A 72,089-nucleotide genomic window follows, 5' to 3' on the forward strand; every position below is an offset into this window, starting at 1 on the left:
AGGGCAGAGGCTAGTACGAGTCATTCAACAGCGAGAGATAGTATACCTACTAGTACTAGTCATAGTCTTGATGATACATATGGTAGTGAGATCGTTCCATCTATATTTGTTGAGGAAAGTTAAAGGAGGCATAAGGATTGAAGACAAAGAAACTAAGGATATATATACATATCAGCGACATCGTCATGAGAATGTTGCTTCCTATGATTATGATACATTGAGTATTTATTGTTTGGAGCCATCATAAGATCCATATACTAGTTATTATCCTCAGTATCCTCAGTATTCTTAGGCACAAGATTCAAATGTTGGTTATTATCCTCCTCAGACGTAAGTCACACAACAAGATCCGTATAATATGACTAGTACGATGGAATCACTTTTTGGAGCATTATGTCTCAGACATCAATATTTACGAACTTATGGTGTTTATGATAATGAAGACTATAGAAATTTACGAGAACCAGTTCAGTATTCATCAAAGTTTTAAATTTTGAGTAAGTTAATACATTTTTTAAGTTTTTAGACTTTATATATGAGTAATTTTTATTTTCTTATTTTTCTATATTTTTAAATAATATTTAGAATTTTATATAATTAAAAAATAGGCCGATCCGATACGAACGACCGATACGTCGATACGTATATTTTCTAGACGGCCAATACCGATCCCGATCCCAATACTAAGAACCTTGGTAGCAATCTCCACAGTGAAATTTACCAGTCTCCTTATCCCCTTCGCAATGCCATGAATGAGCCAAACCTGAAAGGATATGCATGAATTAACTTTTAAAGAAAGATAATGCTACCTGCTACTTTTCCTCTTCCTTTTCTTTATGTGATATTCGAGCTAAATCAATCCCAAGCTGTGCAAGATAATATGTACTATGCATTACTGAAGTTTCACAAATTTGATAAAATTTCCTGCGAACTGAGATGCACCATGAAATTCTTATACATAACTGAAAATAAATTGAATGACAACTCTTATGTCGAAAAGAACACATCAAAATTATCAAAAATTAATAGATCCGATACTCACCATTTTTCAGGTGTTAATAATGCCTCTGGTAGCTAGGGTTTCCAAAGAAGGAGAAGGAGAAAGAGAAGGAAACCTAAGAGTATCGGGAGGGAGGAAATAAAACAAGAAAGGAGGAAACGAGATGAGGAAGTTATATTTATTGAAGAAGCAGAAGAAGAAGAAGAAGAAGAGGGCCATTTGTCTTAAGTCACGTGAGATTGTGATCTCACTTAAGTGATTCAGCATTTCATTGCCCTAAAACGCTGACGAGTTTAGCGTTTTCCTTTTAAGACGCTCAGCAATTATGTGTTTATTTTGCAACTCAACTACCCGGCTTTGGCACGGGAGAAAACAAGTCATTAGGTTTTAGAAAACCTTGCTGAAAATGCTTAACATAATAGCGTTTTACTAAACCTCGGTTCACTGGTAAGTCGTTGAACTGTTCCGCCTTTTAATTAAGCCGTTGTTTAGTTTAGCATTTATTTAGTATTACACTAATATAAAACTTTAACGCGCAAGGAAAGTTCTTAGGTCCTTTGGAAGCCTGCTAAAAACACTAAACTTATTAGTGTTTTACTTTTAGTAAGTCACTGAACTTTTTCGTGTTTTAAGTAAGCTGCTGTTAAATTCAGCATTTATTCACTATTACACCGCTATTACCTTGGCGGAACCCAATAAAAACACTCAACTTTTGGGCGTCTTATGTTAATGAAAATGCTTAACTACTGATGAGCATCTTAACAGCCAATAATCACCGCTATACCACGTGTTAACTAGAAATCAAATAGGGTAACTATTGGTAAATGCTAAACTGGTCAGCATTTCTTTCTGCAATGAAAACGCTTAACACTTCAGCAGTTTACCTAACGCCAAACACAAAAGCATTTTCATCAAGGCTACAACTAATCTAACCCCTCTTGGTAATAAGTTTGGGCGGTAATCTATTTCTATAAATTAAATTTCAAACAGTGCCATTTTGGTCAACGGAGCAAAGAAAGGAGTTGTTGTCACAGCTGTCTCGACCACAGTAGAGCAATGCATACAGCCAGGCCCGCAAAATTAAGTCTCTAACAAGAGTGAAAAGATAGGCTAGCGCAATCAGAGTAGAGCCATCCTTATAACACTGTCCAATTTCCGTGAAATGTACAAGCACTTCTCCAACATCTTGAAAATTATATGAAATCAGACATGCAAGGTGTGAACAATAATACAATTCAGATATATCAGTTACTGAAATATATATATTAGCATGTCTACAGAACAGCAGTAACAGTTAATAAGCTAAGACATACAAACAGTTGCACATACACTACAACAATTGAAACTTGGTACTAGAAAAAGCACCACTAAGAGAAACTCTTTACATGAGAAGAAGACAAATCAAAGAACAACAAGCCTCCCAGTAAGCTTCTAGGGTAGTACACGTTATATCCTTGGCTTTACACGCCTTCCATTTGCATCACCGCCATCAAGTGCTTCATTTACATACAAGCAAGGGGTGACAGAATGTTCTCCCACCTTGGCCACGTACTCCAGAAGCTCAGTCAAAACAGGGGGGCAACTTAGCTTCAAATATTCAAATCCATCAGTTTGCATCACAGCTGCAGGACCCATAAAAACAGTGATTACAAAATATACATGCTAATAAAAGCAAAAGGTGTTCTGAAAGAAAACATAAGTACTTGACAAAAAAAGTTTCCAGTCAATCAAACAAATGAACTCCACAAGAAGCTTGCAATTCAATAAAATTTGAGTCACATTCCTGATCTCATAATAACCAGACTATATGTCCTTATGTATTCCTGATCACCAAATGAAGCACACTATGATTTTTGTTCAAAGGTTGGCCAACAAATCTAAAGATCTCTTCCAAGCCTTTTGTTCCAAATCCTAATCTGCACTCCATCCTTGAACTTCTCCTTTCCTCAATAAATCTTAAGGTTGTAATTGATATCAAGATTCGAAGTAAGTCGGGCCCAATCAGTTCAGAAAACCTAAGGTTGGCCACTACTTTGGCCCAAATTCAAGTCCAACTTTAGCTTGAATTAACCTGAGCTAAGCTTCATATAGAGTTAATAAATTACATTCACCGCAATCTAGTAAACAGTTACTATGTTAATATGAATATGCTAATGCTTGCTTTGATGATGAGCCCTATGATTGGCAACCATACTTGTACTTGTTGGTAACGCTGAACTGATCAGCTTATCACACGTTGGTGCCAAAAACATCTCGACAACCTTAAAAATTGGTTAGTGGTGTAAACAAGAAAAAGTTGCAAACCATCTAAATTAAATACATTTTCAAAACAATAAGGAGAAATCTCATATAATCACACTTCCACTATCTGTATATGTTCCATCCAACCACAGATGCCGGAATGCTAGATATGCATGTCCTTTCCTGGCATGTAGCAGAAACTTTGTTGGCTCAAACAAAGAAGTCACATCTCTAAATTATTGACAAACTAACTGCAATCTTTATCTAGACTATTGCCAAACTGACTGTAATCATTTTCTACTCCTGAGGATCCTACCATAGCACCTTCTACTTCTAATAGGCAATGAACAAAATCAGAATCATTCAACTTTTCCCACTGGGAAGCTTCAAACCTAAAGATCTTAAGCAAGCAACCTAACATAATAACTCAAATAAAGTATCGTAAATTCCTTCATGCTCGCTCTGAGCTAAAAGTACCTACAAATAATTATCAGGACTTAAGAATGTCATTCTCTTTCTGTCAATACATTTTATCAATGTTTTTTTATAGTTCAAAGATTTTTCTTATTTAGAAAGTACACTTGGAGGTTCTTGATTAGTTAATATGTTAGCTTTAAAGAAAACAAAAGATAATAGAAGCCATTCACACCTATAAATGTCAGTGTTTTAAAAGCAGTTTTGGGGCCGCAATGGCGGGGCGACCAGCCATGGCAGCGTACTGGCCACCCAGCTAAGCTGTTTGGCATCGGCGTAGACAGCCTGCCACCTTTGCGGACCACCTAGGCACTAAAAAGCACTAGGCGGGCCAGGCGGGCTGGACGGCCCAATAAGGAGACCTTGCACTTTGGCCCACCAGCTAGTGACGCGAGTCGAAGTAGGTTGGAAGTAGGTCGGATTTATTTTAAGCGGATCGGGTTTAATAACTAACCACTATTAAAAAAAAATCTGCTCTCTCTCTCTTGCTGCTCTCTCTTCAATTGATTGCAAAAACACCGAGGTTCGTCGGATTTGCCGATCCCAATTCGGGATCGGCCAATTTTAGTTAAACGGGTCAAATCCATTATGGATTTGACCAGGATCCAACCCAAGGATATTAATTATTGATGTCCCCAAGCCAAGCCATACCAGTTTTTCAATTTTTTTTACTTTACCTTTTTATTCTCTCTCTCTCATTTTCATTCTTTTCTCATTTTCTTAAAATCCTCACTTTTTCTAAGTTCTAACGGAGAGATCTAGCTCCAATGAAAATTCCGGCAAACTCTGGCGACGCAGATCTATCTCCGGCAAACTCCGACGAACTCCAGTATATAATTTTATAATTTTCTTAAAAAAATTTCTTTCAGTTTTTTAATTTCTTTTACTCTCTTTTTTCTTCTATCTTTCTTCTTCTCCTTCACTACATAATTTTTCATTTTTTTTGGTTTTCTTTCTCTCTCTCTCTAATATTTTCTTCCTTTTCTTCTCTTTATTCTTTACTTATTCTTTTCCACATAATAACTTTCTAAAATCCAAATTGTTCTTTGCTGAATTTACTAAAATTGTAACTAAATATTTTCTGAATTATTTAATTTGCTGAAATTATGATTAAAGATTTAATGAATTATTTAATTTTCTGAAATTAAAATTAAATATCTGCCAAATTATTTAATTTGCTGAAATTTAGATTAAATATTTGCTGAATTATTTAATTTGCTGAAACTGAGATTAAATAGTTGCTGAAATTGAAATTAAATATCTGCTGAATTATTTAATTTGCTGAAATAAAAATTAAATATCTGCTGAATTTTTAATTTGCTGAAATTGAGATTAAATATTTGCTGAATTATTTAATTTGCTGAAATTGAGATTAAATAGTTGCTGAAGTTAAAATTAATTATCTGCTGAATTATTTAATTTGCTGAAATTAAGTTAAATATTTGCTGAAATTGAAATTAAATATTTACCGAATTTTTAATTTGCTGAAATTGAAATTAAATATCTGCTGAATTATTTAATTTGCTTGAATTGAGATTAAATATTTGCTGAATTATTTAATTTACTGAAATTGAGAGTAAATATTTGCTGAATTATATTTTTAATTTGATCTCTGTTTAGGTGTTTACATTAAAATTAAAATGGCTTTAAAAGAAAAGTCACAAATATACAGGCATTGGCTGGCAACATTGCGTTGCTCTTAGCCAAGACAAAAAGCGTGTCAAATACAATTGGCATGAAAAAGAAATGAGTGGCGATGTCAGCCGATTGAAAGAACACTTGGCTGGAAGACAAGGAAATGTAACAACTTGTACTTAAGTTAGTTTGGAAGTCAAAAAATAAATGTTGGCTCATCTAATAGGCAAAAAGAAGGATAAACAAGGTGCACAAAAATGAGAGAGAGTTAATGATTCGTCAAAAATTGATGCATGACCATGAAAATATTGATGATAATGATAGCAATGAGCAGAGTGAAAAGATGAGGAGAAAAGACAAGTGAGAAGGGCAATGAAATAAAGCAGAAATACACAAAGAGAAGTGAGAAGAAACAGTGGTGGACCTGGTGGTAGCTTTCAAAGATCTATATCAGTTCATATCCAGGGAGAAAGAGAATATAGGAGCAATAGTTTTGATACTCCTGGTGTTACGGATTTTACAGCAAAGTCTGAAAACATTGAACTGACGGATACATATCTTCAGAGAAAAATGAGTCGTACACAGACTATTATCAAGACAACTCTAAAAAGAATAAAAAATGCAAAGAAACATATTGATAGAGCTATCTCTAAATTTTTCTTCTACAATCGTATTTTTTTCAATATAACTACTAGCCCTTATTATCATACCATGATGGATGCTATATAGTCAGTAGGGTCTGGTGTTCCGCCTCCTAATTTAAAAGATATTGCTACTAAATATCTTGTCTCAGAGGTAGATATGCTTCACACTTATATTGAGACTTTTTAAAGATATTGGGATGAATTTGGTTGTACACTGATGTATGATGGATGGACCACATAAAACTAAATAAATATAATTATTTCCTAGTGTATTCAAATATGGGGACAATATTTCGAAGTCTGTGGATACTACTGCTCATTTTAAAAGTGCAAATTATATTTTTTAATTGATGTATGAGATAGTAGAAGAAATTGATGAAAAAAGAGTAGTCCAAATAGTTACTAATAACGTGGCAAATTATAAGGCTGGTGGACAATTACTTATGATAAAAAAGACAACATTTATATTGAACGTCATATGCTACACACTGTCTTAATCTCATGCTGAAAGATATTGCCAAAGATCATAAAATTAATATAGTAATACACGAAGGCCAAATGTTAACAAACTTCGTATATAATCATGGTTGGGTTCTTAATTTGCTTAGGTAAATGACCGGTGGTAGAGAGATTATCAAACCCGACCTCACCAGATTTGCCACTCATTTTCTAGCACTGGAGAGTATAATGCGATATAAAGATGAGATTATACGAGTTTTTACATCAGTTGAGTGATCTACAAAAATTAAGAATATGAAACCTAAAGAACAAAGTTTTGATGAAGCTTTGAAGAACATGGCTCTTAGAAATGCATTTTGGCATAATATTACAATTGCCACCGCAATATTTGAGCATCTTATCAAGATATTACGATGATTATGTTTCCTAGTATTTTGGTATAGTCCACTATTAAATTTTTTGTATATAATATATTGGTTACATATGTGTATAATGTATATTATATATTTGTATTATATATGTTTATTTATTTTTTTTACTTTTTTTTTTTTGTATTAAAAATGCTAAACCGCCTTGGTGCTCGCCTTCCGCCTAAATGCTAGGTAGTCGGGTGCCCACCCATCACCTGCTGCGGTGTTTCAAACATTGATATATGTCAACTGAGTATCATGTACTATTGACAAAGATTTGATATGCTAGTAACAATAGTAGCTTTAAAGAAAATAAAGCTACAAGGTTTAGTAGAAATCATTCAGGACCTATACATGTCAACAAGTAGCATATGTCATTGAGAAGGGTTTAAATCAAAGAATGGTGAAGAGGGGGGCCTACACCATATTGGCAGAAGTTCAAATCACATGAGTAACTGCATTAATCCCCACCACTAGAAAAGGAAAAAAAACAGAATGTAGCTTTAAGGAAAATAAAGCTACAAGGGTTTAATAGAAATCATTCAGGACCTAAATATGTCAACAAGTAGCATATGTAATTAAGAAGGGTTTAAATCAAAGAATGTTGAAGAGAGGAGGCCTGCACCATACTGGCAGAAGTTCAAGTCACATGAGCAACTGCATTAATCCCCACCACTAGAAAAGGAAAAAAAAACATAATGTCGTTTTCCATCGTATCCATATGGTACTGTATCATTTTTTAAAGGTTAATTGAATCTTTATTTCCATATTATGTTGCATAACCATCCTACATCAATTTCTGAGCAAACAATTTGTGCCAAAAAAGCCACTAAGTTTATGACTTGAGATGGCAGAATCATTTTCAGTTTTCCTTGCATGCCCAGACCTAAACCACTATATTCTGACCAAGATGCCCTTTTACTGGTGGAGATTGGAGAAAGGTGGTCTGTGGTGTATTAAAGATGGGTAATAAATGATGGTTTATCCTTCTCTGAAATTTAAAATGCTACTGTTACATGATCTGTGGCTGTCGTTTTAAGTCTACATAAATTCATAGTTACATGCATGTATGTCATAGCTAAAACTAAAGCAGATTTTCTTGGTGCAGAAAAGTATATGACGCAGTAAATGCAAGTAATAATTCTAAGATTCAACCAAGGAATTCATCCATATATTCTGCACATCTATAAATTTTATTTTAAAGTCTGCATAGACTCACACTTACATGTCTGTATTCCCTTGTTTAATAACTAAAGTACGCATAAAATTTATAAAATCTGCACATACATTTGTGGTTATCTCTCTCAAGTGTTGCACTGTTCCACACATGCTTAGATGTATGCAGTCCATAGTTTAATGCCTGAAGTAGGTCGTATCTATGGAAAGTTTATGCTGATCTGTACATACAGCTGCAGCTGCAGATGTATTCAACACTTACATAAAAATCTGCAGATTCCGCTCTCTATCTAGGGTTTTCCTTCTATCTGTTATACATACACACATTCAATCTGCTTTTAGCATACTCTTACTTAAACATATGACTCATCATTTATTAACCACATTTAGTAACCGCATACCATCTCTCCTCACTCCACAGAAGACAATAGGTTTGATCTAAGTACAGAAGGAAAACTGAAATAACTGTACCCTCTCAAATCAGAAGCTTAGTGTCTTTTGATGCAAATCTCTCTCCCGAAGGACCAACTAAAACATATTTATTCAGTCATATGTGTTTGTATAGTGTGTATCAAATACTCAAAAACTATAACTAGATCTTGAATTAACATTACTCGAACAATCGAAGCCACAGTGATGATTACAAAATAGCATCACCCTCGTCCAATAGATATTTCGCATATAGTTTGCATAGTAGTCATAAAATTCCACAGGATCCAGAACATAGAGATGGAAATGGCTACACAATGTAGCTTAGATTTTCCTATCGCAAACACCTACATGGAATAGGTGATTTGTGAGGTTTTTCCCCTTCGGCATCTACCAATTGATTGATATCATCCACAAGCAACATTACTAGTATCCACACGTTAAGAGTGAGAAACTCAATATTTGAAATCCTAGAAGACATATACCTTTCAGAGGGGTCTATAGGATTAGCCCAATATTTCATAAAGATTATTTCTTATCATAGTAGGTCAGTTGTTGACACAAAATAGATTGAAAGAGTTGGAAACTAGTATCATCTTCTCACATCTTCTCCCTTCTCTTTCTTCCCAAGTCCTTTACCATTACTTAATTAAATATGTTACTTTATAGCTAAATTAACCCAGTCTCTCCTCTTGCTAGATTGATTTTGTACAGATCAGTTCTTATTATAGTAGTCCAATTAATAAACAAAATAGAGCAATCAGAGTTGGGATTTATTTAGTTGTATCTTCTTCTTGAATCTTCTTCCTTTCTAACACTGGATGTGCTGCAACTATACTAGTTCCAGGAATTCAAATGAACAATGTATATGCACCTTCTGATATTACCACTTCAACATTTAATTGGTTTGACATTTTGCCCCGAAATGCAAGCTTCCAAAACTTATCCAGAAAGAAGGCCGAAACTAATTGTTCAGGACTGAAACCATCAGGGTTTCTGGTTCTGACCTTTGTTTCCAGAGGTTGTAGGCCGAAACTGATCCATTTCAGCCTAAATTTTCCAGTACTTTTAGGGAACGAAACCAATATCCAACCTTCGAAAAACATTATTAGTTTTCCTTTTTTATTTTTTCACCCTACAATTGCTAATGTTGAGCAGGTGTTTTGCAGCATCAGCACCTTTCTCTCCAATTCTACCAAGACTGTGTAAGTCTCAAAATTACTTTGATGTGTTCCTTAAATTTTGCAAAATAATGTTTCATCATTTGTAAGTATTAAAACAATGACACAAAATTGCAGAAGTATAAAGAACAAAATAGGATGTTTGCAACAATGCTCTAGCATTAATTAGTGAGATTTTGCAATTAGAAGGGCAAGAATCAACAAAGATTGTTCCAACCTCAACAAAAATACCATAATACCTTTCCGAATGTGTTTTGCCCCAAAAACTTGGGAGAAAAGTGATTAGAGCTATTTATAACCATAAACAAAGTTGGAACATCAAAAAATTACTGGATATATGTTTGTTTTCTCCGTGCATCTCTCAAGAGTTTAAACAATATAAATTGGTAAAGGAGACAATTTTGGGAAATCAGAAATCTACTTACCCTTATTAACTTCAGTAATTCTAATTTAAAATTAGAGCAACTAACATGTAGAAGAAAATTCCTACATCAAACAATTAATCTAAGTTGATAAATAGTTCTACTTTACCTCTCAAATTTTCAGGTAGGGCGACAAATTTTAAGCAAACAGACTTAAGCTGATAACAATGATGTTGCTCAGCCAATGCCAAAGTGGTCGCAACTGTGTTTATAGCGACATCCTCACATAGCTTAACTTCGCATAGTAACTTAAGTCTTTCCAACGCATAGCGGTCTGCAGCTGCAAGTAAATGCTGGGCCATTAAAGTGGACATCCATTTTGTGTTCAGACCAGTAAGCTCTTCCATGTCAGGCAATGAATCCCAGTAAATATAATGAAGTAAGGCCTACATAGTAAAAGAAAAAATAATCAGTTTGAGCTATCAAATAGCATATTGATATGACCACAATATCACAATTGTTGTATACACAAATTTAAAATAAACAAGCTGTTGCAGCTAATTTATATTTTTTCACCAATGGAAGAGAAAAGTTAAGAACATAAAGCAAAAGAGAATCCAACTTAAACTAACGGGAAGTGTAAATCACTTATGACTTATAGAACTGACCAGCACTAAAACCGAGAATGACTGTTTTATTCAAAATGATTCAAGTAAAACACTTGTTGAAGCAAACCCTGGGGAAAGTCTCTGCACTAGATTTCAATACCATATGCATATTCATCTTAAAAGGAATGAAAAACCTTTTACTGTATTTCTTTGCAGATGATATCAAAATATGGACTAGAAGCTATTTTCACTGATGCCGAATTAAGTTCCATACAACACATGGTTCCCAATTTTAGTTCCATACATCGCATGCAGGGGAATCTAGAAGATATACACATATGATGTTTTATATTATATTATTCTTGAGTTGACAGACCAATCAAATCAACACTTTGCAGTTAGTATAACCAATAAATCTTTTCTTCTTTTTAATTTTGCAATTTTTTGTTCTCTACCAAGGTAGACATGAAATTATCAGTTCCAACTCATTGTCAGTTCCAATTCAAAAAGTACTCTTACGCACCCTTCTTGCCATAACCCAGTCAACAAAGTAGAGGAGAAGCAAGTCAGCAACACAAAATTGCCCTAATACACAAACTAAACCTGATTTTCACAGCTTTCTTTATGATGGGGAAAATGATGGATGTATGAAATCCATCTTCAACAAGAGAATCAAGGTAGTGCTGGTGCTCAGTTCTTACTACTTTCAAAGAGTGTGGCCCACCAAAGAGAGTTAAATGTTACTGATTAAAATGTTTTTAGTCAGGTTGATAGTTAAGTGAGACGATAGGAGGCTCAGGAAAACAAACTTCAGAAAAGAAAAGAAAAAACAGATCTTATTTCTCAACTTAAAAACCAAAGGACTAAAACAATGTTGCAATTCATTGAGAATTATGACCAAACTGAACATGTTGGACATAATTAAATTGAATAACCTTAAAAACTGGAGCCTCCATATCTTCAACTGTTATGCACTGCATGTTCTTGTCCTTCATTGGACCAAAAAGCTGTGCTCTAAAAACAGGTGACCTAGCTGCAAGTACCAACTTATGAGCAGCAAAAGTCTCACCATCAACTTCAAAAGTTACATCAGTTCCTTTTCCACATTCCATAAGCTGGCCAATCTCCCGAGCTAAGTTCGAGGGTGGCACTGGTATGGTGTATATCTTAGGTCCTTCTGTACGTGATCTAACAACACCAACACTACAATTAACTGAGAGGCAATCATCTTTAAGATAATCTGATGTCTCCAAGGCAGTTCTTTTGAAAAAACGCTTGTAACCCCTGCATGTTTCGACAATAAAAATAAGGTACCTTGTAACCGCATCCAGGAAGATATAATATGTTACTTGGCAAATTCCAAGATATAAAGCATAGTAGAACAGAGTCAAGCACGCTGTCACCAAAATAAATACATAATTTCGTAAAAGTAACTAAATGATAGAAAGATATATATTCATAGACAATATTATAAATTTTTCCATGACCCTTCAACCAGTTCGGGAAAGCATAGTATAACAGAAGGATACAGAACTTGCATAAAATAGTTCTAACATCAACAACTGGCAATAACTTAATGAAGTAATGAACAGCAGACTATCCCAAAATAGAGGGAACTGAAAAACAAAGAACAAAGGACAAAGAAGAGCCAGAAGTTCCAGGTGTAGCCTTCCAATTCCCTCTCAGTCGACTGTTAGACCAAAAAGATCACTCCAACTAGCTTATTAGTAGCATTATTCTCGCGTACCGACCAGACTATCAGATGCACACCTCACATTCTGCTCAAAAAGCAGTAAGGAATGAGGAAACATCCAGGGTGGGATAAATTACATGTTCAGTATTGTGCACCTGAGATTTGCATAAACTCATAAAGGGCATGAAAGTAACAAGATATCTACATAGATGGATAAAGCCACTTTGATTATATACATTGCAATCATTAAGATTCCTCTATCCATGATTGTGTGATGTTAGTCAATAGATAACTAACATAGTTGGAAGCATGAGGATGCAAATTATAACAATATGTAACCAAGAAAATTAGAACCAAGAAAAAAAAAAGATGATAACTGAAACACATGATAACAAACTTAGTTATACTATGATGCTGAATATCTAGCAGAAATTCTTCCATTCAAGTTGTCTTCTTTTGGTGTGCTCTCTACATAGAGTTCTTCCAAGGAAACACATGTCAAACTCAACAAAATAACAATTGGTTAATTTCGTCTAGTTCATCCTTTCCCCTAGCAGCAGAGTCTGAAACTGCATCAAGAACAATAAGCAATTTCCTTATTCCAAGCTTTCCTTTCTCTTCTTCAGAAAAAGAAACTCACCAAATAGCACATATTAAGCAAATTCTTAGTTTCGGCTGGCTCAGACTTCACCTAGCAACAGAGCCAAAATATGCATCAAGAATGACAAACAGGCAGCTTTATTTTCTAAGAATTCCTTTTATATACATTGTATTTGACTCTATAAAAACTAAAAGCATATATAGGAATAGGTAGCAAATGAGCTGCAGTGTATTGAAAAAGAGCCTGCCTAGGCACCGGCCTTGGTGAGGGCCGCCATGGGCTGCACCCCAAACACTATAAGGCAGTTTTGGTGGGCCGCCTTTGCTAGGCTTTGCGCCTAACAGGCCAAGTGGACCACTGCCTTTGCGCCTAGCAGACTTTGTGGGCCGCCTCCATAAGCTAGACAGTTGGGCCACCTTGGCGAGATAACAAGTCGAGTCGGGCTAGCGGATCAGGTTTAATGACCTCCGGTTGGGCTGTGTTGATGAGATAATGAGTCGAGTCTGGCCAGCGGGCAGCGGAAGTGGGTCACCTACCGGTTAGATTTAAAAAAAATCTCATTCACAGTTTCACTCATCAATCAAGCCCTAGTCCTCTCTCACAAGCTCTCTCCTCTCTCCAGCGGCCATGGCAAGCAATAGGCTGCGGTAGGAGGTATGCTCTCTCACTTTACTCTTTCACTCTCTCTCTCTCTTTCATTCCCACTCTCACTCTCTCTCGCCACCCCCAATAATGGCCACTATCGGTGGGAGTACCTAATGCCCTCTTCCTCTGCCCCACTAGAAGAAAATGTCAAATTGGGAAGCTTCTGCACTCGAGCACCGAAGATCAATCGGGCTTCCACCTATCTCTTCTCTCGCAACCTCTTCATTCGTGTTCAGTGCTAGAAACAAGATGTCGATTGCGAAACCCTAATTTGATTTTTCATGCAATTCTTTTGGTAGTGTAAGGTAAATTTTGCAAGATGCTATTGTTTAAGGATCCAAGTTTCGACTAATCGCAAGCCGGATTGGCATAAATGGATCGGGATCCACCATAGCTGATCTAAATTCATAGCTGAAACCAGTCTAGACTGGTTTCGACCTAGTATTGGCATGATCAAACAATACCCGATCCGTTTGAGTCGGGATTGTTCGGTGCGGGTCCAATCTACTAGTACAGGTCAGATCCGAGAAGGATCCAACACATATCTGACTTGGGAACATCAAATAATTGATGCCCCTGGTATCTCCTATCTTTTCTCTCTCTTTCCTCTCTCTTTCTCTCGTTTTCTATCTCTCCCACGTCCCAAACCGGCAACACCCGACACAGATCTTAGCGGTCTCGTCATCCAACGACATCCTCTGATCAAATATCTAGCAAGCTAGACCTCTGGCAGCACATGTCGATGTGAAGCCTATTTTTTTAACCTTTTTTCTATTTCTAATCAATTTTAGTTATTTTCTTATTATGTATATTCTTACTAAAATGACAACTTATTCATCAATCAACCATGATGCAGAATTTATCAGAGACAGAAAAAAGAAAATGGATCATCTCAAGCTCAACATGATTACAGTCAGATAAAGGAAGGACTCTAGTCTATAGATAGCCAGACATCAAGAGAGGAGTGCTCACAAGATGAAATAAATTCATCATCATTACCATCATATCAATCACACCCATCAGAGCCACAATACCTTTATTATACTTCATATCCACAATCCACATATGCTTATGGTTTGCCTGTATCGATATCGATTGTTTGTATTTATATTGAAGACTATGTGAGATATTACAATAAGCAATACTATCAATGAATGAGTTTAAAAAATTATTGACAGTTATTCTTCTATCGACATATGAAGTATTTATTCTCCTCGCCTTTCTACGTTCAACTAGATATTATGTATTGAATGTTATTATATGTTCAATTATATTATGGTGTACTCAATCATATTATAGAGTGTTAAATCATTAATATTAGTTTTAATGAATATATTCAATTATGTATTGAATAATATTTATATTTGACTATTGCTATATGTTTAATAAAATAGGTCATTTATAAAAATAATCTAAAGACAAAAGACTATAATATAGGTTTTTAATACATATATTTAAATAAGAAACCAAAAAATAAAGTTCGAAGACCCAAAAACATCTCTAAATATTCTAAATTTTTTTTATTAAAAATACGTTAAAGGCATGACACTGGCACGTGGGGGCGTGCTAACTAGCACGTGCTGTGTCGATAGTGGCACAACATGGCTATAGTTAGTTAATAACCCTTATTATCGCACTATGGTGAATGCTACATAATCAAAAAGTTATAGTGTTCTACCTAGTTTAAATGATATTGCTACTAAATATCTTGAGTCAGTGATAGATAAGCTTCACACTTGCATTAAGACATTTAAAAAGTATTAGGATAAATTTAGTTGTATACTGATATGTAATGAGTAGACTACACAAAATAGGAAAAATAGAATTAATTTCTTAGGAAATTCAAGCATGAGGACAATGTTTTTAAAGTCTGGATGCTACTGCTCATTTCAAAAATCCAAATTATCTTTTTTGTATTTGATGAATTAGGTAGTAAATAATATAAGTGAAAAAATAATAGTCCAAGTAGTTACTAATAATAGGCAAATTATAAGATTGCTAGAAAATTACTTATGATGAAGAGACATCATGTTGGAAGATATTACCAAAGATGCTGAAATGGTTATACATGAAGGTCGAATATTGACAAACTTTATAAATAAGCATGGCTAAGTTCTTAGTTTGCTTAGACAGATGACTAGTGGTATGGAAATTATTAGACCAGGCATCCCTAGAATTGTCTCTCATTTTCTAGCATTGAAAATTAAGAACATAAAACCTAAATATCAAATATTAGGTGAAACTTTAAAAAACATGGTTCTTGAAAATATTTTTTAAAATAGTATTATAATTACTATTGCAGTATTTGAGCCTTTTTTAAGGTATTACGACTTGTAAACAGTGATGACAAGTCTAAAATAAGTTTTTTATATAAGACTATTAACATACCAAAGAAGACAATTAAAAAAATGTGGGCAAAAATTATATAAAGTGATAGAAATTGATTGACTCTAGGTCGAACAAACAATAGCATCGATATATACAAACTACTACTAAGCAAGCTTTTAATTTACTAATCTATTTTTATTTATAAATATTTTGAAATTTGAATGCTTACAAATTTCAAATTACAATTCTATAGAGTATTTTTTTCTTTCAAGATTCCAATTCTCTACAAATGTTACTAATGATGCTGAAGTTTTGGTGGGAGTTAGGAATGTTATAAGTAGATTGGAGCCTGACATTCATAAATAAATCATTTGCGATAGAGAAGTAAGTTATAATTTTATTACTACTTATTAAGTTTCATCAATATCTTATAAAATATATGCAATAATATAGAGAGATATTGATTAAAAACTAGACATTTAAGTACTATAAAAATTGCTGCAACTATATCTTATAACAGTCCAGCTGAATGGTGATCCATTTACAAATAAGAGGAGGAACTGAATTTGACACCAATAACAAAGTTAATTTTAAATCAAACTGTGTCTTCATCACAATATGAAATAAATTGGACTACTTTCTTCTTAATCCACACTAAAATACGTAATCGATTGATAATGAAGAGATTAGATAAATTAGTTGCTTACCATTATAATATGAGATTGCAAGAAAAAATTAAAAAGAAAGTTTGAAAATGATCGGCCAATTAATTTAAATCATATTTTTAATAAATAATACCCCTTGACTCTATGGATCAAAAAAGTTGAGAATAGATTATTAGATGATAAAGATAACCCATGGTTAAATGAGGCATTGGGGGAAACCACAACAAGGGCAGAGAATGCTTCGAGTCGTTCGGCAGAGAGAAAAAGTATAGCTACAAGTACTAGTGATAACTCTAATGATCCTAATGATACACCAGGTGGTGAGATTGTCATTTCCACATTTGTTAAGGGAAGTCAAAGACGTATTAGGATTGAAGACTGAGAAACTGAGAATATACATACATATCATCGACGTTGTTATGAACATATTGCTTCCTATGATTATAGTACATTAAATATTTATTGTTTGGAGCCATCACAAGATCTATATACTGGTTATTATCCTCCTCAGTATCTTCAATATTCTCCTCATCATCCTCAGATACAAGATCTGCATGTAGATTATAATCTTCCTCAAGACACAATTAGATCCATTTAATATAACTAATATTATGCAATCATTCTTTAGAGCACCAAGCCTTAGATATCAATATTTACAAACTTAAAGTGATTACAATGGCAATAATCTTAGAAATCTATAAGAGCCGGTTTGGTATTCATCAAAGTTTTGAATAAATTAATATAATATTTTAGTTTTTAGGCTTCATATGTGAGTAATTATCATTTCCTTATTTTACTGTCATTTTTTCTAAATTATTTAAAAAAAATCCTATATTTTTAAATAATATTTAGAATTTTACGTAACTAAAAGATAATTTGACCCAATATGGGCGGCCGATAAGTACCATTTTTTTGAACGGTTGATCCCGATCTCAATACTAAGTTTCAAAACCTTGCTATTGTTAAATTTGCTATAACTTGAATGAGATGAATCCAAGTATGGAGTCAAGAAATATATAAAAAAAAATTATATATATGTATAGTACATATTGTATATCGTATATTTTTATTTTTATTTTTATGTTTTATAAATAAAAAATGCTAGGCCTTATAGGCCCCCATATACTATTAAAAAGTTATGCAATGGGTGGACACCTATATACTATGAGCTTCTTTCAAAACATTAATGTGTTCCTACTTAGGTATTAGTGAGAATCTTAAAAGTGCAATTCGAATATGGGTGTGTATATCATTCGACTATGAGTGTGTGGTTGTTGGGAAGTGAAAGTGATCTTGGGAAGCAAAAGTTCCTAGAAAATACTTCCTAACAAAAACTTTTTAATATTTGGTGGGGCATAAAATGTGTGGTATTGAAACCATGAGTTTTTTTACTTTTTATTGGTTGAGAAAAATGAAGAGTTGAAGTTAGAACTTCAAAACAAAAACAAAAGGATTTGATTACATTTATACCCTTCTTAGTTCGTTGTCGGTATGCATACCTTTTAAATTTTATATTTATGTCCTTTAAAAGCCATACCTTTTAATAATTAGTTTAGTTTAAGAGATGTTTAGAAAAAAGTTTTAAAAGGCATCCATGTGAAAAAACCAAGGGTTTTAAAAGAGAAAAACATTACTATTAATTTTAAAAGGGTACACATGTAAAAAAAAAAGATTTTAGAAGGATATACATGCTGAAAAAAAATCGAATGAGTTATTTTAGGAACTTAGTGGTCACATGTTTTGCATGCAAATAGGAATTAGAGTTAGAAAGTGGACTCCCCCTTCTCCAGAAAGAAAATGGATTTAGTTAAAAATATGAAACTCCTACAATTTAAGGAAAGTCAAACAAGTCACTTCCCAAGTCACTTCCTCCAACCAAACAATAGAAAATGGGGCAATTCCTACACCTATCAACTTTACTTCCCTTGTTTCTCTAGACCAAACACGCCTTATTAGGAAAGGAGAATACTTTCATATTCTCATTGTAGCCGTATTAGATACGATACTAGTTGAATACTTCCATATATGTATTAGATACTCCAATATAAGTATCGAATACTTCCTTAAAGTATCTAATATTTTTAAAATTAAAAAATAATGTTGTGGATACTTTTCGGATACTTGTTAGATACTTCTTGGATACTTTCGAGAATCTTATCAATCAATTTGAAGGAGACTATTATCTTCTATTTCTTATCATATCTAGAAGGTTTTTCTTTATGAATTTGGTTATTTTATGATCTATATTTTGAAACCATGCTGCAGTAGTCAATTTCTTCTAATCTATAGACTGAATTCATTTGTTTACTTTACATCATAGTTAGTAATGTACTACATAATGTACTGGACCTCTGTTATGAATGGTAGTTCTTTTGATAGATAAATTGGAGGTTTTCTACATAAACTATCACTCTACAATAATATATAATTCCTCAAATAAAAAATATAACTACACAAGTTTACTAGTTAGGCAAAAATATATACATATATGACTTTTGTTCCAAAGCTTAATCTATCTTTCTTTTTCAAGATTTGTCATATTGCTGTATCTGTATCATATTGTATCATATTCCGTTAGGTTGACCAAGATATCCACTAATCCACATCTGAAATAGTGCACCAAAAAATCCAAGCCTAATGCAGTCTTTTCCTCCATCACATGTGGCTTTCCCTCTGCAAACAGCAGTGTCAAAAACCTAATCTTAGTTCCCTCTGCAAACAGCAGTGTCAACTAAGATGAGTCCTCATCTTAGTTCCCCATGACCATACACTAGCTGCATGAACATCATCAAAAACCTAACGATTCTGTCTGGAATTCATAGCTAAAAATCCTACTCTCTCAAGTTTCCCAAGAATCTACCTTCTTGCCGGTTATGAAAAATTTATATTCTGAAGAGTCTGATCCAAAATCTGAAAAGCTAAAGAATGATGACTATGAAAGGAACTACTCATAAATTTATCGTCTAACCACCATGCAGAGCATCATAACTATCTAATCCCAACAAACAAGAGAAGAGATCAATCAAGAGGGAAAAGAACCCCTAACATACCACATGCTTCCACGGTACTTGAGGGTGTAGGGCCCGCCCTCGAGCGACCGCCCAAAGTGGGTGTGCACCTTGTGCTGCCCCTTGCCGCTCTGGTCGAGCAGCGTTAGCTCGAAGAGAGCTCGCACGTCAGTGCCCTCGCTCGCCAGTGCAATGAACAGCGACACGTAAGCCGCGTTGTCCTCCGCGCTCTTCCCATCCGGGTAGAAGTATATCGCCCACTCGTATCCCCCCACCGTGAAAGTGTCCGACGCGATGTACTTCCCGATCCCGATCCCCTTCGACAGCGAGTACCCCGTGATCTTGAAGTGGTGCGAACCGTTCACCGTCTCCGTCACCGACGTCGACGCGGTCTCCACCGGCGGCTGCGGCGCAGACGACGACGAGGAGGAGAAGGGGCACGAAGGGAACGGTCTCGGGGAGGCTCCGCCGCGGCAAACCCTGCCGACGCCCATTAAAGCAATTTTTCGGCGAATCGGGTGAAATTGATCGAGAGCTTTGCTCGAAGACTGGATCTTTAAGGCAAATCTCAAGGAATTCGGTACGAAATTTTCTAGGGTTTGTATTGGGAGATCAGAATCAGGGTTCTCGGTGGGGGGTTTGGGAGAGAAGGGCGGGGCAGGTGGGAAAGGAAAGGAAGGAAATATAAAGAGATGAACCGAGAGATCGAGAGAGAGAAACTGGTTGGGATTTGGGGAATTTAAAATGGTCAGGGAGACGGATTTAGAAAGCAACGGAATCTTCGATGCATTCGACTCCTCTTTCCTTTCGTTCTAAAACGGCTGCTAAGGGGCGATGACACCCGTGGAAAGTATCGGGTTCCGGTTAATACAGATTAGGAACCCGATCCGGTAAGAAGTTAGTATTATTGCATTATTATCGGGAGGCGAAGCCGAGTCTGAATATAAAGCGAGTTAAGTTTCAGATTAATCACATTTTTACCCTTCAGCTATCACTCTTAAATAATTAAACTTTTTAACTATAATGGGTTATTTGCACTGAAAATTCACTTGGTTTTCCATTTGACAAAACAGGTCATTTTTTATTTCCCTTACACTTACACTTGAGATTTTTTTCTTATTTTTCTTTCAACTTTGCCCTTTTTGTATTCGAGTACTGTTGCCCCGTCGCAAAGACCGCAATTATTGACTTGAAATAAAAAATTAATATTTTTATTATCTTCCTTCATACTTAAATAATGAAAAAGGATTTTGCTTGGGGATATCCGTCATGGCCATCGTCTTCTTCTACTCTAGGGTTTTCGCTTCATCGATCGTGTCCCTCCCCAAAATCTCGTCTAAGGTTCACTATAGAGATATTCTTCATCATTAGTAAGTAAGCAAAATCTTTCAGTTCATTTGTTTACTAGTAGCATTGAGTTTATTGTTTAAAAATTTTCTCTTAAATTATTGTCGGAGTTCTTTATTTTTGTCTGTATTATCCAGTGAAGATTTTTCCAATTTGTAAAGATTTGTGGGGCCATTTATTTAAAAAGCCCTCCTAATTTTGTGGGGCCATCATTCTTTTAGTGAATGTGAGAAAAAATGAACAGTTGTGATGTAATGTTGATGTTGCTTTCTTAATTAAATTACCAAAGTTTATTTATAAAATTCGTCCTTATTATTTTCGTTTTGTAGTTTATTTTACCTTGTTAATTAGGTTTCGCAGTTTATTGACAAAATTCGTCATTGTTGTTATATAGGTTTCGCAGTTTATTGATAAAATTCGTCCTTTTTTTATTTAGGTTTCGTAGTTTATTGATAAAATTTGTCCTTGTTATTTTAGTTTCATAGTTTATTGACAAAATCCATTCTTGATGTTAATTAGGTTTCATAATTTATTGACAAAATTCATCTTGTTGTTACTTTGGTTTCGCAGTTTATTGATAAAATTCATCTTTTTGTCATTTTAGTTTTGTAGTTTATTGACAAAATTCATCTTTTTTATTATTTTGGTTTCGTAGTTTATTGGCAAAATTCGTCATTGCTGTTAATTAGGTTTCACAGTTTATTAACAAAATTCGTTCTTGTTGTTATTTAAGTTTCATAGTTTACTAACAAAATTCGTCCCTGTTAATTATGTTTTACAGTTTATTGACAAAATTCATCATTGTTGTTATTTAAGTTTCATAATTTATTGACAATATACATCCTTGTTATTTTTAGTTCACAATTTATTAACAACGTTCGTCCTTATTATTTTGGTTTCGAAGTTATTATTTTGGTTTCATAGTTTATTGACAATATTTGTACTTGTTATTTTGATTTTAATTAGCAAAATTATACGTATATTTTGTGTGTTGTACATTTCAATACCAATTGGCTGTTTGAAATATTATGTCCTTATGATTTGTGCAGATAATTTGAATAAATATAATGGCAAAGATCAGAAAGAGAAATTCTACGAATCCCGGTGAATTGATGGAACTTCACCCAAGTCAGACCCTTCTATCAAAAGTGAAGAGGGACTCTAATGATAATTTTCAAACTAGTCAGACTCCGCTATCAAATAAGAAGATTGATAAGACCACGAGGGATCTTGCTTCTAAGAGTCGGTGAACAAAATACAAGCTCTTTAAATTGTGTCTGATTACTTCATGATGCTATACAAGTAAAATAAAAGAGATGTTCATGTAATGCCCCCGCCCGGCACGGGCACGTGCATGCCCATGCACCCACACGGCACGTGCGGCGCACGCGATAGGACGCGAGGCCCGTCACGCACAAATACACTCCTATGCACATATAATCATGACATTATCAAATAATACCTGCTAACATATTCATACTCATATAATCTAATACCAAATAAATTATAATTATCAACCAAATAAATCTGTTAATATATTAATATCCAAGTCCACAATAATATACACTACACCACTACCTAATCTAGCAGAATCCACACAGACAACAACAAACCATCAAGATACAACTAAACAACTAATATAAGAGTGCACTATAATCGTACTATACAAATCATCGTCTGATATAATAAAGTACAAATATAATAAACAACAATACAACTCAATATCTGGTTAAACTATCTTCTATACCACTTCACGTCTATAGCTCACCTCATCTTTGCTTTAAAATATCTCATCAGGATATCTCAAGTCGGTATCACGTACCATAATATCTATGGAGGTTAGAAAAGAAATAAAGAGAGTCATGAGCAAAAGGCTTAGTGAATATACCTTACCCCGAATCAGTGATGCCAAATAGAGAGTAAATCATGTATTATATAATATAAATTAGAAAGAGCATCATGTCATGAATGAGTATATGAATGTATCCTCAATAATATAGTCATACGCTAAGAGTACAACTAACAGCTATCACCATACGCTAAGAGTATGTCTAATACCAGTCCAGACCAAATACCGTTCTTGCCATCACATCACATACACATGTATTTTCATAATTTTTTAATACATGATAGATCATATGCATATATCCAGTACTACAACAGATCATGTAACTCATGAATTTAGGTGGTAGAGAAGCCAAGAAGAAAATAATGCAATGTAGTCTCTAACTCTGTATCTATAACATGCACACTCTAGCTAGTCTATCACATGCACACTCATGCTAGAGATCATCTCGACATAAAATTATAACAATATAGTTATTTCCAATCATCTCTATAGATCACTAATGTACTCATATCCCAAATCAGCCTAATCAAATACATGATAAAATATGCTTGACTAAATTATCTCTAGATAAAATCGTGTAAACCTGTTGGAGGATAAAATATGCGTATACATAATTATATAATATATCATAATTTGAGAAAGACGTCTAAGCGATAAGACTACTCACATCTCATCAGAAAATGCGAACCGCGTATCCCTCACATCTGGCAATCGAGTGACAACTCATTGCTAATAGAGTTCACAGGGTCTCATATAAGGAGTTTGGGATTTGAAAATGTTTAGGTAACATAAAGTTAATCGTTTATCCAATTATAATCCGTTCGAGTAAAATATAATAGTTTATTAGGTTTAAAATTAATTAGATTTCCAGGATAAATTTAATTGTGATAATATTAATATGTTATTACCATAATTTATATTTATTTAATAAAAATCCTAGTTTGCTAATTATAGAATAAGTAATAAATATATAGTAATTTATCTCCTTTTGTAAATAACTAACAACAACTGTATATAAGATTTATAAAAATAAAATATAAATATAATCTTATTACTAATTATTTTGTAATGCTTACCCTTATTTAGTTAATCATAAATTATATGTAAAATAATTATTATCCTAATATAAAATAATATGCAAGCTTAGTATTTCATTTTATACAAAGTAGTAGATAATAATTACTTACTAAAAATAGTTTTATAAAATATAAATGTAAATATAAGATTATTATTAATAAGGCTAGATGAATTAATCTAATAAATAATAACTAAATCACAAATAAAATTTATATGCAAATATTATAATTATAATTAATAAATTATTATACTAAAAATACTTAGCTAATAATTATACTAGTGAGTGTAAATTATCAACATAATTAATTATCTAAATAAATGATACATCTTGCTAGAGTCTTTTCTTATTGCATTAGTTGTTTATTTTCATAAAAATAAAGTTTTTATAGGTCGCGTTCGAACGCGGAAGGGGGCGTGTTTGAACGCCTTTGCGAACGTCCTCATCAATTCGCAAAAATAGAGAACGCAAAATGTGTATTGAAATGCAGTCAGGCACATTTGAACGTTCACATGCGAACGCGGTCGGGCACGTTTGAATGTTCACATGCGAACGCGGTCGGGCACGTTTGAACGTTCACATGCGAACGCGGTCGGGCGCGTTTGAATGCTCGCGTGTGAACGCCTGCATTAGTTCGCATCCACAAAGAATGTCTTTTCTGCGTTTGAACATGGTCGATCACATTCGAACGTGATCAGCGAGAGTCCACCGAGGTGAACAACGGACCCTCGCATAGAGATTATAATTAATAAATTATTATACTAAAAATACTTAGCTAATAATTATACTAGTGAGTGTAAATTATCAACATAATCAATTATCTAAATAAATGATACACCTTGCTAGAGTCTTTTCTTATTGCACTAGTTGTTTATTTTCAAAAAATAAAATTTCTGTAGGTCACCTTCGAACGCGGAAGGGGCGCGTTCGTGCCGGTGAGTGAGGAGTAGAGTGTGATTAGTGTTATATGCCAGATGAGTTATCTTATCTAATGTATCAGTAGACCTTCTCCAAAGTGTATATGTTTCCTTGTCTTATATTTTAGCAGGTTACTTTGTACTTGTATAATTATGCATATACCTCTGTTGTGTATATGTAGTTGTGAAAAGCTCTTGATAATGTGTTGTGGCCTGTGTGGGGCTCAGGTAGGTTATCTGTATACTGTTGACAGTTAGACTTGAGTTATTCTCGGTTTAGATATTGTGGATAAAATTATGATGTTGCTGCAGGTTTATTTGATTGTTAGTATCCAACCAAATGGTCAGGTGCTACGCACGTGTTTAAGGTTTGGGTGTTACAGAATATTTGGCAATTGTGTACAAAATATTCTAAGTATATTTTTTCATGTATATGAGCTTTACACAAGTCTAGAATATCTCTGGTTTGAATAATTACAAGATTATTGGAGAAAAGCCGTCGAGTTCACTCCGCGTTCACAAACGCGTTCGAACGCGGGTACTGCGTTCACACAGACAGAGACGCGTTCACAAACGCGTTTGAATGCGGGTACTGCGTTCACATAGACAAAGAGCCGCGTTCACAAACGCGTTCGAACGCGGGTGCTGCGTTCACACAGACCGAGAGCTGCGTTCATAAACGCGTTCGAACGCAACCTGAAGAATTCATGTTGTCGCGTTCGAACGCACTCGGGCCCGTTCGAACGCACCTGAGTTCAAGTCATGCCGTTCTAACACACCCGGGTCGTGTTCGAACGCACCAACGAAGTTTGATAAAATTGGACTTTCGTGAGTACGGATAAGACTTGGATTTGTGAGTACGGATAAGACTTGGATTTGGCTCTATCTTGGAGATCATATATAAGGATTGTGATGCCCTATCTCTAGGGTGGTTGAAGAAGCATTATTGAAGGAGACTTCTTGAGGCTACATCGGTTCTTCAACTAACAAGGTTCCACTCATCTACAAAAGTTAATATTTCGTCTTAAGGGCTATCTAGACGAAAGATCAATTTCGAGGGTTACTGAGATTGGACTTCAATCACGAGAAGCGGTGAATCGTGGGTTCTAGCGAGCAAGACTGAGAGGAACAAAGTCGTTTGGATCGACGGGTTGTTTTGTGAGTCAGTCTTGTAACTGCTACTATTCTAGTGATTGGTTTTGATCCGAGTTTGGATCCGTGGTTTTTTCCCGTTTGGGTTTTTCCACGTTAAAATCTTGGTGTTTATCTCTGCTTTCGTTTTTAATATTTCTTCCAATTTTTACTTAAGCGAACGAGCGAGATCATTGCCTAGTGTTTAGATACATACGTGTGTCTAGGGATTTTTTCAATTGGTATCAGAGCAGGTTCTCTCACCCTTTGAGAGAGATCAGATAGGCATGGATTTTCATAGAGATGGACCATCATCTATTAGACCTTCTATCCTAGATGGATCAAATTATGGATATTGGAAAGCTAGGATGAGAGCTTACTTGAAGTCTATAGATGAACGAGTATGGTTTGCCGTTGTGAACGGTTAAAGTCCACCAATGTACATGGTGGATGATAAACTTGCTGATAAACCGATAGAGTCATGGGATAGGTCAGACTATGAAAAAGTTAGATGGAATAGCAATGCAATAAATGAAATTTTTAGTTGTGTTTCCTCGGAAGAATTTAGAAGAATTTCTACTTATGAGATAGCAAAAGAAGCTTGGACGATCTTAGAAACTACTCACGAAGGAACTATGGCTGTCAAACTTTCTAAACTTCAGAGGTTGACTACTAATTTTGAAACTCTACGTATGGAGGAGAATGAGACATTTGATGAGTTCTATGCAAAGCTGAGTGATATAGTCAACTCCAGTTTCAACCTAGGAGAGAAAATTCCAGAAAACAAGAATGTACGTAAGATCCTTAGGTCTCTTCCAGAGAGGTTTCAGGCAAAAGTTACAGCTATTGAGGAAAGTAAGGACATCGATTCTATGAAAGTTGAAAAATTGGTAGGAAATCTACAAACATTTGAGTCTAGCCTTTCAAAACCGAGGAAGTCCAAAGGGATTGCCCTATCCACAGTTGAACAAAGTATAGAGGAGTCTGATGATGAAGGTGATTTAGATGTTGAGATGTTGGCCATGTTCCTTAAAAAGTTCAATAAATTCTTTCGGAAGCCAAACAAGTTGAATGCTGAAAAACTTGAGAAAAGCAAAGCCTTTGTGAAAAAGAAGAATACTGCAAGTTCGAACACAAGTGTGAGCTACAATGGTGTCAAACAGAAAATTAAGAATTCTGAGAATAAAGTTCGATGCTTTGAATGTTCTGATTTTGGTCATATAGCACAAGAATGCCCTAATCGCCTTAAGAAGTAGGGTAAAGCTATGAAAGTTACTTGGGATGACTCAGATGAATTTGATGATGATTCTGGAAAAAGCGAAGAAAACTTTGTAGCTTTTGCCTTTTCTCTACTTAATATTGATTCTATTATTGATACTGATAGTACAGATGATTAGGATATGTTACTAGCTGAAAAAGATGAATCTAAAATTCAAAAGGTATATAATGACCTGTACCTGGAGTCGTTTAAACTCAAGAAAAACAATCTTAGACTACATCAACGACTCAAGGTAATTGAACCAGAAACAATTCAATTTGAGAAGAAGTACAAATTGTTGCTTGAACGTGTCAAAGACCTTTCTGAACAACTTGACAATGCGAAAAATAAAATGAAGGCTGATGAAATTGAACTAGAGCGATTGAATAAGGAAGTGACATTTCTAAAAGGGAAGAACAAACTTGATGAGATTCTAAAAGCTCAGATCTCTCGAAAAGACATGTATGGTGTTATATACACTGGTAATTCAAATAATAACAAAACTGTCTTTGTTTCTGCAGGTATACAAAAGGAAGAATACCTGAAGCCATCAACCGCATTTACAAAGCAATCCTGGATGAATGCTTCTAAACTGAAGTTGAATCTACAAACTAGTGAAACTTCGACGGTACCAAAGGTAAACTCTAGTCACACTCCTCGACAAAAGGTGAGTAGAAAAAGGTTTGTTCCGACATGCTATCATTGCGGCATTCTAGGGCATATTCGACCTCATTGCAAACTTTTGCAAAAACCTAGAAGTGCTTTTATTTATGGGATGAAAGCAAAGGCCATATGGGTCAAGAAAAGTGATTTGAAATGTTATGTTGTACATACTGCCTTGAAAGTTTTAAATTCTGACTTGTGGTATTTAGAAAGTGGCTGTTCAAGACATATGTCACGCGACAAATCCTTATTTTCTAATCTCGAAAAACATGAAGGGGGAGTTGTGACATACGGAGATGGTAATTCATCCAAGGTAATAGGTAAAGGAAAGGTAAGTTTTCCGGGGGTTCCTACTCTTGAAAATGTTCTTTATTTTAAGGGCTTGAAAGCAAATCTTCTGAGCATCAATCAATTTTGTGATGAAGATTGTGAGGTAAAATTCTCCAAAAATGATTGTACTATTCTAGATCATGGTGGTAATGTTATATGTTATGGATCTAGAACATCTGATAATTGCTATGTTGTTGGAAAGTCACATAAACTGAAATGTAACAGTGCCTCTTTCGACATTGCAGATCGTTGGCATCAACGTCTTGAACATGTAAATCACAAGGAATTATTTACTTTATCCAAACAAGAAGTGGTAAGAGGAATACTTAAGATGAAATCCACGACTAATAGATGAATCCACGACTGATTTAACTAAAGCTACTCCAATTTCTGTTTCTGTAGATACATATGACGAAGAAATAGGAAAGCAGCTTGATCTGGAAACTGAGAATCAGGACGAGAACAGAGTTGAAATGAACAAAGATGACTGCAACGTACCAGAATCATCTGCTAGAGTGAAATCAGATCATCCACTGTCACAAGTGATTGGAGACGTCAATGAACCAATTAAGACAAGACGACAAATCCAAAGTGAGGTATCATTTACTTGTTATACATCTTCTTTTGAACCTAAAAATGTGAAGGAAGTATTGTTAGACGATTCTTGGGTTAATGCTATGCATGAGGAATTAGAGCAATTTTCTAGGAATGATGTTTGGTATTTAGTTCCTAGACCTAAGAATGTGAACGTCATTGGAACAAAATGGATTTACAAGAATAAAAGTGATGAACATGGCAATATAGTTCGAAATAAAGCTAGACTCGTAGCACAGGGATATACTCAGGTTGAGGGTATAGATTTTGATGAGACATTTGCTCATGTTGCTAGATTAGAATCTATTCGTATACTGCTTGCTATTGCTTGTCACTTAAAATTTAAATTGTTTTAAATGGATGTTAAAAGTGCTTTCTTGAATGGTACCCTGAATGAAAATGTTTATGTGGAACAACCGAAAGGGTTCGAAGATCAAAAATTTCCTACTCATGTGTTTAAACTGAAAAAGGTCCTCTACGGGCTAAAACAAGCTCCAAGAGCTTGGTGTGAGAAGTTGACCAATTTTTTAGTGGATGCGGGGTTCACTCGAGGAGGAGTGGACAAGACATTGTTCATTAGACGGTCGAACAGAAGTTTAGTTGTGGCACAAATATATGTGGATGACGTTGTCTTCGGGGCAACGAGTCAATCGTTAGTTAAGGAGTTTGCTGATCTCATGCATAGTCATTTTGAGATGAGCATGATGGGTGAGTTGAAGTTCTTTTTGGGACTTCAAATTACTCAATTGGAAAGAGGGATATTTATCGCTCAAACCAAGTATGCTAAGGATCTAGTGACTAAATTTGGTTTAGAAAATGCAAAACATGCTAGAACTCCTATGAGTACAACTACCAAACTAGGTAAGGATATTTCAGAAAAAAGTGTTGATCAGACACTGTATAGAAGCATGATTGGTAGTCTTTTGTACTTAACTGCTAGTAGACCTGACATTGCATTTAGCGTCAGTGTGTGTGCTAGGTTTTAGTCTGAACCTAAGGAGACACATTTGTATGCTGTGAAACGTATCATAAAATATGTCGGTGGCATAGTTGACTTAGGTATCTGGTTTACTTATGACTCGGGAGCTATCATATCTGGATACAAGGATTCTAATTGGGCAGGTTCATGTGATGATAGAAAGAGTACCTCTGGTGGATGTTTTTATATTGGAAACAATCTGGTTGCTTGGCACAGTAAGAGACAAAACTCGATATCTTTATCTACTACGGAGGCCGAGTACATTGCAGCGGGTAGTTGTTGTTCTCAGTTACTATGGATGAAACAGATGGTCAAAAATTACGGCATTGAACAAGATACTATGGTGCTTTATTGTGACAATATGAGTGCTATTAATATATCGAAGAATCCAGTTCAACACTCGCGTACTAAACATATTGATATCCGACATCATTTTATACGCGAGTTAGTTGAAGACAAAATAATAGCACTAGAACATGTTGAGACAGAGAAATAGTTGGGTGATCTATTTACAAAACCTTTGGATTTACAAAGATTTGAGTATCTTCGTACTTCTTTAGGCATTTGTGCATTGGATTGATTTTCTTTTTGTTTTTGTTTGCGTGTTTTGGTTTGCATGTTTCATTTTTTACTATTTTCTTTTCGTTTTGTTTTAGGTTTTCTTTACTCTGAAATTTTCTTTTGTTTTTAGTTTCAGATTTGTCAAGAGTGTTTGTCATAAAAAAAATTTGATGCACTCCTAGATTCAATAATATACTCTTGACATATAAATATGATTTTTCTCTTAATTATGAGTTATTATAGTCAATTTTGTCATCTTGTAGTATATTGTATTATTTATGAGTTATTCACTCTCTCGACTTCTATGATAGTTATACTGAAATTAATGCACTCATAACGTGTGTATATTCTTGAGTGAGCATGACATCATGAAATTCTTACTATTGACCTGATTTGCACAGTTTGACCTCATGCTTAGTCATCACAAATGTGTTCATAAAAGATCAATGAAAAGGGCTACAATGAGTTTGTGTGAAAGCCATCTTGTTTAGAGTCCAGTTTGACTCAGTACATTACTTGCAAATTAAATAAAATTTTTGCTATTTGTGTATATATTCTGGCACATTGTTTGATTTGTACTAAAAGAAAAGGGCTACCTACTCATGTGTGAAAGTCATCATTGCACCTATATGGTTTATTTATAAAAAAATATACAGGAAAAATTCCTGTTCGGTTATGGAGAATAAGTCGAAAAGTGTAAATTTAAATACTAAGTCGGTTTGACTACTGTGTAGTATCATTGTTTAAATATGAAAGTTTATTTAAGAAGAATGTTTAATGTTATCTATGCTCACCTTGCATATGTATATTGTTATGATCAATCAAGATTAATTTAATTTTGAGTGATGCATTAGAATTGATTATAATATGCTCTTGATGATTTGATTGATCTGTGTATGACTTATTTCACTCGATTGTCATATTCTATGTCTTGAATCTATTTTGAATTTCTAAAAGTGCATCTCCAAAAAGATTTTTTGATTTTTTTTAGACTTTTTACTTTAAAAAAAAAGGGCGTTCGAACGCAGATTTTTGAGTTCGAACGCGGATGGGCGCGCGTTCAACGCGCGGGCGGGGTGCGTTCGAACGCACTCGAGGATTCTTTAAATATTGCGTCCGAACCCAAGGGTTTTCATCTTCCATCTTCCAAACCCTAGAAACCCATCATTTCCTCCCTCTCAAATCTTCAAGATCTTGGTATTTTTCATCAAATTTCTCACTACAAACCCTTTTAGAGGGTAGTTCTCCTCTGGATCTTGCATCTTTCGGCCAAATTTCTGAGTTTTTCTTCACTTTTGCGAGGTATGATCATCCATCAATTTTCCTATTTTTTTATTCAATTAAGTCTTTTGATCTTGATTGATTTTGTGCGTTTTCAAGTTTTGATCACGTTAAAGTTACTATCTTGATGTTTCTTGTGTGATTGAACGTGATATCTTAGCGTTTTCAAGTGGATGATGGATTTCATTTAGGGCCTTCATGGTTTCTTGATTTCATTTTGATTTTTTTTTTGGTTGCTTTGGGCATGTATTGAATCTTGCATCTTGTTTCTTTCTCAAGAATGCCTAGGAAAGCTGCAGTTTCCAAAAAACCTAGGCCGCCTTCGTCACCATCTTCGGCCCCAAAGTTTTCTACTTCAACGGCTGCAGGGCGATACAAACATAATTTTGGCACCCGTACTGTTATTTGTGAACGACCCGTGGTCATTTCCGATTTTTAATCTTTGGGGATCGAACAGATATTTACTAAGCGAGGATGGTTATTGGTGTGTCGGATGAGCGGGACTGCTTATGTGGAAGTTGTTCGCGAATTCTTTTGTAATGCCACAGTTTTAGAACGCTATATTCGTTCTACTGTTCATGGGGTGTCTGTATACTTGGACTCTGATGTTATTCGCGCTGAACTTCGTCTTCCTGATGGTGCGTTCCAGTATCCCACGTCTGCTCCACTTCCTGATGTCGATGAATATGCTGGCATGATACGATTCGGACTTCACCGACGTCGTCTCGAGCATGGATTCACTTTAGGAGTGTTTTTGCTTCATGTTTTAGTGTTTAATTTCCATTAAAATAAGTTTTCTGTAAGTCGCGTTCGAACGCGGGTGGAGTGAGTTCGAACGCGGTTTGTGAATAGGGTTGTGAACGTGGTGAAGAGAATGTACTGTGCGTTCGAACGCACTGTGAACGCATGCATCGCATTCGCAAATACTGACAGGCGCGTTCGATCACGCGTTCGAACGCCTGCATCGCGTTTGCAAATCCAGAAGAGCTAATTCGGTGCGTTCGAACGCGGTCGGGCGAGTTCGAACGCGATCGGCGAAAATTGTGTTTTAGGGTTAATGTGAGTTGTTGGTTAGCCTATAAAAGGATGTGTAGGGCAACCAAAATTAGGATTGATTATTGAAATTGAGTTTTGCCTTGCCTCCTTCGTCTTCTTCGCTCCCGTTCTCTCAATCCCCGGCGACGCCGCTTCTAACCTCCCTCGTCTGGCTAATCACCCTAGTCTCTTAGGGGTGGCCTCTTCTCCCCCTTCGTCCAATCTATCCAACACTTGCCCTAATCCTTCCATCAACCACAACCCTTCCACCATCAATTTTCACCGGTGCCACCACATTAATGCCGGTCCTCCACCATCCACCATTACCTAGGATCTCGTGCCTCCATCCACGGATCCAAAATAGAGCATCCTGACGTTCGTCCACTAAACGAACGATATCTCGAGATCCCCAACTCCGATTCGCCTAAAACTTGATTTGTTGAAAAGATATTTTCTGGGGCTACAACATATCAAAGTTTCACTCAATCCGACAGCGGCATATTTCGGGATCTTATTTCAAAGTTCCGTGCCAGATTTAGTTCAGATCAAGAATTGGAAGAGATCGACCCTTCACCAAAAAGGCGTGATCATATCAAGCTGGTATCAGAGCTCCATAGCCAGAGGTGTGATCGTATCATGGCACAGTGCTGATCAAAGGGGAACGTTGGAAGGGAAACATGATGCCGCATGCGAAACTGACACCAGTGGCTCGCATACTTCACCTGTTTTGTTTGTCCAACGTTACTCCCAAGACTCGACATTCTAGTATCAGTCTGGATCGTGCATTCCTTCTTCATGCAATGTTATCTGGAGTCTCTGTTGATTTGGCTGCGGTGATCTATGATTCGATTCTCACAGCTGCACAGAAAGAAGCATCTCTTGAGGGGTTACCGTTTGGCATCTTTATTACGAATTTGTGCACTCAGAGTGGGGTGCGTGTGGATGCTTTGGAAACTTCCGTTACTTCGCACAAACCGTTGGATCGGATTACTCTTAAGCGGAGTCAAGCTCACGACCAGTCGTCTCCTTTCAAGCCATCCTCTTCTGCCGCTGGTCGCTCATCGCACCCTGACAGTTCTGATGATAGCTCTGACGGTGACGCATCTCACTCTGAGGGGGAGTTACCACAGTACTCTAATCGTTTCGATCAGCTTAGTACTCAAGTGCGGGATCTCCATTCGGTAGTGACTGATTTACGAGCTGAGCAAGCTCGTCAGGGGACTGTACTTGACTCTGTGTTGACGATTCTTCAGCGTCAATTTCCTCCGAGTTCCTAGTCTTTGGCATTTGTGGCAAAAAGGGGGAGAGTGTCTAGGTGTCTAGGTGTGTAGGGGGGAGTATGGTAATAGGGGGAGTTTATTAGAGTCTTTCTGTCTTTCTAATCTTGCTTATAACTTTGCTTGGAGAAATTGTGAACTTTGTCTGTTTTAGTACTTTTGAACTTATGCTCCATTGATAACTTGTGTTTGGATTGTTTATTCATTTCAAGTTACTTTCACTTGATCTTGGATTGGTATATGTTTATTTGCAGGGATTGACGTGCAAAATATTCTAGACTTGTTGATTGCTCAATTTGAAGTCTTTGTAATAACTTGTAACCTAGGTGTTTTGTCACAAATTGCCAAAGGGGGAGATTGTTAAGTTTTTATTTGTTGGCAATTGTGTACAAAATATTCTAAGTGTATTTTTTCATGTATATGAGCTTTACACAAGTCTAGAATATCTCTAGTTTGAATAATTACAAGATTATTAGAGAAAAGCCGTCGAGTTCACACCGCGTTCACAAACGCGTTCGAACGCGGGTACTGCGTTCACACAGACAGATAGCCGCATTCACAAACGCGTTCGAATGCAACCTGAAGAATTCATGTTGTCGCGTTCGAACGCACTCGGGCCCGTTCGAACGCACCTGAGTTCAAGTCATGCCGTTCGAACGCACCCGTGCCGTGTTCGAACGCACCAACAAAGTTTGATAAAATTGGACTTTTGTGAGTACGGATAAGACTTGGATTTGTGAGTACGGATAAGACTTGGATTTGGCTATATCTTGGAGATCATATATAAGGATTGTGATGCCCTATCTCTAGGGTGGTTGAAGAAGCATTATTGAAGGAGACTTTTTGATGCTACATCGGTTCTTCAACTGACAAGGTTCCACTCATCTACAAAAGTTAATATTTCGTCTTAAGGGCTATCTAGACGAAAAATCAATCTCGAGGGTTACTGAGATTGGACTTCAATCACGAGAAGCGGTGAATCGTGGGTTCTAGCGAGCAAGACTGAGAGGAACAAAGTCGTTTGGATCGACGGGTTGTTTTGTGAGTCAGTCTTGTAACTGCTACTATTCTAGTGATTGATTTTGATCCGAGTTTGGATCCGTGGTTTTTTCCCGTTTGGGTTTTTCCATGTTAAAATCTTGGTGTTTATCTCTGCTTTCGTTTTTAATATTTCTTCCAATTTTTACTTAAGTGAACGAGCGAGATCATTGCCTAGTGTTTAGATACATACGTGTGTCTAGGGATTTTTTCACTATCATTGGTATCATAGCCAAGCGAACCTCGAACCTCCATTAATGGTGGAGACAAGGAAGATGGCATCATCAAGGAGATCAATGGAGAGCACATCGATAAGGGAAGACTGAATCTACGAAAACCCTAATCGAGAGGCCGATTCCATTAGGGCAGCCACGGTAGGACCGAGTCAACCAACATCCATGGGTGTGAACATGGGCTTGGCGGATGAAGTTAGGGGCATATCCCAAACATTGCTGCATCGGGTGGACGCAATGTAGAATGATCATAATACCTTGAAAGAATATGTCATTAACTGATTAGCTTCGTCATCTCCTCGACGAAGATCGATGCCTCAAGAAGGACCAGCGGTGAGACCACGCCGAACTGATACCCCATAGGTCCAGGTACGACATGCTAATGTTAATGATCATCTTTTAACTATTCCTACACATCATCCCCTACCTCCGATACACAACCCGAGGCCGACAGTGGTGGAACCCGAGAGGCGGGCGACACCGGTGCGCTTCATCAATGAAGAAGATTGGCACTTAGATGATGATGTTGATCCATTCGAAGATAGTGATGGACGTGCTCGAGGATTCAGAGAAGAATAGCAACAAGCATAGTAGTTCAGACTTGAAACAAGGATCTTTCGCAAGCCCGACAATACTATCCGGGGGAGAATCGCATGCTTGGAGTTTCTAAAATTCTATGGCAGTGATCCGACGGATTGGGTATTTCAAGTAGATCAATACTTTGATTGTCAAGGGACAGCGGAGAACGCAAAGGTACCAATGGCAAGCTTTCACCTCCAAGGAACGACATTGCATTGGTATCGATCAGCCATTCAAGGTGGAGGATTTACCGATTGGGCAGACTTTTGTAGGAGGATTACAAGCAAATTTGGGTCAGCGGCGTATAAAGATTTTGCTGCCACCTTAAGCAAGATGGTTGAGAGGATAACCGTATTGGAGTACAAACAGAATTTGAAAGAGTTAGTAGTCGTTGCGAGTCACCTTGGCCCGAACTGACATTGATGAGCATCTTTATTTTAGGATTGCAGGAGGAGATTCAGGCAAATACTACTAACCTGGGCAGGTCCGAAGGCAGCGATTGCTAGTACTAGGGCACGACCACCCTTGAAACCCTCTTTCGATGTTAAAGGAGGCATAAGACCCCCCCTATTCGAACTCTCACACCTGCCCAGGTGGAGGAGCGAAGGCCCTTTGCTTTCGATGCGATAAACATTTCATCCCTGATCATCGGTGTTCCAAACCGATCGGGTGCCACGAGGCCGGCCACATTGTGGCCGGCTACGTCGTGCCATGCAAATTTATTTAATTATTTATTCATTATTTATTTTATTTTATTTTTTTATGGGATAGATTACAATCATCATACTAGATAATGGTCTAGTATGATGATTGTAATCTATCCCATAAAAAATATTGAACCAAGAACCAAGAACCAAGAACCACATAGAACCGATAATGAGAAAAAATATTGAGATAATAGTAGTCATTAGAGGAAGAACCAAGAACCACATAGAACATGTGTTTCTTGGCTGGGATTTGAAGATGTGCAAAATGTCTAGTGAAGATCACATGGCTAAGAACCACATAGAACATGGCATATGCTATCTCACACATGTTTATCGACTAACATGACTTAGTTGGGTGATTTTCATTGGACATTTTACATATGAAGAAAAATACTTACAAATATGTTGCATAAAGAGTACAGTATATTTTCACTCTTTCTACATTGAAATGAGGAGTCAAGCTGATTTGCAACACCTCCAAAATTTTGTTCAGCTGTAAAAAATGACTAATTTTGTAGATGTGCAAGTCAACCTTATGGATAGAGTACTTACAATATTACTAGCTCTTCTTCTTCTTCTTCTTCATCATCATCATCTTCTTCTTCTTCTTCTTCTTCTTCTTCTTCTTCTTCTTTCTTTTCTCTTTTTTTTTGTAGTTGTTTGCGAATATAATTAGCTATTTATAAAAGATTCCAGCCAATATCTGATTTGACAGTAAAATTAATATCATCAGCCAACTAACTTGTATACAAAGTTCATGAATTAAGGCGTTTATCTTGATAGTTGTTTAAATATTAATAAATATTTACTATAATGCCATAATAACAAAAATAGTGCGTGATTTAATTATGAAACTAGATGTAATAATAATGAATGTACTATGTGAATTGAGGCATCTCTTCGGTGACGTCACCTCCACTCTCCAGAAATCCCCACGCCTCCTCATAGTATCCCTAATAGGATCATCATATCTATTTCATACTGAAACTTTTGATATGCACAAAGATCGTCAATGAGTATCCCTAAATATATGTGCGAAGTAGCGTCTTTATGATAATTCTTCATCATCACATGGTAGTTTTAAATATAATCATTCATCACTACATGGTTGCAAGACTATTAATCGGTCTCATTCAGGTGTCTCCTTCATTCCCAAGAGATCCCCACATTCTCTTCTTATTTCAAATTGATTTTCTTTCTACTATTGGATGGATATTGCCAACATTAGTTGGAATTAAAATGCAACTCTTCTCAAAGACCGTGTATATCTCGTTGAATTTTCTTCAAGGGCACAGATGTGGGATGCTATCATAAAGGGCTGCTATCCAGCGATTAGAGGCTCCTACATCTTAAAGCCTTGATATCTTTAGAGTGGTAATGCAGTGAAATCTGAACTGCAACACTGCGTTTGGATCCTTCTTACAAATGTTTCTTGTTTTGTTGCAATGAGAGATCAATTAGGGAAACAGTTAGCCCTTTTGGCTGTGCGGAAGTCTTCAACTCTACTGTATTATGGAGTAGAAATCCATCATACATCAGTGCAATTATATCTTGTTCATCTGTCCAAGATATTCCTGAGGAGAGCATCCTTTGGTGGGTTTATGTTTTCTATTGACGTAATCATTCAAGGATGGGTTAAGAGCTCTATAAAGCCTAAACTTCCCTAATCGGATGATGTCACTACTAATTGGTCTCTTTGGAGAAAGGAGGCCTACGAAAATTACAAACATTTCAATTTTGCCAAGGATAATGCCTTGTTGGTTGTGCAAGAGAAGTTTGAAGCAGAGCAGGTATTTCTACTTCCCCTCAGGTAGCATGGGGCCAAATCCCATCGCCTTCACTAACCATATTTTCTAATCCAATAATTGTAGGAGTTCATGTCGGAGTTTCTGCATGGGATCGAGTTGCCCAAGGGTATAGCAGCTACATAGAGAGTGGGAATCTCTAGCATGGCATGGCCCGATTTTAGAAGAGATAACTATTGAATCGTTTCCTATTTTGGCGAATTCAGTTATGGAAGGTGTGGCCCTTCTATCCGAGGACTATTCTTTGGATATTACTCTTGTTCAGACTAGACATAATGTACTACCTTGGCTTAATATTATAGGTCCCATTAATGGACCATATGTTTAATGTGATTCCTCTTCTCTTTATAAATTATATACTTATATTATTCATTAAAAATATAAATATAGAGTACCTTGTTATCGCAAATATAATAACAACTTTCATTAATGATATATTAAAAACTTTCAAAACTATATTAATAATTTTTAAACTATATTAATAACTATCGCAAATATAATAACAACTTTCGCAAATATATAAATAACTTTCGTAATTATATAACAACGTTCACAAATATAATAATAACTTGCCTTAAAATGGCTAGTTATATAACATATTTCACAAATATAATAACAACTTCTTAGTTATATATTAACGTTCGCAAATATAATAACAATGTTCACAAATATATAAACAAATTTCGTAGTTATACAACAACGTTTGTAAATATAGTAACAACTTGCCTTAAAATGCCTAGTTATATAAACAACTTTCCTTGTATAACAATGTTAGCAAATATAACAACTTTTATTAATGATATATTAATAACTTTTGGAACTATATTAATAATTTTCAAAACTATATTAACAATTGTAGCAAATATTCGCTGCAGAATTCACAAACTTCACTATTACTATTTAGATAGGGTCAAATAAGAATCATGGAGAGAGATTCTTAATTAATCTTTTAGTACTAGCAGCACCCTAGAAATCTCGTCCCTAGTAATTGAAATGCACGTGAAAGCTTTAAGTCTGCACATCATCTGGTTGGAAATCAAATGCTTGCCCTTTATGGATATAGTCAAATATAATATTACAAATATCACACAATCAGCCCTATAGAAAAATGAAATATGAATTAGTTACAAATTCAAGAATAACTTACATCATATTTACTAAATGAACTTACGAATCAGCCTATTTCGGGCAATTGGCTTTGAATAGCTTCCAGTCCCTCATACGATTTCCTTCCTTCCTTCAACACCTCTCCAACCAATATACTATATATTTGCAATGCAAAAGTATGTAGCTATCTGTTGACCCATCCCATCTACATATATAATTGAGTTATTCAGATATCTCACTACAAACACTTAAGTAATTGATGTTGTGTAAAAAAATATTCATCATTTTCTTTGCAGCCTGTAAATATCTAGGGTGTAACATCCCCGCCCGGCACGTGCGGCTCACGTGATAGAACGGGCGAGGCCCGTCACGCATAGATATAGTAATGTCGCTATATAATCATGCCGTCATCAAATAATACCTCTTAACATATCCATGCTCACATAATCCAACACCAAATAAATCGTACTATCAACCAAAAAAACTTGTTAGCATATGAATATTCAAGTCCACAATAATATCCACTAGACCACTGCATAATCTGACAGGACCCACACAGGCCACGACAAACTATCAAGATACAACTAGAATCACTAATACATTAGTACACTATAATCTAATATGTATTATACAAATCATCGTTTGATATAATAAAGTATAAATATCAAATAATGGCACAACTCAATATCTAGTTAAACTATCTTCTATACCATCTCACGTCTATAGCTCACCTCATCCTCGCTTTAAAATATCTCCTCAAGATATCTCAAGTTGCTATCACGTACCACATATCTGAGGGGGATAGAAAAGAAATAAAGAGAGTTATGAGCAAAAAGCTCAGTGAATAGACCTTACCCCGAATTAGTGATGCCAAACAAATAGTAAATCATGTACTTGATGATATAAATTAGAAAGAGTATCATATCATGAATGAGTATATGAACGTTCCTCAATAATACATAATTGAAAAGTAGATAATATGTTATAACTGATAAAAGTATATAATCCTCAATAATAAATAAATAGATCACAATGTCATACTATCATTAAAACTCTCTTTCAAATATGACACATGATGCATGCCGACAATGACCATGCTATTGTACCAAATACAACCATATATGATGTATATTGACCACTTGATAATCAAGTAATCAAATGATAATATAATCATATGTATTTTTCAACATCTCAGTCATCAATGTCAGCTCTATATGTTATCATCATACTAGACCATTATGCATAGTCAATACCTGGTACCCGGTCTCAACATCATGTTTGAAGGCTCAGAAAATACTCTGCCATCCACAAAGAGTATCTCAAATATAACCATACCCTGCCACCCGTTAGGGTATCAACATCTATCCAGACCGGGCACCCTTCTAGCCGATAGAAACCTTGTGAGGATAACTCGCCACATATGCCATGGTGAACGGTATATGTCTGAATGTTTACTGCACACACAGACTAACGACCTTGGACGTAAGGCCACAGGATCGCAAGTATGTCGAGCAATCAATCATCTACCAAGTGCGTCCTAACCTTCGCACCAACTCGGGTATCCTCACACTTTCTATCAACTATCCTATTAATCACATTTTATGCTGTCATTCTAAATGACAGATCATATGCATATATCTAGTACGATAACAAGTCAATGCATAATAGAAATTTAGGTGGAACAGGAATTAAGAGAAAAATGATGCAATGTAGCCTCAAACCATTTAGTAACACATGCATACCCATGCTAATCTATCTCATGCATACTCATGCTACAAATCAACTAGACATAAAATTATAATAATATAGTTATCTCCAATCATCTCTATATATCACCAACATACTCATATCACAGATAAGTCTAATCAAATGCATGATAAAATATACTCGACTAAAATTATTTCTAGATAAGGTCATATAATCATGCTAGAGGCCAAAACATGTATATACATAATTATATAATATATCCTAATTCAAGAAAGGTGTCTAGGGGATAAGACTACTCACCCTTGATCAAAAGACGCAAACTATGTATCCCTCACATCCGCCAATCAACCGAGTGACAACTCGTCGCTAGCAAGGTCTATGGGGGGTCTCAAATAAGGGGTTCGAGATCTGAAAATATTTAAGTAGTATGAAGTTAGTCGTTTATCTAATTAGAATTAATTCAAATAAAATATAAATATTTATTAGGTTCAGAATCACTTATTTTTATTTTTGATTACATAACTAGATCTACATTATAGATACGATTCAAACACTATAATTATACTATTATCATAAAATGCTAGTTATAACATAAAGAGAAAGGTTTGTTTCTTTTTATTTAAAAATATTCTAAATATATAATTATAAAGTAAAAGCTAAATAATATAAATAAGATATAACTATAGAAAAGATCTATTTTATAATAAATTTTATAATTCTTACTCTATCTTGATTAATAAGAAATTATATAGCATTTATTTAATTATGCAAATGAAGATAGGGCATCACAATCCTTATATATGATCTCCAAGATAGAGCCAAATCCAAGTCTTATCCGTACTCACGAAAGTCCAATTTTATCAAACTTCGTTGGTGCGTTCGAGCGCGGCTCGGGTGCGTTCGAACGGCATGACTTGAACTCAGGTGCGTTTGAACGGGCCCGAGTGCGTTCGAACGCGACAACTTGAATTCTTCAGGTTGCGTTCGAACGCGTTTGTGAACGCAGCTCTCGGTCTGTGTGAACGCAGTATCCGCGTTCGAACGCGTTTGTGAACGCAGCTCTCGGTCTGTGTGAACGCAGTACCCGCGTTCGAACGCGTTTGTGAATGCGGCTCTCTATTTGTGTGAACATAGTACCCGCATTCGAACGCGTTTGTGAACGTCACTCTCTGTTTGTGTGAACGCAGTACCCGCGTTCGAACGCATTTGTGAACGCGGCTCTCTGTCTGTGTGAACGCAGTACCCGCGTTCGAACGCGTTTGTGAATGTGGCTCTCTGTCTGTGTGAACGCAGATTCTGCGTTCGAACGCGTTTGTGAATGTGGTGTGAACTCGGCGGCTTTTCTCCAATAATCTTGCAATTATTCAAACCAGAGATATTCTAGACTTGTGTAAAGCTCATATACATGAAAAAATACACTTAGAATATTTTGTACACAATTGCCAACAAATAAAAACCTAACAAAATTAATCTTGATTGATCATAATAATATGCATATGCAAATTGAGCATAGATAACATGAAACATTCTTCTTAAATAAACTTTCCTATTTAAACAATGATACAACACAGTTGTCAAACCGACGTATTATTCAAATTTGCACTTTTTGACTTATTCTCCATAAATAATAGAAATTTTTTCTGTAATTTTTTTATACATAAACCATATAGGTCCAATGATGGCTTTCACACATGAGTAGGTAGCCCTTTTCTTGTAGTACATATCAAATAATGTGCAAGAAGATATTCACATATATCAAAATATTTTTTATTTAATTTGAAAGCAATGTACTGAGTCAAATTGGACTCAAAATAAAATGGCTTTCACACTAACTCATTGTAGCCCTTTTCATTGATCTTTTATGAACACATTTGTGATGACTAAGCATGAGGTCAAACTGTGCAAATCAAAGGCAATAGTGAGCTATTTAAAAAAAATCATAATGTCATGCTCACTCAAGAATATACACACGTTATGAGTGCATTAAATTCAGTTTAATTATCATAGAAGTCGAGAGAGTGAAGAAATCAGAAATGATACAATATACTACAAGATGACAAAATTGACTATAATAACTCATAATCAAGAGAAGAAACTTATTTTTATGTCAAGAGTATATTATTGAATCTAGGAGTGCATCAATTTTTTTATTTTTTTTATGACAAAAACTCTCGACAAATCTGAAACTAAAACCAAAGAGAAAATTTCAGAGTAAAAGAAAACCTAAAAAGAAACAAAAAGAAATAATAAAAAAAACACGCAAACCAAAACAAAAAAATAATCAATCCAAAGCACAAATCCCTAAAGAAGTACGAAGATACTCAAATCTCTGTAAATCCAAAGGTTTTGTAAATAGATCACCCAACTATTTCTCCGTCTCAACATGTTCTAGTGCTATTGTTTTGTCTTTAACTAACTCGCGTATAAAATGATGTCGGATATCAATATGTTTTGTACGCGAGTGTTGAACAAGATTTTTCGATATATTAATAACACTCATGTTGTCACAATAAAGCACCATAGTATCTGGTTCGATTACCTTGAGTCGTTGAAGTAGTCTAAGATTGCTTTTCTTGAGTTTAAACGACTCTAAGTATAGGTCATTATATGCCTTTTGAATTTCAGATTCATCTTCCTCAGTTGGTAACATATCCTGATCAGATGTATTATCAGTATCAACAACATAATCAATATTAAGTAGAGAAGAGGCAAAAGCTACAAAGTTTTCTTCGTTTTTTCCAGAATCATCATCAGATTTATTTGAGTCATCCCAAGTAACTTTCATAGCTTTACCCTTCTTCTTAAGGCGATTAGGGCATTCTTGTCCTATGTGTCCAAAATCAGAACATTCAAAACATCGAACTTTATCCTCAAAATTCTTATTTTTCTATTTGACACTGTTGTTGCTCACACCTGTATTCGAACTCACAGTATTCTTTTTTTTCACAAAGGCTTTGCTTTTCTCAAGTTTTTCAGCATTCAACTTGTTTGACTTCTGAAAGAATTTATTAAACTTTTTGACGAACATGGCCAGCATCTCAACATCTAAATCACCTTCATCATCAAACTCCTCTATATTTTGTTCAACTGTGGATAGGGCAATCCCTTTGGACTTCCTCTGTCACGAAAGGCTGGACTCAAATGTTTGTAGATTTCCTACCAATTGTTCAACTTTCATAGAATCGTTGTCCTTACTTTCCTCAATAGTTGTAACTTTTGCTTGAAACCTTTTTGGAAGAGACCTAAGGATCTTACGAACAATTTTGTTTTCAGGAATTTTCTCTCCTATGTTGAAACTGGAGTTGACTATATCACTCAGCTTTGCATAGAACTCATCAAATGTCTCATTCTCCTCCATACATAGAGTTTCAAAACTAGTAGTCAACCTCTGACGTTTAGAAAGTTTTATAGCCATAGTTCCTTCGTGAGTAGTTTTTAAGATCATCCAAGCTTCTTTTGCTATCTCACAAGTAGAAATTTTTCTAAATTCCTCCGAGGAAACACAATTAAAAATTGCATTTATTGCCTTGCTATTCCATCCAACTTTTTCATAATCTGTCCTATCCCATGACTCTATCGGTTTTTCAACAAGTTTATCATCCACCATGTACATTGGTGGACTCCAACCGTTCACAACGGCAAACCGTACTCGTTCATCTATAGAATTCAAGTAAGCTCTCATCCTAGCTTTCCAATATCCATAATTTGATCCATGTAGGATATGAGGTCTAATAGATGATGGTCCATCTCTATGAAAATCCATGCCTATCTAATCTCTCTCAAAGGGTGAGAGAACCTGCTTTGATACCAATTGAAAAACCCCTAGACACAAGTATATATCTAAATACTAGGCAATGATATCACTCGTTCGCTTAAGTAAAAGTCTAAAGAAAAATAAAGAACGAAAGTAGAGATGAATGCCAAGATTTTGACGTGGAAAAACTCAAACGAGAAAAAACCACGGATCCAAACTCGGATCAAAACCAATCACTAGTATAGTAGTAGTTACAAGATTGACTCACAAAATAACCCGTCGATCCAAACGATTTTGTTCCTCTCAGTCTTGCTCGCTAGAACCCACGATTCACTGCTTCTCGTGATTGAAGTCCAATCTCAGTAACCCTCGAGATTGATTTTTTTGTCTAGATGAGTGAAACCTTGTTAGTTGAAGAATCGATGTAGCCTTAAGAAGTCTCCTTCAATAATGCTTCTTCAACCCCCCTAGAGATAGGGCATCACAATCCTTATATATGATCTCCAAGATAGAGCTAAATCTAAGTCTTATCCGTACTCACGAAAGTCCAAGATTTTCAAACTTCGTTAGTTCGTTCGAACGCGGCCTAGGTGCATTCGAACGACATGACTTGATCTCAGGTGCGTTCGAACGGGCCCAAGTGCGTTCGAACGCGACAACTTGAATTCTTCAGGTTGCGTTCGAATGCGTTTGTGAACGCAGCTCTCGATCTGTGTGAACGCAGTACCCACGTTCAAACACATTTGTGAACGTAGCTCTCGTTCTGTGTGAGCAGTACCCGCGTTCGAACGCGTTTGTGAACGTAGCTCTCGGTTTGTGTGAACGCAAGAACCCGCGTTCGAACGCGTTTGTGAATGCAGTTCTCGGTTTGTGTGAATGCAAGTACTCGCGTTCAAACGCGTTTGTGAACGCACCACGTTTGAACGCGTTTGTGAACGCTGTGTGAACTCAATAACTTTTGTCCAATAATCTTGCAATTTTTCAAACTAGAGATATTCTAGACTTGTATAAAGTTCATATACATGTAAAAATACACTTAGAATATTTTGTACACAATTGCCAATAATTAAAAACCTAACATGCGCCTAGAGGTTCGGGACGAGCACTCACACCTGCTCAAGTGGAGGAACGAAGAGCCAAAGGCCTATGCTTTCGTTGTGACGAGAAATTTGTACCCGGGCATTGCTGCGCTAAACCAATGGGATCGGTGATGCTAATCGATAAATTGGAGGAGGCTGAGGATGAGATTGCAGATGAAGATGAGGGTGTGGCTGGATAGCAAGGAGGATTAGCTGAGGAGCGACCTGTGGAGGATATGATGGCTGAGATCTCCCTCCACACCTATTATGAAACTGTCGCACTAAAGACTTTGCAGGTAAACAGTGTAATCAAGACGACCATAGTGAGAATCTTGATCGACACCAGGTCCATCCACAACTTTATTGACAAGAGCTTAGGAAGATTGGGCTTGAGTCAGAACCCATGGAAGGGTTCGATGTGACGATTGGATACAGCACCACATTGCGGGCATATTTCATTTGTGGACGTGTGGAGTTGATGGTACAAGGCCAATGTTTCACATTGGATCTTTATCCGTTGGCCTTGCGAGGTGCCGACATTATTTTGGGGACTCAATAGCTTCGAAGCTTGGGGCCCGTGACATTTGACTTTACAAACCTCTCATTGACATTTTGGAGGAATTACTAGATAGTGCTGCTGGATGGAAATCAATCTCTGATTGAACTTCCAAGCGTAGATGATGCAACTAAGCTCATTTCTTTCTCAGCACCCACTTTTCCTTTTTATTCAGATCTGCGGAGAGCCAGCGTAGGGGAGAGTGATCTGGTCTGACTCATGAAGGAGCTGAGAGAGAACCCATCAAGCCACCCTAAGCACGAGGAGTGCGACGGGTTGGTATTCGAGCGCGGGCGGATCAAGGTACCCGCGGACGAAGAGCTACGGAGACGGCACACTTCCATGATACTCCTAAGCCATGAAGGGGTTTTATGTACCTACAAGCGGCTGGCCCAAAACTGTACATGGATAATGATGAAGTCAGATGTGAAGAAATATGTGCGTGAATGCCAAATCTACCAACAAGTCAAATCGGAGACGCTCAAACCCGGCGGGCTATTGCAACCACCGCCTATACTAGAGCATATTTGGGGGGACATCTCCATGGACTTCATCAAGGGGCTGTCAGAGGTTTGAGGATAATCGGTGGATGGGCTGAGCAAATATGCTCATTTCATAGCATTATCGCACCCGTTTTCAGCGAAAAAGGTTGCTGAAATTTTTGTTCGAGAAGTGGCGCGCTTGCATGGGATGCTTAGGACGAGCTTGTAAGATCGAGATGCATCTTCATCTGCGAGTTTTGGTCCAAGTTCTTCAGATTGCAAGGGACTCGAATCAACCATAGTTCAGCTTATCACCCCGAAACGAATGGCCAAATAGAGGTGGTGAATCGCGGACTAGAGCAATACTTGTGCTGCTTTGTGGCGGACCGACTAAAGGATTGGGTCAAATTCATTCCATGGGTCGAGTGGTCATACAATACTGCTCATCACTCTAGCATCGGCATGACCCCCCTTGAGGCAGTTTATGGCCGCACTCCCTTTGTCTTGTGTACCTACGATAGACTCATGGCGGCGGATAGAACCGAGCACGACTTGGAACTTGCTGATCGAGATGAAACCTTAAGATGACTCAAGATTCACATAGCAACAGCCCAAAATCGCTTGAAGTAGACTAATGACAAAGGCCGCGTGAGCGAGTGTTTGAGTTGGATCAATGGGTGTTCGTTCAAGCTCAACCGTACCGACAATCCACATTGAGGCTAATTTTGAACCAGAAGTTAGGTCACAAGTACTATGGTCCATACCGAGTGCTACAACGAATCGGTCTAGTAGCTTACCGGTTGGACCAACCTGAGGGGACCAGCATCCATCTGCTCTTCCATGTATTGGTATTGAAGGCCCAAATCGGGCCTAACCATGTGGTGGTTCAGCCTTGCCCGAACCAATGGAGGAAGATGGCCCAATTGAACTGGTCCAAGTCTTAGGTCGTAGGAGAAGACGCCACGGATCTAGATTGGAGACCAAAGTGTTGATCGAGTGGCTAGGCAAGCCCATTGACGAGTCTACTTGGGAGCTAGAGTCAGATATCATGGATCGCTTCCCTGATTTCAAACATTGAGGACAAGTTTGTGGAAGCGTGGTGGATTGATATGATTTGGACTTCACCGATGTCATCTCGTGCAAGAGTACACTTTAGGGCTATCTTTGTTTCTTGTTTTATAATTTAATTCCTTAAAAAAATAAGTTTTCTGTATGTTGCGTTCGAACGCGGGTGGAGTGCGTTCGAATGCGATTGTGAATGCCTGCATCAGGTTCGCACATCTAGAGAGTGCGAATTGTGCATTCAAATGCTGCGTTCGAATGCGCCTGCGAATGCCTGCAGCGCGTTTGAAAATCTAGAGAAGTGCAAAAAATGTGTGTTCGAATGCGATCGGGCGCGTTCGAACGCGGTCGGCGAAAATGTACTATTTAGCGTAATTTTTGAATTGTTTGGTTAGCGTCTAAAGGTGTGGATGGCAACCATGGAGTCATTATTGATGAATTGAGTTTTTGCCTTGTCTCTTTCGTCTTCTTCGCTCCCATTCTCTCGATCCCCGGTAACTCCGCTTTTAGCCTTCCTTGACTGGCCAATCACCCTAGTCCCTTAGGGGCGGCCCACTCCTCCCTTTTTCCAATCTATCCAACACTTGCCCTAACCCTTCCATCACCCATAACCCTTCCACCACCATTTATTCACTGGTGCCACCCCATTAACGCCAGTCCACCACCATCCACCATCATCTAGGATCTCGTGGCTTCATCCATAGATCCTAAGACAGACCCCATAACGTTCGTCCACTAATCGGACGATATCTCGAGATCCATAGATCCGATTCGCCTGAAACTTAATTTGTTGGAAAGCTCTTTTCCGGGGCTACAAATCTCATGTCCATCCAACGGGGATCAATTTTCAAAGTTCCGTGTCTGATCTTGTCCGGATCTGAAAATCAGAATAGATTGAGCCTTGGCCCAAAAGGGGAGATCGTATTAGTCGGCTATGGAATAATTCCCTTAAGATCTGTTTTTATTATAGAAAGTAGTCCCCATAACTATGGAAAAATATTCGTCAAATATTCTCTAGTAGACAGAAATTTACAAAACAAAGTGGATTCAATTTGTAACTTCCTAATCTACAACTTTCGTATTTACTCCCTTCACAGATTCAAACTGTAGCTAGGATGAAAACACGGAATAACGTGGGTGATGGTGGTGGTGACTGGTGGAGTGGATGTTAAGGTTATGGATGGGTATGGAGATGTAGGTAGATGGTGGATGTGATTAAGAGATATAGACGAAAGGAATGAAGTGGTCGAGATTCCAAAGAAGAGGGGTGGCTCGACAGTCAAGGGAGATTAGAGGTTAGGAGAAATCTTGCCATTTGTAGAGGTGAAAGAATGGTGAAGAGGAAGGAGGGAGATTAGGGTACATAAATAATAGAGAGGTAAGAAATTAATATTCCAATTGTAACGCCCCCACTCGGCACGGGCACGTGCACACCCACGCGCCCACATGGCACGCACGGTGCACGCGACAAGATGGGCGGGGCCAGTCACGCACAGATACACTCTTATGTACATATAATCATGACATCATCAAATACTACATGCTAACATATCCATGCTCACATAATCCAACACCAAATAAATCATACTATCAACCAAATAAACTTGTTAACATATGAATATCCAAGTCCACAATAATATACACTAGATCACTACATAATCTGGCAAGGCCCACATAGGCCACAACAAACCATCAAGATACAACTAAACAATTGATACACGAGTACACTATAATCTAACATGTATTATACAAATCACCGTCTGATACAATAAAGTATAAATATCAAATAATTGTGCAACTCAATATCTGGTTAAACTATCTTCTATACTATCTCACGTTTATGGCTCACCTCATCCTCACTCTAAAATATCTTATCAAAATATCTCAAGTCGCTATCATGTACCACATATCTGAGGTGGTAAGAAAAGAAATAAGAGAGTCATAAGTAAAAGGCTCAGTGAATACTATTCTAGTGAGTCAGTCTCACGTTTGGATCGACGAGTTATTTTGTGAGTCAGTCTTGTAACTTCTACTATTCTAGTGATTGGTTTTGATCCGTGTTTGGATCCGTGGTTTTTTCCCGTTTGGGTTTTTCCACGTTAAAATCTTGGCGTTCATCTCTGCTTTCGTTCTTAATATTTCTACGGACTTTTACTTAAGCGAATGAGTGATATCATTTCCTAGTATTTAGGTACATACTTGTGTCTAGGGGTTTTCAAATTGTATAATCCTCGATAATGAATAAATAAATCTTCATGTCATACTATCATCATAACTCTCTCACATGATGCATTCCGACCATGACGATGCTATGATATCAAATTCTACCATATATGATGTATATTGACTACTAAATAATCAGGTAATCAGATGATAATAAAATCATATGCATTTCTCAACATCTCAGTCATCAATGTCCGCTCTATATGTTATCATCATACTATATCACTATGCACAGTCAACACCTGGTACCCGGTCTCAACATCATGTCCGAAGACTCAGAGCAGACTCCGCCACCCGCAAGAGTATCTCAAATATAACCATACCCTGCGACTAGCAAGGGTATCAACATCCATCCAGATCGAGCACCCTCCTAGCTAATAGAAACCTCATGAGGATAACTCGCCACATATGCCCTAGTGAACGACATGTGTCTGAATGTCTGCTGTGCACATCTTTCGTGCCCACTCGGGTATCCTCACGCTTTTTATCAACTATCCTATCAATCACATTTCATGTTTTCTTTCTAAATACCAAATCATATACATATATCCAGTACGATAGCAAATCAATGCATAATAGGAATTTAGGTGGAATAGGAATCAAGAGAAAAATAATGCAATGTGGTCTCCAACCATGTATCTAAATCATGCATACTCCCGCTAGTCTATCACATGCACACTCATGCTAGAGATCATCTCGGTATACAATCATAATAATAGAATCATCTCCAATCATCTCTATATATCACCAATATACTCATCCCAGACTAGCCTAATCAAATGCATGATAAAATATGCTTGACAGAAATTATCTTTAGATAAAGTCATATAATCATGCTGGAGGCCAAAACATGGATGTACATAATATATAATATATCCTAATTTGAGAAAGGCGTCTAGCGGATAAGACTACTCACACTGATCAGAAGACGCAAACCACGTTCTCTTACATCTGCCAATCAACCGAGTGACACTCATCACTAGAAAGGTCAACGGGGTCTCAAATAAGGGGTTTGGTATCTGAAAATATTTAAGTAGCATGAAGTTAGTCGTTCATCTAATTAAAATCCGTTCATGTAATATAAGATGATTTAGTAGGTTTTAGAATTTCTACTTACCTCTATAACTAGCTTAATTTTTAATTATAAATAAAAATAAAAATAAAAATATAGATAAAAATCTAATTATAATTATATCTTGATTAATTAGAGACTATATAATCATTACCTTATAAAATAATAAATAAATAGATAAGCCTAGTATTTTATTTGTTACAAAATAATAATGTATAATAAATTATTAGAATTACTTAATAAAATGCCCCCGCCCGGCACGGCACGTGCACGCCCACGCGCCCACACGGCACGCGCGGCGCACGTGACAGATCGGGCGGGGCCCGTCACGCACATATACTCTCCTGTGCACATATAATCATGACATAATCAAATAAAACATGTGAACCTATCCATGATCACATAATACATCACCAAATACATCATACTATCGACCAAATAAACTTATTAGCATATTAATATTCAAGTCCATAATAATATACACTAGACCACTATATAATCTGGCAGGGCCCACACAGGCCACAACAAACCATCAATATACAACTAAACAACTGATACACGAGTTCTATAAAATCTGATATACTATACAAATCATCATCTGATACAATAAGGTACAAATATAACAAACAACGATACAACTCAATGTCTGGTTAAACTATCTTCTATACCGTCTCACATCAATAGCTCACCTCATCATCACTCTAAAATATCTTCTCAAGATATCTCAGGTTGCTATCACATACTACAAATCTGAGGGGTTAGAAAAGAAATAAAGAGAGCCATGAGCAAAAGGCTCAGTGAATAGACCTTACCCCGAATCAGTGATGCCAAACAGAGAGTAAATCATGTACTGGATAATATGAATTAGAAAGAGTATCATGTCATGAATGAGTATATGAATGTATCCTCAATTATATATAAATGAAAAGTAAATAACATGTCATAACTGATACAAGTATATAATCCTTGACCATGAGTAAACAAATCTCCGTATCATACTATCATCATAACTCTCTCTCAAATATGACACATGATGCATGCCGACCATGACCACGTTATGATATCAAATGCAATCATATATGATGAATATTGACTACTCGATAATCATGTAATCAAATGATAATGAAATCATATGCATTTCTCAACATCATAATCATCACCGACATCTCAGTATAATATCATCATACTAGACCACTTTGTGCACAGATCAATACCGTGCCGGTCTCAACATCATGTCCAAAGGCTCAGAGCATACTCCGCCACCCGCAAGAGTATCTCTAATATAACTATACCCCGCCACCCGCTAGGGTATCAACATCCATCCAGACCGAGCACCCACATAGTTGATAGAAACCTTGTGAGGATAACTCGCCACATATGCCCTAGCGAACGGCATGTGTCCGAAAGTCTGCTACGCACACAGACTAACAATCTCAGACGTAAGGCCAACAGGATCGCGACTATGTCGAGCGATCAATCATCTCTAGGCACTCCCTAACCCTCGCGCCCACTCGGGTATCCTCACGCTTTCGATCAACTATCCTATCAATCACATTTCATGCTTTCCTTCTAAATGACAGAACAAATGCATATATCCAGTACGATAACAAGTCAATGCATAACAGGAATTTAGGTGGAATAGGAATCAAGAGAAAATGATGTAATGTAGTCTCCAACTATATCGTCAACACATGCATACTCATGCTAATCTATTACATGTATACTCATGCTACAGATTAACTCGGTAAACAATCATAACAGTAGAATCATCTCTAATCATCTCTATATATATATCACCAATGTACTCATATCCCAAATCAGCATAATCGAATGCATGATAAAATATGCTCGACTATAATCATCTCTAGATAAAATTATATAATCATGTTGCAGGCCAAAATATGCATGGACATAAATATATAATATAACCTAATTTGAGAAAGGCGTCTAGGGGATAAGACTACTCACCGTCTGATCAGAAGATACAAACCACGCATCTCTCACGTCCGTCAGGTAACCGAGTGACACTCATCGCTAGCAATGTCCACGGGGTCTCAAATAAGGGGGTTTGAGATCTGAAATATTTAAGTAGTATGATGTTAGACGTTTATCTATTTAGAATTAATTCAGTTAAAATATAAAGGTTTATTAGGTTTAGAATCACTTTTCTTTATTTCTGATTATATAACTAGGTCTATAATATAGATACGATTCAAATATTATAATTATTTATTATTATAAAATGTTAGTTATAACATAAGGAGAAGAGGCCTGTTTCCTTTTATATGAGAGTATTTCTGAATATATAATTATAAAATAAAATAAATAAAATAAAAGGCTAAATAAGTATAGACAAGGTCTAATTTTAATTAATTTTATAATTCATACACTATCTTGATTAATTAGGGACAACACAGTCTTTATTCGATAAAATAATAAATAAATAACTAAATAGACTTAGTATTTTATTTGTTGCAGAATAATCATAAAATTAATAGAAATACTTAAAATATATATGATGGGGGTATTAGAATATAAATCTAATAATTATAATTTACAAATCTATCTATTAATCTAATAGATATGTAAATAAATAAATAAATAAATATAAGTATTACCTATATTTATACCTAATTAATGATTAATTATAAAATTATCATTAATAAAATTATATTGAAGGATATATAATATTATTAAAATAGTTAATGTCTAAATAACTATTTGCATTAATTAAGAAGAAAAATACCTAAATAAATAACATAAATAAACTAATTAAATCTACCATCAGTCTTGGGGCTCGGCCCGAGTGAGCCCAGCACTGTGTAGAAAGAAAGAGAAGGAGCTGAGGAAAAAGGAGAAAAAGAAAGAAAGAAAGAAAGAAAGAAAGAAAGAAAGAAAGAAAGAAAGAAGAAGAAGAAGAAGAAGAAGGGAAGAGGAAGAGAAGAAAGAGAGGAGGTGAGGGAGGAGGTTGCGGACCCGGGTCGACAGGGAGGGCACCGGCATCTCTGCGCCAAATGCCAGCCCGACGAGCCCAACCTCAAGGAGAGCCCAGAGAGAGAGAGAGAGAGAGAGAGAGAGAGAGAGAGAGAGAGAGAGAGAGAGGGGAGTGAGAGGTCTCATCGGCGGTGGCGGCGGCTCCAGGGAAGGTGTCGGTATAGAGAGAGAGAGTAGAGTGAGAGGGTGGCAGAGAGAGAGAGAGAGAGAGAGAGAGAGAGAGAGAGAAGGTGGTGGAGGAGGAGTAGTGGTGGCGCCGGGGCCCACCGCGGCCAGTTGGCCGCAGCCGGTCGCGTCGTGCCCATAAATTTTTTTTTTAGGATTGGGTTGTTACAGAGAGAGAGAGAAAGAGAGAGAGAGAGAGGGAGAGAGAGCTTCGCACTGGTGGCGGCGGGCTGACGTCGGCGATGAGGAGTGCAAAATATAGTGGACAAAGAGTGGAGTGAGAGAGAGACCAAGAGAGATAAATAGATAGAGAGAGAGATTTAAAGAGAGAGAGAAAGAGAGAGAGAGAGAAAGAGAGAGAGAGAGAAGAGGCAGTGGAGGGGGTTGCGGCGGCGTCGCGGCTAGCTGGCCGCAACCCGTTGGCAACGGCAGCGGGCACGTGGCGTCCCCACCACGGCATGCGCATCTTGCATGGGCACGAGGCCGGCCACAGTGTGGCCGGTCGCGTCGTGCCCAAATTTTTTTTTTTTTAAGATTGATTTGTTACATTGAGGAACCAAAGGAGTTGCCACCAAGGTGAACGGCGGATCATCGCATAGAGATTGTGCTCCGGGTTGCACCGGCAAACATGAGGCTATATCGATATTCACATATGCAAAAGAAAGTTATCCCCAAGATGGTAGCTGAAATATTGGAGCAAGGCCTCATACAACCAATTCATAGTTCTTACTCATCGCCCGTGCTATTGGTGAGAAAGAAGGATGGGACATGGCATTTTTGTGTCAATTACCGGGCACTAAACACTATCATCGTCAAGAATCGATATCCCATTTCGGTCATAGAATCGAACTAGAAAGAATTCAATTTGCGGAGAAGTACAAATTGGAACTTGAACGTGTCAAAGACCTTTCTGAACAACTTGACAATACAAAAAATAAAATGAAGGCTGATGAAATTGAACTAGAGCGATTGCATAAGGAAGTGACATTTCTTCAAGGGAAGAACAAACTTGATGAGATTCTAAAGGCTCATATCTCTAGAAAAGACAGGTATGATGTTGGATACACTAGTAATTCAAATAATAATAAAACTGACTTCGTTTCTGCAGGTATACAAAAAAAAGAATATCTGAAGTCATGAACCGCATTTACAAAGCAATCTTGGATGAATGCTTCTAAATTGAAAGGTGAATCTATAAACTGGTGAATCGTCAACGGCACCAAAGGTAAACTTTAGTCACACTCCTCGACAAAATGTGAGTAGAAAAGGGTTTGTTCCGACATGCTATCATTACGGCATTCTAGGGCATATTCGACCTCATTGCAAATTTTTGCAAAAACCTAGAACTGCTTTCATTTATGGGATGAAAACAAAGGCCATATGAGTCAAGAAAAGTGATTTGAAATGTTATGTTGTGCATACAACCTTGAAAGCTTTAAATTTTGATTTGTGGTATTTAGACAATGGCTGTTCAAGACATATGTCGGGTGACAAGTCATTATTTTCTAATCCTGAAAAACATGAAAGGGGAGTTGTGACATTCGGAGATGGTAATTCATCCAAGGTAATAGGTAAAGGAAAGGTAAGTTCTCCAGGGGTTCCTATTCTTGAAAATGTTCTTTATGTTAAGGGCTTGAAAGTAAATCTTCTGAGTGTTAGTCAATTTTGTGATGAAGATTATGATGTAAAATTTTCCAAAAATGATTGTACTATTCTAGATCATGGTGGTAATGTTATATGTTATGGATCTAGAACATCTGATAATTGTTATGTTGTTGGAACGCCACATAAACTGAAATTTAACAGTGCCTCTTTCGACATTGCAGATCTTTGGCATCAACGTCTTGGACATGTGAATCACAAGGAATTATTTACTCTGTCAAAACAAGAAGTGGTAAGAGGAATACCTAAGATGAAAGAAATGTCAAAAAGAGTGTGCGGTTCGTGTCAAATTGGAAAATAAATTCTGATCTCACACAAGAAGGTAAATGCAGCTTCCACCGACCGTGTGCTTCAATTAGTTCACATGGACTTGATGGGTCTAACAAAAACGGAAAGTCTTGAAGGTAAATGCTATATATTCTTAATGGTCGATGATTACTCCAGATATACCTAGGTTACCTTTCTACGTGAGAAGTTTGAAACCTTTGAAGTTTTTAAATCACTATGCTTAAAATTGCAGAATGAAAAATCTACAATCCTAGTTAGGATTCGTTCTGATCATGGTAGAAAATTTGAAAATGAAAATTTTTCTATATTTTGCGATTCTCTTGGTATTCAACATGAGTTTTCAGCTCCTATAACTCCACAACAGAATGGGATTGTTGAAAGAAAGAACCGAGTTGTGCAGAAAATGGCTAGGGTTATGCTTCACGCTAAATAGGTTACTCAAAGGTTTTGGGCGGAGGCGGTCAATACAGTGGTACATGTGATAAATCGTGTTTATCTAAGACCAGGTACAAAAATGACTGCATATAAAATCTGGAAAGCTAAGAAACCTAGTGTTAAATATTTTCAAGTTTTTGGTAGTAAATGTTATATCTTGCGTGATCGAGAATATTTAACTAAATTTGACACTAGAAGTAGCGAAGGCATCTTTTTAGGGTATTCGAATAATAGTAGAGCCTATAGAGTATTTAATCTTTACACTTCTACTGCTATGGAATCTGCTAATGTTATGATAGATGAATCCACGACTGATTAACTGAAGCTACTCCTATTTCTGTTTCTGCAGATACATATGACGAAGAAATAGGAAAGCAGCTTGATCTGGAAATTGAGAATCAGGACGAGGACAAAGTTGAAATGAACAAAGATGACTGCAACGTACCGGAACCATCTGTCAGAGTGAAATCAAATCATCCACTGTCACAAGTGATCGGAGACGTGAATGAACCAATTAAGACAAGATGACAAATCCAAAGTGAGGTATCATTTACTTGTTATACATCTTCTTTTGAACCTAAAAATGTGAAGGAAGCATTGTTAGATGATTCTTGGGTTAATGCTATGCATGAGGAATTAGAGCAATTTTCTAGGAATGATGTTTGATATTTACTTCCTAGACCTAAGAATGTGAACGTCATTGGAACAAAATAGATTTACAAGAATAAAAGTGATGAACATGGCAATATAGTTCGAAATAAAGCTAGACTCGTAGCACAGGGATATACTCAGGTTGAGGGTATAGATTTTGATGAGACATTTGCTCCTGTTGCTAGATTAGAATCTATTCGTATATTGCTTGCTATTGCTTGTCACTTAAAATTTAAATTATTTCAAATGGATGTTAAAATTGCTTTTTCTTGAATGGTACTCTGAATGAAGATGTTTATGTGGAACAACCGAAAGGGTTCGAAGATCAAAAATTTCCTTCTCATGTGTTTAAACTGAAAAAAGGCCCTCTACGGGCTAAAACAAGCTCCAAGAGCTTGGTATGAGAAGTTGACCACTTTTTTAGTGAATGCGGGGTTCACTCGAGGTGGAGTGGACAAGACATTGTTCATTAGACGGTCGAACAAGAGTTTAGTTGTGACATAAATATATGTGGATGACATTGTCTTCGAGGCAACGAGTCAATCATTAGCTAAGGAGTTTGCAGATCTTATGCATAGTCATTTTGAGATGAGCATGATGGGTGAGTTAAAGTTCTTTTTGGGACTTCAAATTACTCAATTGGAAAGAGGGATATTTATCGCTCAAACCAAGTATGCTAAGGATTTTGTGACTAAATTCGGTTTAAAAAATGCAAAACATGATAGAACTCCTATGAGTGCAACTACCAAACTAGGTAAGGATATTTCAGGAAAAAGTATTGATCAGACACTATATAGAAGCATGATTGGTAGTCTTTTGTACTTAACCGCTAGTAGACCAGATATTGCATTTTGTGTCGGTGTGTGTGCTAGATTTTAGTCTGAACCTAAGGAGACACATTTGTTTGCTATGAAACGTATCATAAAATATGTCGGTGGCACAGTTGACTTAGGTATCTAGTTTACATATGACTCAGGAGCTATCATATCTGGATATACGGATTCTAATTGGGCAGGTTCATGTGATGATAGAAAAAGTACCTCAGGTGGATGTTTTTATATTGGAAACAATTTGGTTGCCTAGCACAGTAAGAAACAAAACTCGATATCTTTATCTACTACGGAGGCCGAGTACATTGCAGCAGGAAGTTGTTGTTCTCAGTTACTATAGATAAAACAAATGGTCAAAGATTACGGCATTGAACAAGATACTATGGTGCTTTATTGTGACAACATGAGTGCTATTAATATATCAAAAAATCCTGTTCAACACTCGCATACAAAACATATACGCGAGTTAGTTGAAGACAAAACAATAGCACTAGAACATGTTGAGACAGAGAAACAGTTGGGTGATCTATTTACAAAACTTTGGATTTACAGAGATTTGAGTATCTTCGTACTTCTTTAGGGATTTGTGCTTTAGATTGAATTTTTTTGGTTTGGTTTGCGTGTTTCTTTTTTATTATTTCTTTTCGTTTATTTTTAGGATTTCTTTACTCTGAACTTTTCTTTGGTTTTAGTTTCAGATTTATCACGAGTTTTTGTCATAAAAAAAAATTTGGATGCACTCCTAGATTCAATAATATACTCTTGACATATAAATATGATTTTTCTCTTGATTATGAGTTATGATAGTCAATTTTGTCATCTTGTAGTATATTGTATCATTTCTGATTTGTTCACTCTCTCGACTTCTATGATAATTAAACTAAATTTAATGCACTCATAATGTGTGTATATTCTTGAGTGAGCATGACATCATGAAATTTTTTTTAAATAGCTCACTATTGACGTTGATTTGCACAGTTTGACCTCATGCTTAGTCATCACAAATGTGTTCATAAAAGATCAATGTAAAGGGCTACAATGAGTTTGTGTGAAAGCCATCTTGTTTAGAGTCCAGTTTGACTCAGTACATTGCTTGCAAATTAAATAAATTTTTTTGATGTTTGTGAATATCTTCTTGCACATTGTTTGATATGTACTACAAGAAAAGGGCTATCTACTCATGTGTGAAAACCATCATTGCACCTATATGGTTTATGTATATAAAAAAAAATAATACAGGAAAAATTCCTGTTCGGTTATGGAGAATAAGTCGAAAAGTGCAAATTTAAATACCAAGTTGATTTGACTACTATGTTGTATCATTGTTTAAATAGGAAAGGTTATTTAAGAAGAATGTTTCATGTTATCTATGCTCACCTTACATATGCATATGATCATAATGCTTGATTGATCATAACAATATGCACATACAGGGAATGCCTTTTGTGTGTTCGAATGCGATCGGGCACGTTCCAACACGATCGGTGGGAATCCTCTAGAATTAGAGCTATTTATTACAGTTCGAATCTACGAAGGGCATAAATGCAAAAAAAATGTAGATTAGGGAGTTTGAATCCCAATTGTAGTTTGAATCTGCCGAATATTTTCCCTCGGTTGTGCGGACTATTTCTTGCAATAAATTCATATCTTAAAGGAATTGTTCCGTAACCCTATCATTAGTATCAGAGCCAGACGAACCTCAAACCTCCATTAATGGTGGAAATAATGAAGATTACATCAACAAGGAGACCAATAAAGAGCACACTGACAATGGGAGACTCAATCCACGATAACCCAAACCATGAGGTTGATTCCCTTGGAGCAACCACAGCAAGATCAAGTCAACCAACGTCTTTGGGTGTGAACATGGGCTTGTCGAATAAACTTAGGGGCATGTTCCAAACATTGCTGCATAGAGTTAATACAATGCAGAATGATCATAATGCTTTAAAGGAATATGTCATGAACCGATTGGCTTCGTCATCTCCTCGATGAAGATCGGTGCCTCAAGAAGGACCAGCGGTGGGACCACATCGAACTGATACCCCACAGGTCCAAGTGCGATATGTGAGTATCAATGATCCCCTTTTATCTATGCCTACACATCATCCCCCACCTCCGATATGATACGATCACGAATCGGGGTGTCCGTAGAATGTATCGAATCCAATCGTCGGTTCTTGGATATGGTGGATGATTGGTTAGATGGAGGATTATTATGGAGGATTAATGACGAATGATGGAGATGGAATGGCTATGAATGGGATAGATGAAATATGATGGAAGGGAATCGGGAAGATATGGAAGGATATTAAAGAAAGTATAGGAAAGAATTTGAAATAGATGTTACTTGAGGTCTAATTTGGATCTAAATATAGTCATATCTTCCAAACTGATTTACCGATGATCTGACCATTGGATACATATCAAATTTGGATGGAAGATAGATCTTTGAGTCAACTTTCCGAAATGGGGTCGTGGGATCTAGGGTGATATGTGGATTTCTAGATATCAAGGATTTACCAAATACTCCACTGGAATCGAATATATCTAAAGGTGGATATTTTGAGATAAATTATGATTGATCTAACCGTCCAAAAGATCTGATATTCTAGATTGTTCCTCTAGAAGTCAGGGATCCAATGAAATTGAAATTAGGTCGATCGTATGAGTAGATCAAGAGTTATTGTGAAAATATTGACCGAAGGTCAGATGGTTGCGAAATGGACATGAAAGGTGGAACCTACATATCGACGGGATGGAGGCTGTCGATTGATGGTGGAAAGCCTATGGGCATGGGGAAGACCTTAGGATGTGGAGGAGATGAATGAGATTGTGTGGGCTAGATCGGGGTGCTACGCAAGGCAGAGAAGATAAAGGAGAAGGGAGTCAGCTCTCAAAGTCAAGAGGGAACGACTAGTCGAATATGGGGAAGAAGGACATAACCATGATGAGTCAAGCCCTAGACTGATAGAAGAGGGAGAAGTGGGCTCAAACTAGAAGTTTCATAATAATTCATCCATGATACTCAAGTGAAGATCAGCCCTCCTATTTATAAGAGGGAGATACAAGTGGGCTTAGCCCATTACCCAATATGGGACAAAACTAAAGCAAATGCAATAAGTAAATAAGCAAATAGAGTGGATAACTATATTGAGCCCAGCCCAATACCCTTTGAGTGGACCAATTGGCCTAAAGCCCATCTTCTAAACTGACCCAGCTCACCCGGATCATATCACAAAACAAAACCCAAGACCGACGGTGGTGGAACCTGAGAGGCGTGCGGCACCAATGCATTTCGTCGATGAGGAGGATTGGCACTTTGAGGATGAGGTTGATCTCTTTGGAGATGGTGATGGACGTGCTCGAGGATTTAGAGAAGGAGATCAACATGCAGAACGGTTTAGACCTGAACCAAGGATCTTCGCAAACCCAACAATACTATTCGAGGGAGAACAGCACGCTTGTACTTTCCAAAATTCCAAGACGGTGATCCAACAGATTGGGTGTTTTAAGTTAAACAATACTTTGATTGTCAAGGGACAGCGGAGGATGCAAAGATCCAGATGGCAAGCTTTCACCTCCAGGGAACGGGCAATGCATTGCTATCAATCGATTATTTGTGGTGGAGGATTTACTAGTTGGGCTGACTTTTGTAGAAGGATTACACGCAGATTTGGGACAGCGGCATATAAAGATTTTGCTACCACATTAAGTAAGATGGCTCAGAGGATGACCGTATTGGAGTACCAAGCAGAATTTGAAAGAGTTAGTAGTCATTGTGAGCAACCTTGGCCTAAACCGATATTGATGAGCACATTCATTTCAGGCCTACGAGAGGAGATACAGGCGGATGTTTTTATTCTTTGTCCTACCACTCTTGAGAAGGACTTTCAGAAGGCCGTGAGGATGGAGCTAAAGCATAAGGCTCTCAAGATGGCAGCTAGAATAAGTTGGGGCAACCGAGATAGGCGGTTTGCACATAGAACGCCGACTAGAAATTCTGCGGGTTCAAAGACAGCGACTACTAGTACTAGGCCATGACCATTTTTGAGACCTTCTTCCAATATTAGAGGAGGCACAAGAGCCTCCATTCAAACTCTCACACCTACCTAGATGGATGAGCGAAGAGCAAAGGGCCTTTGCTTTCGATGCGATAAACGTTTCACCTCCAGTCATCGATGTTCCAAACTGATCGGGAGTGTCATGCGCATTGACGGTCTCGAGGAGGATGATGAGGTTGTTGGTGATGGAGAGTGTTCGGAGGAGGTCGATGAGAAGGCCGTTGAGCAGGGCGTGGAGGAAGATATCCAAGTTGAAATATCGATGTATGCATATTCGGGTACTTTCGCGTCGAGGACATTGTGGGTAGATAGACTCGTTAGAAAGCATTGTGTGTATATCCTCATCGATTTGGAGAGTACACACAAACTTTCTAGATGAGAGGTTAGTGAGGAGATTGGGCTTGGATCCTGAACTAACCAGGGGGTTTGACAGTGCTATTGGAGATAGCACAAAGTTTAAGGTGGAGAGGTTGTGTCGCCGAGTCGGTATATGGGTGCAAGGACATGATATTATTGTGGACTTATGTCCATTGGCGCTGCGAGGAGTGGACATTGTCCTAGGCACACAATGGTTACAAAGCTTGGAACCCGTCACTTTTGATTTTCGGAGCATGTGGATGAAATTTAAGCTAGGAAACAAAGATGTGCGGCTTGATGGCGTTCGATCTCCGCCAATTCCTACGATGCAACCGATGGTGGGGCTGTGATGTGCGAGTGATTTGGCCTATCTTCTTTAGTTAGAACTAGCAGGAGATGAGCCTCAAATGAGTCTTAACACTACCATGGAGTTGTCTCATTTATTAGACAAATTTCCTCTACTATTTGAGGAACCAAAGGAGTTGCCACCAAGAACGGCGAACCATCGCATAAAGATTGTGCCTGGGGCTGCACCGGCGAATGTGAGGCCATATCGGTATCCACATGTGCAAAAAGAAGTGATCTCCAAGATGGTAGCCAAGATGTTGGAGCAAGACCCCATTCAACCAAGTCATAGCTCATACTCTTCGCCCGTGCTATTGGTGCGAAAAAAGGACGGGACATGGTATTTTTGTTTTGACTATTGGGCACTAAACGCTATTGCCGTCAAGGATCGGTATCCCATTCTGGTCATAGAGGAGCTATTGGACGAGCTTGCAGGGGCGACCATATTTAGCAAGCTTGACTTGAGGGCCAGTATCATCAAATTAGAATTCACCTGCCGGATGTGCACAAAATTGCATTTCAGACTCTGGACGCGTATTACGAGTTCTGGGTGATGCCTTTTGATCTTACCAATACTCCAGCTACTTTTCAAGGCCTCATAAATAATATTTTTCAGCCTTTATTGCGAAGGTATGTTTTGGTATTCTTTAACGACATTTTGGTGTATAGCAGGACTGAATTGTTCATTGGTAGCATTTGGAGGATGTGCTGAATTTGTTGAAGCAAAACCAGCTGAAGATCAAGAAGTGCAAGTGGAGTATTTAGGCCACATCATCTTAGCGGAAGGTGTAGCGGCGAATCCTCAAAAGGTGGCATGCATGACCGCTTGGCCTATTCCTACTACCACCACTAGATTGCGAGGATTTTTGGGGCTGACTAGATATTATCGTTGCTTCATCGTCGGGTATGGCAAGATCGCTCCTACTCTCACTTCTTTGTTGAAGGACTTTTTTAGCTAGACAGATGAAGCCACTACAGCCTTTGAAAAACTAAAAACAGCAATGACAATGGCGCCCGTTCTACCTCTACCAGACTTCACCAAAGAGTTCATTGTGGAATGTGATACGCTGGGAGTTGGCATAGGAGCGGTACTAATGCAAGGAGGACGTCCCATTTTCTTTCTTAGCAAAGCTTTATCATAAACATCTCAGCAATTATCGACTTACGAGAGAGAGATGTTGGCAATTCTGCATGCGGTGACAAAGTGGAGGCCTTATTTGATTAGTAGGCGATTCATTATCCGAACCGATCAAAGGAGCCTTTCATATATTATGGGACAGCGTATTTACACTTCGGCACAAGAGAGATGGGTTACAAAATTACTGGGGTATGACTATGAAATTTAATACAAGAAGGGAACGGAAAATAAAGCGGCGGATGCACTATCGCGCCAACCCGATACTGCTGAGCTCGCAGCAAATTCTTCTCCTACCTTTCCCTTCCTTGACGAGCTGAGGTATGCATGTACATCTGAACCAGATGTTTTGAGATTGTTACAGGAGGTGATGGATGATTCGGAGTGCCATCTAGAGTTGGAGAATTGAAGCGGTTTGTTGCTGGACCGCGAACACATTAGGGTACTTACAAATTATGGATTCTATGGTTGCCATCCAAATCTTTAGAGGCTAACCGAACAATTCAAAAATGGCAATTATTAGCCCTAAAATAGTAGATTTTTGTCGATCACGTTCGAGCACACCCGACCGCATTCGAACGCACACTTTGCATTCTCTGTATTTGCGAACCTGATGTAGGAGTTCACAACCGCATTCGAACGCACTCCATCTGCGTTCGAACGCGCATTTTGTGTTCTCTATTTTTGCGAACCCGATGTAGGCATTCACAAGCGCGTTGGAATGTACTCAATCTGCGTTCGAACATGACATACAGAAAACTTATTTTTCTATGAAATAAACACTAAAATAAGAATAAAAGACACCCATAATATGACACTGAAACTCTAAACACGTGCATGGCACGAGCCCACACGGCACGTAACACCTGACCATTCGGTTAGATACTGACAATCAAATAAACCTGTAGTAACATCATGATTTTATTCACAACATTTAAACTAAGAATAACACAAGTCTAACTGTCAACAGCATACAAATAACCCTATATGGGCCCCACACAGACCACAACACATCATCAAGAGCTTTTCACAACTACATATACACAACAGTGGTATATACGTAATTATACAAGTACAATATCACCTACTAAAATATAAGACAATAATAAAGATACACTTTGGAGGATGTCAACTATTACATCAGATAAGATAACTCTTCTAACGTATAACAAGAACCACACTCTACTCCTCACCTGGGTTTTTGGAAAGGAGGAAACAAAAGGCTCAGAGCATACTCTGTCATCCGCAAGGAGTATCTCAAATATAATCATACCCTGCCATCTGCTAAGGGTATCAACATCCATCTAGACCGGGCACCCTTCTAGCTGATAGAAATCTCGTGAGGATAACTCGCCACATATGCCCTCGCGAACAGCATGTGACCGAATGTCTGCTGCGCACAGACTAACGACCTCAGACGTAAGGCCAATAGGATCGCGACTATGTCGAGCGATCAATCATCCACCAAGCACGTCCTAACCCTCGCGCCCACTATGGTATCCTCACGCTTTCTATCAACTATCCTATTAATCACATTTCATGCTTTCCTTCTAAATGACAGATCAAATGTATATATCTAGTATGATAACAAGTCAATGCATAACAGGAATTTAGGTGGAATAGGAATCAAGAGAAAATGATGCAATGTAGTCTCCAACTATATCGTCAACACATGCATACTCATGCTAATCTATTACATGCATACTCATGCTACAGATCAATTTGGTAAACAATCATAACAGTAGAATCATCTCTAATCATCTATATATATATCACCAATGTACTCATATCCCAAATCAGCATAATCGAATGCATGATAAAATATGCTCGACTATAATCATCTCTAGATAAAATCATATAATCATGCTGGAGGCCAAAACATGCATGTACATAAATATATAATATAACATAATTTGAGAGAGGCGTCTAAGGGATAAGACTAATCACCCCACTGCAAATACCAAATCACCACTCGTTCACGCTGCTATGATAACTATCAAGCCTCGATAGCTAGGTCTATAGGGTCTTGAACAGGGGGGTCGGGATCTGAAATTATTTATAACAAATATGTCAGTTTTTCTATTAATTAAAATTAACCCGACAAAAGGATAGTTTTTAGTTGTAATTATGTACTCTTCAATTCTATATTTGTTTTTGTTATTTATTAATCATAATTATAATATTTAATAGTGTATTTAAAATATATTTTATCAGTCTATTATTCTCTTTGATAATTAAGAAAATAAGAATTAAGTTACTGTAATTAATTACGTAAGAATATACGTACATAACCCTAATAATTTCTATTACCTACTTAGGATTAAAATAGTAATTTATATTGCAGGTATTTTTGCTAAACATGATATAATTAGAACTATATACTAACTATGATATAATTATATTTAATTTTTATAACCTAAATACATTAAATTAACTAAGCTAAACTAATTGTGCATATATATATATATATAGTGCTGGGCTCAGCCTAGCACCATGCACAGCAAGGCGCTGGGCTCGGCCCAGCGCCCCTTGTAGGGTGCAGCCAAGGAGAGAAGGGAAGAAGGAGGAGGAGAGAAAGAAGAAAGAGAAGAATAAGAAGGAGAAGAAGAAGAAAGAAGAAGAAGAAGGTTGGGCCATGGGGGAGGGGTGCGGCCGCTGGTGGCCACTCAGCGGTCGGCCTCTCGCCGACGGCTCAATCCTCTAGCAATCCGAGAGAAAGCCGACAAAGAGAGAAAGAGAGATAGAGAGAGAGGTAGAAAGAGAGATAAAGAGAGAAAGAGAGAAAGAGAAGGAGGGAAGCTCACCGGCGCTAGTGGAGGTAGTGGCGGCAGCGGGTAGAGAGAGAGAAGGGGTGTTTGAGAGAGAGAGAGAAAGAGAGGAAGATGAGAATGAATCCGAGAGAGAGAGAGAGAAAGAGAGAGAGAGAGAGAGAAGCGGTGGGGAGGGGGCTGCGGTGGTGGCGGCAGGGGCTCACCGCATGCCTAGCTGATGTGACCCAGCCCGAGCGCATGTGTTGGGCTAGTCTAGACTGGGTTTGGGCCCAGCCGGGGCCGTGTGCCGAGCTAGTCTAGGTGTGGCCCAGTCCAAGCATACGTTCACCAAACTACAGAAGCTAATCATGAGGGTGTCTTGAGGACTTATAGGACGATATCTCAGAGTTGCACATAGCTAGGATTGAGGCGAGATGTGAGGAGTTTTGTCCGTGCTTGCAAAGTCTGTCAAAGGGCTAAGGTAACCAGATTAAAGTCGGTCGGATTACTACAACCTCTTTCGATACCAGACTATATTTGGGAAGACATTTCTATAGATTTCAAAGAAGGTCTTCCGCTGGTACGTGGTTATTCCGTTATTTTTGTGGTGGTTGCGTGTCCATCTTAAACTTGCTCAAAACTGCATGAAGCAAATTTATAATCACAGCCATCAGGAGCAGGAGTTCGACATCGGCATTTGGGTGTTCATGAGGGTACAACCATATTGACAGGTAACCTTGTGTCCGATGCGTAATCAAAAGTTAGCACATCCCTACTTTGGTCCCTTTCAGATGTTAGAGTATATCGGTCCAGTTGCATATCGATTGGAGCTGCTGGAGGGGTCGAGAGTGCATCTTGTCTTTCATGTTTCATTACTGAGGTCATTCGATCAGTTCTACCGGAGCCATTGGTGGAGATAGAGATCGTAGACCCAGTTCGTGTACTTGCTAGGCACCGACGACGTCATGGTACTATATTAGAGATGGAGATTCTAGTTGAGTGGCTTGGTAAGCCATCCGATGAGGCGACATGGGAGTTGGAGACAGATATCTTGGAGCGTTTCTCTAACTTTAAACCTTGAGGGCAAGGTGGGGGAAGCGTGGTGGGCTGATACACCTTGTTAGAGTTTTTCTCATTGAATTAGTTATTTGTTTTTATTAAAATAAATTTCTTGTAGGTCGCGTTCAAACGCGGAAGGGGACTCGTTTGGACGCCTTTACAAATGTTGATATGATTCGGACTTCAAGGATGCCGTCTCGAGAATGGATACACTTTAAGGATGTCTTTGTCTTTTGTTTTAGCGTTTAATTCTAAAAAAATAAGTTTTCTGTATGTCATATTCGAACGCGGGTGAAGTGCATTTGAACACGGTTGTGAACGCCTACATCAGCTTCGCACATCCAGAGAGTGTGAATTGTGCGTTCGAACGCCGCATTAACGCGCCTGCGAAGGCCTACATCATGTTCGCAAATCCAGAGAAGTGCAAAAAAATGTGCGTTCGAACGTGGTCTGCGAGAACGTACTGTTAAGTGTTATTTTTGAATTATTTGGTTTGCCTCTAAAGGTGTGGATGGCAACCATGGATTCATTATTGATTAATTGAGTTTTTGCCCTGCCTCCTTTGTCTTCTTCTCTCCCGTTCTCGCATTCTCCGGCGACGCCGCTTCTAAACTCCCTCGATCGGCTAACCACCCTAGTCCCTTAGGGGCGGCCCTCTCCTCCCCCTTCTTCCAATCTATCCATCACTTGCCCTAATCCTTCCATCACCTATAACCCTTCCACCACCACTTACTCACCGGTGCCACCCCATTAACGCTGGTCCACCACTATCCACCATTATCTAGGATCTCGTACCTTCATCCACGGATCCTGAGACAGACCCCATGACGTTCGTCCACTAATCAGACGATATCTCAAGATCCCTACATCTGATTCGCCTGAAACTTGATTTTGTTGTAAAGATATTTTTCGGGGCTACGAATATCAAACTCTTAGGTCCTTCTGACGGCGGCATCGTTCATGATCTATTTTAAAAGTTCTGTGTCAAATCCTATCTAGATTTAAAAATTTGAATAAATCGAGCCTTAGCCCAAAAGGGGAGATCGTATCAACATGAAAATTGGAAAAGATCGAGCCTTGGCCCAAAAGGGGAGATCGTATCAAACTGGTATCGAGCCACTTGGTTCCTCGATACGCGCTTCCTATGACGACAACCAGATCCACGGCTACACGACGAGATAATGCAGAAGAGATTCTCCCAATAGAGGAGGGGGAAACGGTTGTAGGGACTTCCACCCGCGGAACCGCCCGATCAAATCAGAATATGGAAGAACCTAGTGTTCAAGCCGTGTTGGGGTCTCTTTCCAAACAAATGGCCATCAACAACCAGATGATGATAGAGATGATGTGAGAATTATAGGTGACAAGGAAAGCCATGGCGAACGGGAATGCACCATCGACCCCACAATGCGAGTCCACTACCATGAACCCGCTGCCACTGGTTCAGAATTTGCAATCACAAGAGCCGCTGCTGCCACCACCCTATGGGCAGAGACAAGCAAGGATTGTTCCACTAGGCCTAGTTGAAGGTGAACCCATCCGACAAACTAACCACTATAGAGATCACCTTGTAGATCTAGATCCGTGGGCGAGGTAATAAGAACCTGAACCACACCGAGTAAATCAAAATCAAAGGAGGGATCATCAACCATTCATGGTGCATCCTCCTCTAGTTAGACAAGGACTTGGACATGATCTGGATAGAGACAACGGCATCCGTGGGCAAATCGTGCATCTCGAATTCCCCAAGTTCAGAGGTGGTGATCCGATCAATTGGTTGTATAGGGCAGAGCAATTCTTCACATACTAGGGTACGGTGGAGGAATATAAGGTGATGCTTGCGAGCTTCCACCTTGAAGATGCAACGCTTCATTGGTTTCGAGTAGCCAATGCTAGTGAAGCTATCGAAACTTAGGCTGACTTTTGCGCCGATATCATGCGACGATTTGGAGCGTCAGGGTATGAAGACTTCGATGCTCTCCTCTCAAAGATGGTGCAAAAGACCACGGTTGGGGCATATCAAAAAGAATTTGAGAGGATAAGTAGTCGAAGCCAACCCCCATGGACGGATCAGCAACTTCGTAGCACCTTCATCTTCAGGCTGCAGGGAGACATTCAAGCTGACGTGAGAACTTTAAGGCCTAGAACTTTAAAGGAGGCCTTCGAAGATGTGGTGCTCATGGAAGACAAACATAAGGCCATGAAGTTACACTTGAAACATAATTGGACGACCCAAGGAAGCTGCAATCAAGCTCAACCAACCATAGCGGTAGGAAATATTACCGGCGTACCATGGACCGCTTCTGCAATGGTGCCTTCTCGAGCACCCTAGAAGCCTTCCCAAGATGTGAAGTATGAACCTAGACGTCGAGGACGAGCACTCACACCTGCTCAAGTGGAGAAACGAAGAGCCAAAAGCCTATGCTTTCGTTGTGATGAGAAGTTTGTACCCAGAAATCGCTGCGCTAAACCGATGGGATCGGTGATATTAACAGAAGGATTGGAGGATGTAGAGGATGAGTTTGCAGCTAAAGATGAAGGTGTGGCTAGACATCAAGAAGTAGCTGAGGAGCAACCCGTGGAGGACATGATAGCCGAAATCTCCCTCCACGCCTATTCAGGGACAACCGTGCCAAAGACCTTGCAAGTGTACGGTGTAGTCAAGAATCTTGATCGACACCAGGTCCAACCACAACTTCATCAACAAGAGGCTCCTTAGGAAGATTGGGCTCGAGTCAATACCCACGAAAGGGTTCGATGTGATGATTGGAGATGGCACCACATTGCGAGCGGATTTTATTTGTGGAGGTGTGGAATTGAAGGTGCAAGGCCAAACTTTCACATTGGATCTTTATCCGTTGGCCTTGCGAGGTGCTGACATTGTCTTGGGGACCCAATGGCTTCAAAGCTTGGGACTCATAATATTTGATTTTTCAAACCTCACACTGACATTTCGGAGGAATGGTCGAAGGGTGCTGCTGGATGGAAATCAACCGCGACTGACGTTGCAACCACCTTTGGGCCTTCCTTGTGCAAGGGACTGAGCTCTACTATTGCAATTGGCTGTTGCTGAATCAAAACATCCACCACCAAGGGACGCTGAAATGCAAGAGCTATTGCAGGAATTCAAGGGTCTCTTCGAGGAACCTCGAGGACTGCCGCCGACCCATCGGCACGGCCATCGCATCCAGATCATTCCAAGGGCTGAAACAGCAAATGTCCGGCCCTATCGGTACCTACATGTCCAGACGGAAGAGATCAGCAAATTGGTGGTGGAAATGCTCGAGCAAGTGATTATTCGACCGAGTAGAAGTGCCTACTCGTCACTAGTCTGCTGGTTCGGAAGAAAGACAAGAGTTGGCGATTTTGCGTCAACTACTAAGCCTTGAATGCGATCACCGTCATAGACCGGTATCCAATACTGGTGATCGAGGAGTTGCTAGATGAACTCACAGGGTCAGCTTACTTCAGCAAACTTGACTTAAGAGCGGGGTACCATCAAATCTGCATCGACCCAGAAGATGTGCATAAAACGGCGTTCCGAACTCACAATGGCCACTATGAGTTCCGAATCATGCCGTTTGGGCTCACCAATGCACCGACCACCTTCCAAGGACTGCTGAATGACCTTTTCTGCCCGCTCTTACGTCGATACGTGCTCGTCTTCTTTGACGATATTTTAGTGTATAGCAGGAATTGGAGCGAGCACTTGCGGCATGTGCGTGAGGTGTTGATCTTGCGACAAAACCAATTAAAAGTCAAGATGAGCAAGTGCCTTTGGGGAGAGCCACGAGTGGAGTACTTGGGACATATCATCTCAGCGAGAGGAGTGGAAGCTTATGCAAGCAAGATAAAGAATATGGTGAACTGGCCGATTCCCACTAATCAGCGAGAATTGAGGGGATTCCTTAGGTTGACTAGGTACTACCGGTGATTCGTTGCCAACTATGGCAAGAATGCTGCCCCGCTGACCTCCTTAATCAGAAAAGGAGGGTTTCAATTGACGAGCAAGGCGACAGAGGCCTTCAAAGCATTGAAGACAGTCATGTCTACCGCACTAGTTATAGCACTATCGGATTTCAGCAAGCCCTTTG

At 37.8% G+C, this 72,089-nt stretch overlaps 1 protein-coding gene across 1 annotated transcript; it reads right to left on the reverse strand.

Annotated features, from left to right (window-relative positions):
* Positions 1-2,219: 2,219 nt before the first annotated feature.
* LOC140790580 (BTB/POZ and MATH domain-containing protein 1-like) lies at positions 2,220-20,402 on the reverse strand. The gene is made up of 4 exons (XM_073140712.1): positions 19,602-20,402; positions 11,555-11,903; positions 10,181-10,457; positions 2,220-2,622 (listed from the first exon to the last, which is right to left on the reverse strand). The coding sequence occupies exons 1-4, from the start codon at positions 20,051-20,053 to the stop codon at positions 2,447-2,449; spliced, it is 1,254 nt and encodes a 417-aa protein (XP_072996813.1). The 5' UTR covers positions 20,054-20,402; the 3' UTR covers positions 2,220-2,446.
* Between the last annotated feature and the right edge of the window lie 51,687 nt (positions 20,403-72,089).

The sequence above is a fragment of the Typha latifolia genome, chromosome 6 (genome assembly GCF_019914945.1).
Source record: "Typha latifolia isolate L0001 chromosome 6, TyphaL0001v2, whole genome shotgun sequence".
Classification (NCBI taxonomy): domain Eukaryota; kingdom Viridiplantae; phylum Streptophyta; class Magnoliopsida; order Poales; family Typhaceae; genus Typha; species Typha latifolia.

What these genes read in the sequence shown, in the direction of transcription:
- LOC140790580 (XM_073140712.1), bottom strand. Translation starts at nt 20,053, where the DNA reads ATGGGCGTCGGCAGGGTTTGCCGCGGCGGAGCCTCCCCGAGACCGTTC. An exon ending in TGGAGGCTCCAGTTTTTAAG is followed by an intron (nt 10,458 to 11,554) that starts GTTATTCAATTT and finishes TTTACTATGTAG; the next exon opens with GCCTTACTTCATTATATTTA. An exon ending in CCTACCTGAAAATTTGAGAG is followed by an intron (nt 2,623 to 10,180) that starts GTAAAGTAGAAC and finishes TGGGTCCTGCAG; the next exon opens with CTGTGATGCAAACTGATGGA.